The sequence below is a fragment of the Hordeum vulgare genome, chromosome 5H (genome assembly GCF_904849725.1).
Source record: "Hordeum vulgare subsp. vulgare chromosome 5H, MorexV3_pseudomolecules_assembly, whole genome shotgun sequence".
NCBI lineage: Eukaryota > Viridiplantae > Streptophyta > Magnoliopsida > Poales > Poaceae > Hordeum > Hordeum vulgare.
In genome coordinates, this window is record NC_058522.1 from 464,049,673 (window position 1) to 464,121,761 (window position 72,089).

The 72,089-nt window shown below is 43.7% G+C and overlaps 3 protein-coding genes across 3 annotated transcripts; 1 reads left to right on the top strand and 2 right to left on the bottom strand.

The window, feature by feature from the left end:
• Nucleotides 1-27,700: 27,700 nt before the first annotated feature.
• Nucleotides 27,701-34,353, bottom strand: LOC123398824. The gene is made up of 10 exons (XM_045093272.1): nucleotides 34,066-34,353; nucleotides 33,887-33,968; nucleotides 33,719-33,781; nucleotides 33,507-33,635; nucleotides 30,499-30,518; nucleotides 30,366-30,410; nucleotides 29,842-29,906; nucleotides 29,035-29,165; nucleotides 28,392-28,490; nucleotides 27,701-28,282 (listed from the first exon to the last, which is right to left on the bottom strand). The coding sequence occupies exons 2-10, from the start codon at nucleotides 33,899-33,901 to the stop codon at nucleotides 27,701-27,703; spliced, it is 1,149 nt and encodes a 382-aa protein (XP_044949207.1). The 5' UTR covers nucleotides 33,902-33,968; nucleotides 34,066-34,353.
• Nucleotides 34,354-50,864: 16,511 nt separating this feature from the next.
• Nucleotides 50,865-52,319, top strand: LOC123395454 (transcription termination factor MTEF18, mitochondrial-like). Its single transcript, XM_045090457.1, has one exon. The coding sequence runs from the start codon at nucleotides 50,973-50,975 to the stop codon at nucleotides 52,128-52,130; it is 1,158 nt and encodes a 385-aa protein (XP_044946392.1). The 5' UTR covers nucleotides 50,865-50,972; the 3' UTR covers nucleotides 52,131-52,319.
• Nucleotides 52,320-60,150: 7,831 nt separating this feature from the next.
• On the bottom strand, nucleotides 60,151-67,773 carry LOC123398831 (serine carboxypeptidase 1-like). Its single transcript, XM_045093279.1, has 8 exons — nucleotides 67,392-67,773; nucleotides 61,884-61,991; nucleotides 61,517-61,791; nucleotides 61,183-61,419; nucleotides 60,978-61,084; nucleotides 60,811-60,897; nucleotides 60,619-60,724; nucleotides 60,151-60,535 (listed from the first exon to the last, which is right to left on the bottom strand). Exons 1-8 carry the CDS (start codon nucleotides 67,771-67,773, stop codon nucleotides 60,386-60,388), a joined length of 1,452 nt encoding a protein of 483 aa, XP_044949214.1. The 3' UTR covers nucleotides 60,151-60,385.
• Between the last annotated feature and the right edge of the window lie 4,316 nt (nucleotides 67,774-72,089).

The window sequence follows — 72,089 nt, forward strand, 5'->3', positions numbered from 1 at the left end:
ATTGAGATCCAAGAAAGAACCGCCCAAATTCGTGCTAGACATCAATGGCTTAAAAAGGTGTGTTCTCGTGATGAGAATCACGAAGATCTTGAAGTGCTTGGTGTGACTCCCATTGAATCTTTGTTTTCTTGTGTCAAACCTAATGATTATGGGGCTGGATATGAATCCACTTTGGTTGAAAAGTGCCCCAATGATTCGGAGTCCATCTATCTTGATGCTAAAAGCATTAAAAGTGGAGTAGAAGACGTTAAAACTTTGAGTAGTAATGGAATTACTACTGTGGATTTCAAGGAATTCAATTATGATAGTTGCTCCTTGATTGAATGCATTTCTTTGATGCAATCCATGTTGAACTCTCCACACGCTTATAGCCAAAACAAAGCTTTTACCGATCATATCGTCGAAGCTATGATAAAATTCTTGAAGAGGAAATTGAATTGGAAGTCTCTATCCCAAGAAATCTTCATGATGAGTGGGAACCTACCATCAAAATCAAAATCGAAAACTATGAGTGCAATGCTTTGTGTGATTTGGGTGCTAGTGTTTCTGCGATTCCAAAGTCTTTATGTGATTGAAGAGTGTTCTCTCAATTTGCATCTTGCTGATTCTACTATCAAGAAACCCATGGGAAGGATCAATGATGTTCTTATTATTGCAAATAGGAACTACGTACCCGTGGATTTCATTGTGCTTGACATTGATTGCAATCCTACATGCCCTATTATTCTTGGAAGACCTTTCCTAAGGACTATTGGTGCTATCATCGATATGAAGGAAGGGAATATTAGATTTCAATTTACTTTAAGGAAGGGCATGGAACACTTTCCTAGAAAGAAAATAAGATTGCCTTATGAATTGATGATGAGGGCCACTTATGGTTTGAGCACCAAAGACGACGATACGTGATTCTATCACTTTTATGCCTAGCTAAGGGCGTTACACAATATCGTTTGTTGGGAGGCAACCCAATGAATTTATATTTTTATTTCTGTTTTGTTGCGTCCACACTTTCATAATTCTGTTTGGTTGTGTTTTTTGTGTTTCTTTTTGTGTTTGAGCCAAGCAAAGCCTTTATGATTAGTCTTGGTAATGCTTGTTTGATCCTGCTGGAAAAAGACAAAAACTTTTCGCTCACGAGATGATTTTTCATTTTTATTCAAAAAGAGCTTTTGAGTTGATTCTTTTTTCTGCTGATTGATATACTTTTTGCCCAGGCCGTCGTAATTTTCAGATTTTTTGAGGTACCAGAAGTATACGAAGTATACAGATTGCTACAGACTGATCTGTTTTTCACAGATTTTGTTTTTGTTGAGTTGGTTGCTTGTTTTGATGAAACTATGGCTAGTATTGGGGGGTACTAGCCATGGAAAAGTGAGAATACAGTAGCCCATCATCAATATAGATGGAATTTAAGTTTGCTACAGTACCAAAAGAAGTGGTAGTTTGTTTTCTTGTACTAATGTTATCACAAGTTTCTATTTAAGTTTTGTGTTGTGAAGTTTTCAAGTTTTGGGTGATGTTCTCATGGACAAAGAGATAAGGAGTGGAAAGAGCTCAAGCTTGGGGATGCCCAAGGCATCCCAAGCAAAATTCAAGGACACCAAAAAGCCTAAGCTTGGGGATGCCCCGGGAAGGCATCCCCTCATCCGTCTTCAATCCATCGGTAACATTACTTGGAGCTATATTTTTATTCACCACACGATATGTGTTTTGCTTGGAGCGTCTTGTATCATAGGAGTCTTTTCTTTTTGTTGTGTCACAATCATCCTTGCTGCACACCTTTTTGAGAGAGAGAGACATGCACTCATCGTGATCTTGCTAGAATGCTCATAGTGCTTCACTTATATCTTTTGAGCTAGATACATTTGCTCTAGTGCTTCACTTATATCTTTTGAGCTAGATACTTTTGCTCTAGTGCTTCACTTATATCTTTTGAGCTAGATACTTTTTCTCTAGTGCTTCACTTATATCTTTTGAGCTAGATACTTTTGCACTTGTGCTTCACTTATATCTTTAGAGCACGGCGTGCGTGATTTGGTAGTTGGCTTATGCTATGAAAGTAGTCCCAAATGTGATAGGTACCCAAAGAGGATGCAAAAACCTCCATCTTCATGTGCATTGAGTAGAAAGAGAAGTTTCGATTCCTCTCAGTTAGTTTTGAGACATGGATTCAGTAATATTAAGAGTTATGTTAGTAGCGTGTTGTGGATCTAGAGATACTTGTGTTGGAGTTAGTGATTCCAGTAGCATGCACGTATGGAGAACCGCTATGTTAGAAAGTCGAAGCATAATTGATCTATTGATTGTCATCCTTTGTGTTGAGGTCGGGATCGCACAATGGTTTACAACTACCCATCCTTCCCCTCGGAGTATGCGTTTAGCACTTTTTTTCGATTACTAATAAAAACTTTCGCAACAAGTATGTGAGTTCTTCATGACTAATGTGAGTCCATGGTATAGATGCACTTTCACCTTCCACCATTTCTAGCCTCTCTAGTGCCGCGCAATTCTCGCCGGTGCACAAACCCACCAAATTCCTTCCTCAAAACAGCCACCATATCTACCTACTATGGCATTTTCATAGCCATTCCGAGATATATTGCCATGCAACTACCACTGTTCCGTCTCATGACTTGTGTTGTCACTCTCATATTGCCATTGCATGATCGTAAGATAGCTAGCAGATGTTTCAACGTCATACGCCATGCTAGATCGTTGCACATCCCGGTACATTACCGTAGGCATTTCCTGTAGAGTCATCACCATTTTGAGCTGTGAGTAAATACAAGTGTGATTATCATCATTTTTAGAGCATTGTCCCATGTGAGGAAATAAAAAAAGAAGCCAAAGAGCCCAAAAACAAAAAAAGAGAAAAGAAAAAAGAAAAAAAAGAGGCCTAAGAGCCCAAATGAAAAAAAGAGAAAAGAGAGAAAAAGAGAGAAGGGACAATGCTACTATCTTTTTCCACACTTGTGCTTCATGATAGCACCATGTTCTTCATGATTGAGAGCTTCTTTCTTTGTCACTGTCATATGCTAGTGGGAATCTTCACTATATAACTTGGCTTGTATATTCGAATGATGGGCTTCCTCAAAATTTCCCTAGGTCTTCGTGAGCAAGCAAGTTGGATGCACACCCACTAGTTTTCCTTGTGAGCTTTCACATACTTATAGCTCTAGTGCATCTCTTGTATGGAAATCCCTACTCATTCACATTGATATCTATTAGTGGGCATCTCCATAGCCTATTGATACGTCGAGTCAGTGTGACCATCTCCTCCTTTTTTGTCTCACAACCACCACCACACTCTATTCCACCTATAGTGCTATATCCATGGCTCGCGCTCATGTATTGCGTGTTAGTTATAAAAAGTTTGAGAAAGTAAGAGTGCGAAAACAATTACTTAGCCAATTCCGGGGTTGTGCATGATTTACATTAGTTGTGTGAGGATGATGGAGCATAGCCAGACTATATGATTTTGTAGGGATAACTTGCTTTGGCCTTGTTATTTTGAAAGTTCATGATTACTTTGCTAGTTTGCTTGAAGTATTACTGTTTTCAAGTCAATAGCAAACTATTGTTTTGAATTGTACGTATCTGAACATTCATGCCACGTGAAAGAAGTTGCAAAGGACAACTATGCTAGGTAGCATTCCACATCAAAAATTCATTCTTTATCAATTCCCTACTCGAGGACGAGCAGAAGTTAAGCTTGGGGATGCTTGATACGTCTCCAACGTATCTATAATTTTTGATGGTTTCATGCTATTATCTTGTCAAACTTTGGATGTTTTGCATGCCTTTTATTTATTTTTTGGGACTAACTTATTAACTCAATGCCAAGTGCCAGCTCGTGTTTTTTCCATGTTTTTGACCCCTTTCAAAGTAGATTTTGAAACGGAGTCCAAACGGAAGAAAATCCCCAAAAAGATTTTTTCTGGAACGAAAGAAGATCGGGGAGCTTGGGAGCCAAGGATGGGGAGCCCCACGGGCCCCACAAGCCCCCACCCCGCGGCCAGGGGGGGAGGCTGCGCCATCCAGGCTTGTGGGCCCCCTGAGCGTCCCGTGACCTAGGGTTGCGCCTATATATTCCCAAAAATTCCCAAAAAAATGAGGAGATCATCGAAAGTACTTTTCCGCCGCCGCAAGCTTCTGTCTCCGCAAGATCCCATCTGGGGCACGTTCTGGTGCCCTGTCGGAGGGGGGATTCGGACATGGAGGGCTTCTTCATCAACACCATGACCTCTCCGATGATGTGTGAGTAGTTCACCATAGACCTACGGGTCCATAGCTAGTAAGTAGATGGCTTCTTCTCTCTCTTGGATCTTCAATACAAAGTTCTCCTTGATCTTCATGGAGATCTATCCGATGTAATCTTCTTTTGCGGTGTGTTTGTCGAGATCCGATGAATTGTGGATTTATGATCAGATTATCTATGAATCTTATTTGAGTTTCTTCTAATATCTCTTATGCATGATTTCATATCCTTGTAATTCTCTTCGAGTTGTGGGTTTTGTCTCGCCAACTAGATCTATGATTCTTGCAATGGGAGAAGTGCTTGGTTTTGGGTTCATACCGTGCGGTGACCTCACACACTGACAGAAGGGGTAGCGAGGCACGCATCGTGTTGTTGCCATCAAGGCTAAAAAGATGGGGTTTTCATCATTGGTTTGAGATTATCCCTCTACATCATGTCATCTTGCTTAAAGCGTTACTCTGTTCGTCATGAACTCAATACACTAGATGCATGCTAGATAGCGGTCGATGTGTGGAGTAATAGTAGTAGATGCAGAAAGTATCGGTCTACTTGTCTCGGATGTGATGCCTATATGTATGATCATTGCCTTAGATATCGTCATGACTTTGCGCGGTTCTATCAATTGCTCGATAGTAATTTGTTCACCCACCGTAATACTTGCTATTTTGAGAGAAGCCTCTAGTGAACACTATGGCCCCCGGGGTCTACTCCACACCATATTTTCAACCTTACACTTTTTACTTCGTTGCTCTTTCCGCCTTCAGATCTCACTTTGCAAACAATCTTGAAGGGATTGACAACCCCTTTGAAGCGTTGGGTGCAAGCTTGTTTGTGTTTGCGCAGGTACTTTGGACTTGACGAGGCCCTCCTTCTGGATCGATACCTTGGTCTCAAACTGAGGGAAATACTTACTGGTCCTATGTTGCATCACCCTTTCCTCTTCAAGGGAAAAACCGACGCAAACCAGAGAAGTAACAAGAAGAATTCCTAAGCGCCAGGGAAGGACTTTTGTTGCCGCAGCACATACCAATATGCTTGCATGAAATACATATGTAGGCATTTAAACCTTTGGAGGCATTCAAGGTCCAACACAATGGCAACTGCTTCAACCTCTCCCATTTCTTTAGGATCATCAAAGACGAGCAGAAGTTCAAGGCGCAATATGCCGCCCTCAAGTTGCGTGAGGGGAGCAAGTCGTGGAGGAGGTTTGGGACGGCGAGAACGCACGACTGCGGGGGAAGACCAACTCCAAGAAGGAGGTCAAGTGGGATGTGGCGTCGAACGCCTTGATCGCAAGCGTGGAGGGCATGATGAGCAAGAAGGACTCAAGGGAGGAGGAGCATTGCTACCTCTTGAGCTTGCATTGGTTTTTCAACTGAAGAGGAAAGGGTGATGCAGCACAGTAGCAGTAAGTATTTCCCTCAGTTTGAGAACCAAGGTATCAATCCAGTAGGAGTATCAAGATGAGGCACCAATGTACCTGCGCAAAAACAAATAAATTTGCACCCAACGCTATAAAGGGGTTGTCAATCCCTTCGCGATTATTTGCAAGGTGAGATCTGAAGGTGGAAAGTGCAACAAAGTAAAAGTGTAGATCTGAAAATATGATGTGAAGTAGACACGGGGGCCATAGTGTTCACTAGAGGCTTCTCTCATGATAGCAAGTATTACGGTGGGTGAACGAATTACTGTCGAGCAATTGATAGAATCGCGCAAAGTCATGATGATATCTTAGGCAATGATCATACATATAGGCATCACGTCCAAGACAAGTAGACCGATACTGTCTGCATCTACTACTATTACTCCACACATCGACTGCTATCCAACATGCATCTAGTGTATTAAGTTCATAACAAACGGAGTAACGCCTTAAGCAAGATGACATGATGTAGAGGGATAAATTCATGCAATATGATATAAACCCCATCTTTTTACCCTTGGTGGCAACAACACAATGCGTGCCTCGCAACCCCTTCTGTCACTAGGTGAGGACACCGCACGGTATGAACCCAAAAGCAAGCACTTCTCCCATTGCAAGAATTATAGATCAAGTTGGCCAAACGAAACCCACAACTCGAAGAGAATTACAAGGATACGAAATCATGCATATAAGAGATCAGAGGAGACTCAAATAATATGCATAGATAATCTGAACATAAATCCACAATTCATCGGATCTCGACAAACACACTGCAAAAGAAGGTTACATCGAATAGATCTCCATGAAGATCATGGAGAACTTTGTATTGAAGATCCAAGAGAGAGAAGAAGCCATCTAGCTACTAGCTATGGACCCGAAGGTCTGTGGTGAAATACTCACGCATCATCGGAGAGGCAATGGTGTTGATGAAGAAGCCCTCCGTGTCCGAATCCCCCTCCGGCAGGGCACCAGAACGGTCCCCAGATGGGATCTTGCAGAGACAGAAGCTTGTGGCAGCGGAAAAGTATTTTCGTGGCTCTCTGTGGTGGTTTTGGATTTTTAGAGAATTTATAGGCGGAAGAAGTAGGGCAAAGGAGCCACGGGGGGCCCACAAGCCTGCTAGGCGCCCTCAGGCCGCGGCTAGGGGTCTTGTGACCTCCCCCGAGGTCCTTTTCCTTGGTTCTCAATTCCCGTGCATATCTTCTGTTATGGAAAAAATCATTCCGCAGGTTTTATTCCTTTTGGACTCCGTTTAATATTCTTCTCTGAAAAAGGTCAAAAAATACGGAAAAACAGAAACTGGCACTTGGCACTAAGTTAATAGGTTAGTCCCAAAAAAGATATAAAATAGCATATTCATGCATACAAAATATCCAAAGTTGACAAGATAATAGCATGGAACCATCAAAAATTATAGATACGTTGGAGACGTATCAAGCATCCCCAAGCTTAACTCCTGCTCATCCTCGAGTAGGGAAGTGATAAAGACTGAATTTTTGATGTGGAATGCTACCTAACATATTTTTCCTTTCTAACTTCTTTCTTGTGGCATGAATGTTCAGATCCATAAGATTGAAAACAATAGTTTACTATTGACATGAAAACAATAATACTTCAAGCATACTAGCAAAGTGATCATGAACTTTTGAAGTAACAAGGCCGAAGAAAGTTATCCGTACAAAATCAGATAGTCTCGCTATGCTCCATCATCCCCACAAAACGAATTTAAATCATGCACAACCCCGGTATTGGCCAAGTAATTGTTTTCGCACTCTTACTTTCTCATACCTTTTCAACTCTCACGCAATACATGAGCGTGAGCCATGGATATAACACTATAGGTGGAATAGAGTGTGGTGGAGGTTGTGAGGCAAAAAGGAGGAAATGGTCACATTGACTTGGCGTATTAACGGGCTATGGAGATGCCCATCAATAGATATCAATGTGAATGAGTAGGGATTACCATGCAACGGATGCACTTAGAGCTATAAATGTGTGAAAGCTCAAAAGGAGAACTAGTGAGTGTTCACCCAACTTGCTTGCTCACGAAGACCTAGGGCAATTTTGAGGAAGCCCGTCATTGGAATATACAAGCCAAATTATATAATGAAAATTCTGTTGGGGAACATCGCATGGGAAACAAAAAATTTCCTACGCGCACGAAAACCTATCATGGTGATGTCCATCTACGAGAGGGGATTTCTGATCTACGTACCCTTGTAGATCGCACAGCAGAAGCGTTAAGAAACGCGGTTGATGTAGTGGTATGTCCTCACGTCCCTCGATCCGCCCCGCGAACCGTCCCACGAACCGTCCCGCGATCCGTCCCACGATCTAGTGCCGAACGGACGGCACCTCCGCGTTCAGCACACGTACAGCTCGATGATGATCTCGGCCTTCTTGATCCAGCAAGAGAGACGGAGAGGTAGATGAGTTCTCCAGCAGCGTGACGGCGCTCTGGAGGTTGGTGGTGATCTAATCTCAGCAGGGCTCCGCCCGAGCTCCGCAGAAACGCGATCTAGAGGTAAAACCGTGGAGGTATGTGGTCGGGCTGCCGTGGCAAAAGTCGTCTCAAATCAGCCCTAATAGCTCCATATATATAGGAGGAGGGGAGGGGAGGCTTGCCTTGAGGCTCAAGGAGCCCCAAGGGCTGCGCCACTAAGGGAGGAGGAGTCCTCCTCCAATCCTAGTCCAACTAGGATTGGAAGGTGGAGTCCTTCTCTTCTTTCCCACCTCCTTTTTTTCTTTTCTCTTTGATTTTCTATCTATGGCGCATAGGGCCTTCTTGGGCTGTCCCACCAGCCCACCAAGGGCTAGTGCGCCACCCCCAAGGCCTATGGGCTTCCCCGGGGTGGGCTGCCCCCCCCCCCCCCCCGGTGAACACCCGGAACCCATTCGTCATTCCCGGTAACTCCGAAAACCTTCCGGCAATCAAATGAGGTCATCCTTTATATCAATCTTCGGTTCTGGACCACTCCGGAAACCCTCGTGACATCCGTGATCTCATCCGGGACTCCGAACAACATTCGGTAACCAACCATATAACTCAAATACGCATAAAACAACGTCGAACCTTAAGTGTGCAGACCCTGCGGGTTCGAGAACTATGTAGACATGACCCGAGTGACTCCTCGGTCAATATCCAATAGCGGGACCTGGATGCCCATATTGGATCCCACATATTCTACGAAGATCTTATCGTTTGAACCTCAGTGCCAGGGATTCATATAATCCCGTATGTCATTCCCTTTGTCCTTCGGTATATTACTTGCCCGAGATTCGATCGTTAGTATCCACATACCTATTTCAATCTCGTTTACCGGCAAGTCTCTTTACTCGTTCCGTAATACAAGATCCCGCAACTTACACTAAGTCACATTGCTTGCAAGGCTTGTGTGTGATGTTGTATTACCAAGTGGGCCCCGAGATACCTCTCCATCACACGGAGTGACAAATCCCAGTCTTGATCCAAACTAACTCAACGAACACCTTCATAGATACCTGTAGAGCATCTTTATAGTCACTCAGTTACGTTGCGACGTTTGATACACACAAAGCATTCCTCCGGTGTCAGTGAGTTATATGATCTCATGGTCATAGGAACAAATACTTGACACGCAGAAAACAGTAGCAACAAAATGACACGATCAACATGCTACGTCTATTAGTTTGGGTCTAGTCCATCACGTGATTCTCCTAATGACGTGATCCAGTTATCAAGCAACAACACCTTGTACATAGTCAAAAGGCCCTGACTATCTTTGATCAACTGGCTAGCCAACTAGAGGCTTGCTAGGGACAGTGTTTTGTCTATGTATCCACACATGTATATAAGTCTTCATTCAATACAATTATAGCATGGATAATAAACGATTATCTTGATACAGGAATTATAATAATAACTATATTTATTATTGCCTCTAGGGCATAATTCAAACAGTCTCCCACTTGCACTAGAGTCAATAATCTAGCCCTCACATCACCATGCGAATTACATTGTAATAAATCTAACACCATACAGTTCTGGTGTTGATCATGCTTTGCCCGTGGAAGAGGTTTAGTGAACGGGTCTGCTACATTCAGATCCGTGTGCACTTTGCATATATTTACGTCCTCCCCTTCGACGTAGTCGCGGATGAGGTTGAAGCATCGTTTGATGTGTCTGGTCTTCTTATGAAACCGTGGTTCCTTTGCTAAGGCAATGGCTCCCGTGTTGTCACAGAACAAGGTTATTGGATTCAGTGCGCTTGGCACCACTCCAAGATCCATCATGAACTGCTTCATCCAGACACCCTCCTTAGCCGCCTCCGAGGCAGCCATGTACTCCGCTTCACATGTAGAATCAGCTACGACGCTTTGCTTGGAACTGCACCAGCTTACCGCACCCCCATTAAGAATAAATATGTATCCGGTCTGCGACTTAGAGTCGTCCGGATCTGTGTCAAAGCTTGCATCGACGTAACCCTTTACGGCGAGCTCTTCGTCACCTCCATACACGATAAACATCTCCTTAGTCCTTTTCACGTACTTCAGGATATTCTTGACCGTCGTCCAGTGATCCACTCCTGGATTACTCTGGAACCTGCCTGTCATACTTATGGCCAGGCTAACGTCCGGTCTAGTGCACAGCATTGCATACATGATAGATCCTATGGTTGAAGCATAGGGGGCGGTGCTCATATGCTCTCTATCTTTATCAGTTGTTGGGCACTGAGTCTTACTCAATCTCGTACCTTGTAAAACTGGCAAGAACCCTTTCTTGGACTGTTCCATTTTGAACCTCTTCAAAACTTTATCAAGGTATGTGCTTTGTGAAAGTCCTATCAACCGTTTTGATCTATCCCTGTAGATCTTAATGCCTAGAATGTAAGCAGCTTCTCCTAGGTCCTTCATAGAGAAACTTTTATTCAAGTAATCATTTATGCTCTCCAAAAAATCTACGTTGTTTCCAATCAGTAATATGTCATCCACATATAATATTAAAAACGCCACAGAGCTCCCACTCACTTTCTTGTAAATAAAAGATTCTCCAACCACTTGTATAAACCCAAATGCTTTGATCACCTCATCAGAGTGTTTATTCCAACTCCGAGATGCTTGCACCAGTCCATAAATGGATCGCTGGAGCTTGCATACCTTGTTAGCATTTTTAGGATCGACAAAACCTTTGGGTTGCATCATATACAACTCTTCCTTAAGGAAACCGTTAAGGAACACTGTTTTGACATCCATCTGCCAGATTTCATAATCAAAAAATGCAGCTATTGCTAACATGATTCTGACGGACTTAAGCATCGCTACGGGTGAGAATGTCACATCGTAGTCAACTCCTTGAACTTGTGAAAAAACCTTTGCCACAAGTCGAGCTTTATAAACGGTCACATTATCGTCAGCGTCCGTCTTCTTCTTAAAGATCCATTTGTTCTGAATAGCCTTGCGGCCCTCAGGTAGTACTTCCAAAGTTCACACCTTGTTTTCATACATGGATCATATCTCAGACTTCATGGCCTCCAGCCATTTTTTGGAATCTGGGCCCACCATTGCTTCTTCATAATTTGCAGGTTCATTGTTGTCTAACAACATGATTGACAAAACGGGATTACCATACTACTCTGGAGCAGCACGTGGTCTCGTCGACCTGCGCGGTTCGATAGGAACTTGAACTGGAGTTTCATGATCATCATCATTAACTTCCTCCTCAACGGGCATCGCAACGAAAGGGGTTTCCCCTTGCCTTGCGCCACCATCCAGAGGGATGAGAGGTTCAACAACCTCATCAAGTTCTATCTTCCTCCCACTCAATTCTCTCGAGACAAACTCCTTCTCGAGAAAAGCTCCATTTTTAGCAACAAACACTTTGCCCTCGGATTTGAGATAGAAGGTGTACCCAACTGTCTCTTTTGGGTAACCTATGAAGATGCATCTTTCCGCTTTGGGTTCCAGCTTTTCAGGCTAAAGCTTTTTGACATAAGCATCACATCCCCAAACTTTAAGAAACGACAACTTTGGCTTCTTGCCATACCACAGTTCGTATGGTGTCGTCTCAACGCATTTTGATGGTGCCCTATTTAAAGTGAATGCAGCTGTGTCTAATGCATAACCCCAAAACAATAACGGCAAATCGGTAAGAGATATCATAGATCGCACCATCTCTAATAAAGTACGATTACGACGTTCGGACACACCATTACGTTGTGGTGTTCCAGGCGGTGTCAACTGTGAAACAACTCCACATTGTCTTAAGTGAGCACCAAACTCGAAACTCATATATTCACCCCCACGATCAGACCGTAGGAACTTGATCTTCTTGTTACGATGATTTTCAACTTCACTCTGAAATTGCTTGAACTTTTCAAATGTTTCAGACTTGTGCTTCATTAACTAGACATAACCATATCTACTCAAATCGTGAGTGAAGGTGAGAAAATAACGATATCCGCCGCGTGCCTCCACGATCATCGGACCGCACACATCGGTATGTATGATTTCCAACAAGTCACTGGCACGCTCCATTGTTCCGGAAAACGGAGTTTTAGTCATCTTGCCCATGAGGCATGGTTCGCACGTGTCAAGTGAATCAAAGTCAAGTGACTCCAAGAGTCCATCAGCATGGAGTTTCTTCATGCGCTTTACACCAATATGACCTAAGCGGCAGTGCCACAAAAAAATGGCGCTATCATTGTTAACTCTAACTCTTTTGGTCTCAATGTTATGTATATGTGTATTATCACTATCAAGATTCAATATGAACAATCCTCTCACATTGGGTGCATGACCATAAAAGATGTTACTCATAGAAATAGAATAACCATTATTCTCTGACTTAAAAGAGTAACCGTCTCACAATAAACAAGATCCAGATATAATGTTCATGCTCAACGCAGACACTAAATAACAATTATTCAAGTTCATAACTAATCCTGATGGTAACTTAAGTGAAACTGTGCCGACGGAGATTGCATCAACCTTGGAACCATTTCCTACGCGCATCGTCACTTCATCTTTCGCCAGCCTTCGCCTATTCCGCAGTTCCTGTTTCGAGTTGCAAATATGAGAAACAGAACCGGTATCGAATACCCATGCACGACTACGAGAGCCGGTTAAGTACACATCAATAACATGTATATCAAATATACCTGATTTTTCTTTGGCCGCCTTCTTATCAGCTAGATACTTGGGGCAGTTGCGCTTCCAGTGACCCATACCCTTGCAATAGTAGCACTCTGTTTCAGGCTTAGGTCCAGCTTTGGGTTTCTTCGTCGGATTGGCAACAGGCTTGCCGCTCTTCTTTGAATTACCCTTCTTCCCTTTGTCGTTTCTCTTGAAACTAGTGGTCTTATTCACCATCAACACTTGATGCTCTTTACGGAGTTCAGACTCTGCGACTTTCAGCATCGCAAACAACTCGTCGGGTGACTTGTTCATCCCTTGCATGTTGTAGTTCAACACAAAACCCTTATAGCTTGGCGACAGTGATTGAAGAATTCTGTCAGTGATAGCCTCTTGCGGGAGTTCAATCCCCAGCTCAGCTAGACGGTTTGAGTACCCAGACATTTTGAGCACATGTTCACTCACAGACGAATTCTCCTCCATCTTGCAAGCATAGAATTTATCGGAGGTCTCATACCTCTCGATCCGGGCGTTCTTCTGAAAGATAAACTTCAACTCCTGGAACATCTCATATGCTCCATGACGCTCAAAGCAATGTTGAAGTCCCGACTCTAAGCCATACAAGACTGCACATTGAACTACTGAGTAGTCCTCCTTACGTGTTAACCAAGCGTTCTTAACATCTTGGTCAGCCGTAGCGGGTGGTTCATCTCCTAGCGCAGCGTTAAGGACATAATCCTTCTTCCCAGCTTGTAGGATCAACTTAAGATTACGAGCCCAGTCTACAAAGTTGCTTCCATCATCTTTCAACTTAGCTTTCTCTAGGAACGTATTAAAATTCAGGGTGACTCTCGCGTGAGCCATGATCTACAACACAAATATATTCCAAGTGGACTTAGACTATGTTCAAGATAATTAGAGTTTAACTTAATCAAATTGTTTGCTAAACTCCCACTCAAAAAATACATCTTTCTAGTCATTTGAGTGGTTCATGACCCACTTACACTAGCTCAAGTCCGATCATCACGTGAGTCGAGTATAGTTTCAGTGGTAAGCATCCCTATGCTAATCATATCAACTATATGATTCATGATCGACCTTTCGGTCTCATGTGTTCCGAGGCCATGTCTGCACATGCTAGGCTCGTCAAGCTTAACCCGAGTGTTCCGCGTGTGCAACTGTTTTGCACCCGTTGTATGTGAACGTTGAGTCTATCACACCCGATCATCACGTGGTGTCTCGAAACGACGAACTGTAGCAACGGTGCACAGTCAGGGAGAACACAATTTCGTCTTGAAATTTTAGTGAGAGATCACCTCATAATGCTACCGTCGTTCTAAGCAAAATAAGGTGCATAAAAGGATTAACATCACATGCAATTCATAAGTGACATGATATGGCCATCATCATGTGCTCCTTGATCTCCATCACCAAAGCACCGACACGATCTTCTTGTCACCGGCGCCACACCATGACCTCCATCAACGTGTCGCCATCGGGGTTGTCGTGCTACTCATGCTATTACTACTAAAGCTACATCCTAGCAAAATAGTAAACGCATCTAAAAGCATAAACGTTAGTTTAAAGACAACACTATGGCTCCTGCCGGTTTTCGTACCATCGACGTGCAAGTCGATATTATCTATTACAACATGATCATCTCATATATCCAATATATTACATCACATCGTTCACCATATCACATCATAAGCATACCCTGCAAAAACAAGTTAGACGTCCTCTAATTTGTTGTTGCATGTTTTACGTGGTGACCATGGGTATCTAGTAGGATCGCATCTTACTTACGCAAACACCACAACGGAGATATATGAATTGCTATTTAACCTTATCCAAGGACCTCCTCGGTCAAATCCGATTCAACTAAAGTTGGAGAAACCGACACTCGCCGGTCATCTTTGAGCAACAGGGTTACTCGTAGCGATGGAACCAGTCTCTCGTAAGCGTACGAGTAATGTCGGTCCGAGCCGCTTCAATCCAATAATACTGCGGGATCAAGAAAAGACTAAGGAGGGCAGCAAAACGCACATCACCGCCCACAAAAACTTTTGTGTTCTACTCGAGAAGACATCTACGCATGAACCTAGCTCATGATGCCACTATTGGGGAACGTCGCATGGGAAACAAAAAATTTCCTACGCGCACGAAAACCTATCATGGTGATGTCCATCTACGAGAGGGGATTTCCGATCTACGTACCCTTGTAGATCGCACAGCAGAAGTGTTAAGAAATGCGGTTGATGTAGTGGAACGTCCTCACGTCCCTCGATCCGCCCTGCGAACCGTCCCACGAACCGTCCCGCGATCCGTCCCACGATCTAGTGCCGAACGGACGGCACCTCCGCGTTCAGCACACGTACAGCTCGACGATGATCTCGGCCTTCTTGATCCAGCAAGAGAGACGGAGAGGTAGATGAGTTCTCCGGCAGCGTGACGGCGCTCCGGAGGTTGGTGGTGATCTAATCTCAGCAGGGCTCCGCCCGACCTCCGCAGAAACGCGATCTAGAGGTAAAACCATGGAGGTATGTGGTCGGGCTGCCGTGGAAAAAGTCATCTCAAATCAGCCCTAATAGCTCCATATATATAGGAGGAGGGGAGGGGAGGCTTGCCTTGAGGCTCAAGGAGCCCCAAGGGCTGCGCCACCAAGGGAGGAGCAGTCCTCCTCCAATCCTAGTCCAACTAGGATTGGAAGGTGGAGTCCTTCTCTTCTTTCCCACCTCCTTTTTTTTCTTTTCTCTTTGATTTTCTATCTATGGCGCATAGGGCCTTCTTGGGCAGTCCCACCAACCCACCAAGGGCAGGTGCGCCACCCCAAGGCCTATGGGCTTCCCCGGGGTGGGCTGCCCCCCCCCCCCCCCGGTGAACACCCGGAACCCATTCGTCATTCCCGGTACATTCCCGGTAACTCCGAAAACCTTCCGGTAATCAAATGAGGTCATCCTATATATCAATCTTCGTTTCCGAACCATTCCGGAAACCCTCGTGACGTCCGTGATCTCATCCGGGACTCCGAACAACATTTGGTAACCAACCATATAAATCAAATACGCATAAAACAACGTAGAACCTTAAGTGTGCAGACCCTGCAGGTTCGAGAACTATGTAGACATGACCCGAGTGACCCCTCGATCAATATCCAATAGCGGGACCTGGATGCCCATATTGGATCCCACATATTCTACGAAGATCTTATCGTTTGAACCTCAGTGCCAGGGATTCATATAATCCCGTATGTCATTCCCTTTGTCCTTCGGTATGTTTCTTGCCCGAGATTCGATCGTCAGTATCCACATACTTATTTCAATCTCGTTTACCGGCAAGTCTCTTTACTCGTTCCATAATACAAGATCCCGCAACTTACACTAAGTCACATTGCTTGCAAGGCTTGTGTGTGATGTTGTATTACCGAGTGGGCCCCGAGATACCTCTCCGTCACACGGAGTGACAAATCCCAGTCTCGATCCATACTAACTCAACGAACACCTTCGGAGATACCTGTAGAGCATCTTTATAGTCACCCAGTTACGTTGCGACGTTTGATACACACAAAGCATTCCTCCGGTGTCAGTGAGTTATATGATCTCATGGTCATAGGAACAAATACTTGACACGCAGAAAACAGTAGCAACAAAATGACACGATCAACATGCTACGTCTATTAGTTTGGGTCTAGTCCATCACGTGATTCTCCTAATGACGTGATCCAGTTATCAAGCAACAACACCTTGTACATAGTCAGAAAACCCTGACTATCTTTGATCAACTGGCTAGCCAACTAGAGGCTTGCTAGGGACAGTGTTTTGTTTATGTATCCACACATGTATATAAGTCTTCATTCAATACAATTATAGCATGGATAATAAACGATTATCTTGATACAGGAATTATAATAATAACTATATTTATTATTGCCTCTAGGGCATAATTCCAACAAATTCCCACTAGTGTATGGAAGTGTCAAAACAAGAGACTCTCTATCATGAAGAACATGGTGCTATTTTGAAGCACAAGTGTGGAAAAAGATAGTAGCATTGTCCCTTCTCTGTTTTTCTCTTTTTTTGGGCTCTTTGGCCTCTTTTCATTTTTTGGTGGGCATCTATGGCCTCCTTTTTTTTATTCCTCACATGGGACAAAGGTCTAATAATGATGATCATCACACTTTTATTTACTTACAACTCAGTACTTAGAACAATGATGACTCTATAGGAAATGCCTCCGGTAGTGTATCGGGATGTGCAACGATCTAGCTTAGCGTATGACGTTGAAACATCTCGCTAGCTATCTTACGATCATGAAATGGCAATATGAAAGTGACGGCACAAGTCATGAGACGGAATTGTGGGAGTTGCATGGCAATATATCTCGGAATGGCTATGAAAATGACATAATAGGTAGGTATGGTGGCTGTTTTGAGAAAGGTATATGGTGGGTTTGTGCACCAGCGAAAGTTGCACGGCACTAGCGAGGCTAGCAGTGGTGGAAGGTGAAAGTGCATCTATACCATGGACTCACATTAGTCATGAAGAACTCATATACTTATTGCGAAAGTTTTATTACTAACCGAAACAAAGTGCTAAACGCATACTCCTAGGGGAAGGGTTGGTAGGTGTTAACCATCGCGCGATCCCGACCGCCACACAAAGGATGACAAGCAATAAATCAATTATGCTCCGACTTCCTAACATAGTGGTTCACCATACGTGCATGCTACGGGAATCACTAACTTCAACACAAGTATTTCTAGATTCACAACACCCTACTAACATAACTCTAATATTACCAAATTCAAATCTCAAAACTTAATTGTTAGGAATCAAAATTCTCTTACTAATCAATGCACTTGAATTATGGAATTTTTTATTATATCCTCTTTGGATGCCTATCATCTTTAGGACTACTTTCATAGCACAAGCCAATTACCAAGTTACTTAGAGAGAGCACTCTCAAAAAGATATAAGTGAAGATCGAGAGTTTTTATTTCTTCAAAATATGACATCGTCATGCTCTAAAAAGATTTAATTGAAGCACTAGAGAAAAGTTATCTAGCTCAAAAGATATAAGTGAAGCACATGCGAGCTAAATTGCCTAACTCAAAAGATATAAGCGAAGCTCAATGAGTATTCTAGAAAATTCACGATGAGTGCATGTCCCTCTCAAAAAGGTGTGCAGAAAGGATGATTGCGACAAAACAAAAAGAAAAGACTCCTATAATACACGACGCTCCAAGCAAAACACATATCATGTGGTGAATAAAAATATAGCTCCAAGTAACGTTACCGATGGATTGAAGACGAAAGAGGGGATGCCTTCCCGGGGCATCCCCAAGCTTAGGCTTTTTGGTGTCCTTTAATTTGGCTTGGTATGCCTTGGGCATCCCCAAGCTTAAGCTCTTTCCACTCTTTATCCCATTGTCCATGAGAACATCACCCAAAACTTGAAAACTTCACAACACAAAACTTAAACACAAACTCGTGATATCATTAGCATAAGAAAACAAACTACCAACTCTTTAGGTACTGTAATAAACTTGATTTCTATTTAGATTGATGTTAGATTACTGTATTCTTAATTTTCCATGGCTAGTACCCCCCCCCCCCCCGATACTATCCATAGTTTTATCAAAATAAGCAATCAACACAACAAAAACAGAATCTGTCAAAAACAGACCAGTCTGTAGAAATTTGTATACTTAGTATACTTCTGGTATCCCAAAAACTCTGAACAATTATGAAAATTAGGGAAATTTTCATATCAACCAGCAGCAAAAATAATCAACTCAAAAGCTCTTTCAGGATAGGAATTAAAAATAATTCCGTGAGCATAAAGTTTCTGTCTTTTCAGCATGATCAAACAACCATCACCAAAACTAATCATAAAGGTTTTACTTGGCACAAACACAAAAAGAAACACAAAAAACACAATCATAACATAATTATGATGGTGTGTACACAACAAAACAGAAAGCAAAAAAGCAAATATAAATTCATTGGGTTGCCTCCCAACAAGCGCTATTGTTTAACGCACTTAGCTACGCATAAGGCGATAGAATCAAGTATCGTCGTCTTTGGTGCTCAAACCATAAGTAGCCCTCATCATGGATTCATAAGGCAATCTTATTTTCTTTCTAGGAAAGTGTTCCATGCCCTTCTTTAATGGAAATTGAAATCTAATATTCCCTTCCTTCATATCGATGACACCACCAATAGTCCTAAGGAAAGGTCTACCAAGAATGATGGGACATGTCGGATTGCAATCAATATCAAGCACAATGAAATCTACGGGTACATAGTTCCTATTTGCAATAATAAGAACATCATTGATCCTTCCCATAGGTTTCTTAACAGTAGAATCCGCAAGATGCAAATTAAGAGAGCACTCATCAATCTCATTGAAGCCTAGAAAATCACATAAAGACTTTGGAATAGCGGAAACACTAGCACCCAAATCACACAAAGCATTGCATTCATGTTTTTAATCTTGATTTTGATAGTAGGTTCCCACTCATCATGAAGTTTTCTAGGAATAGATATCTCCAACTCAAGTTTCTCTTCAAGAAATTTCATCATAGCATCAACGATATGATCGGTAAAGGCCTTATTTTGGCTATAAGCATGTGGAGAGTTTAGCATGGATTGCATCAAGGAAATACATTCAATCAAAGAGCAACTATCATAATTGAATTCCTTGAAATCCAAAGTAGTAATTTCATTACTACTCAAAGTTTTGATATCCTCTACTCCACTTTCAGTGCTTTTAGCATCAAGATAAATAGACTCCGAATCATTGGGGCGTTTCTCAACCAAAGTGGATTCATATCCAGCCTCATCATCATTAGGATTGACATTAGAAAACAACGATTCAATAGGAGTCACACCAAGCACTTTAAGATCTTCGTGATTCTCATCACGAGAACACGCCTTTTTAAGCCATTCATGTCTAGCAAGAATTTCGGCAGTTCTTTCTTTACTCTCATTCATGGAAACACGCATAGCTTTCAAAGTTTCATCCATATTAATCTTGGGAGGAGCACATCTCAATTTCAAAGCATCAATATCAAGATACATTCTATCAACGGTCCTCGCCAAGTCATCAATTTTGAGCAGTTTTTCTTCTATGGAAGCATTGAAAATCTTTTGCGAGTTGATAAACTCTTTAATATTACTCTCAAGATCAGAGGGTAATTTATTGTAATTTCCATGAGCATTGTTGTAGGATTTGCCAAAGTTATTAGAGGGATTACTAGGAAAAGGCCTAGGAATAAAGTTACCTCTATAAGCATTGTTGTTGCCAAAATTATTCCTACCAACAAAATTAACATCCAAACTTTCATTAACTCATCCATCTTAGCAAACAATTTACTAGGAAAAGGCTCAGGAATAAAGTTACCTCTATAAGCTATTCTCAATCAAGGAAGACAAAGGCATATCATTTGCATCTAAAGGAGCACTTTTACTAGCAAACAATTTCATTAACTCATCCATCTTAGCACTCAAAGAGTTAATTTCTTCTATAGCATGCACTTTTTTACTAGTAGGTGACCTTTCAGTGTGCCATTGAGAATAGTTCGTCATTATATTATCTAGGAGTTTTGTGGCTTCTCCTAGTGTGATTTCCATGAAAGTTCCACCGAAGGCGGAATCCAAGATATTTTTAGAAGCAAAATTCAAACCAGCATAGAAGATTTGTATAATCATCCAAAGAGTCAAGCCATGAGTGGGACAATTTCTAATCATCAATTTCATTATCTCCCAAGATTGTGCAACATGTTCATGATCTAGTTGCTTAAAATTCATGATATCATTATGGAGAGAGATAATCTTAGCTGGTGGAAAATACTTGGAAATATAAGCATCTTTACACTTGTTCCAAGAATCAATACTATTTTTGGGTAAAGATGAAAACCAAGTTTTTGCTCGATCTCATAATGAGAACGGAAATAGCTTCAATTTAATCACATCATTATGCACATCTTTCTTCTTTTGCATATCGCATAACTCAATGAAGGTATTAAGATGGGATGCGGCATCTTCACTAGGAAGGCCGAAAAATTGCTCTTTCATAACAAGATTCAGCAAGGCAGCATTGATTTCATATGATTCCGCACTAGTGGCGGGAGTAATCGGAGTACTAATAAAATCATTATTATTAGTATTCGAGAAGTCACACAATTTGGTGTTTTCAGTCATGGTGACTCAGCAAGCAGACAAGCACACAAGCGAATAGAAAGCAAGCAAAAGAAAAGGGCGAACGAAAAAGGCAAATATTTTTGTAAATTTTGTTTTTTCAGAAGTGGCGGAGAGGAAAACGAGAGGCAAAAGGCAAATAATGTAAATGCAAGAGATGAGTTTGCGATAGTTACTTGGATATGCTTCACTTTGAATACTCCCCGGCAACGGCGCCACAAATTGGCACGTTGACGGGAGACTATTCTTGACTTGATCCTCCCCGGCAACGGCGACAGAAATTGGCACATTGACGGGATACTATTCTTGACTTGATCCTCCCCGGCAACGACGGCAGAAATTCTTCTTGCTACCTCTTGAGCTTGCGTTGGTTTTTCCCTTGAAGAGGAAAGGGTGGTGCAGCACAGTAGCAGTAAGTATTTCCCTCAGTTTGAGAACCAAGGTATCAATCCAGTAGGAGTATCAAGATGAGGCACCAATGTACCTGCGCAAAAACAAACAAACTTGCACCCAACGCTATAAAGGGGTTGTCAATCCCTTCACGATTATTTGCAATGTGAGATCTGAAGGTGGAAAGTGCAACAAAGTAAAAGTTTAGATCTGAAAATATGATGTGAAGTAGACACGGGGGCCATAGTGTTTACTAGAGGCTTCTCTCATGATAGCAAGTATTACGATGGGTGAACGAATTATTGTCGAGCAATTGATAGAATCGTGCAAAGTCATGATGATATCTAAGGCAATGATCATACATATAGGCATCACGTCCGAGACAAGTAGACTGATACTGTGTGCATCTACTACTATTACTCCACACATCGACCGCTATCCAGCATGCATCTAGTGTATTAAGTTCATAACAAACGGAGTAACGCCTTAAGCAAGATGACATGATGTAGAGGGATAAATTCATGCAATATGATATAAACCCCATCTTTTTACACTTGATAGCAACAACACGATGCGTGCCTCGCTACCCCTTCTGTCACTAGGTGAGGACACCGCACGGTATGAACCCAAAAGCAAGCACTTCTCCCATTGCAAGAATTATAGATCAAGTTGGCCAAACGAAACCCACAACTCGAAGAGAATTACAAGGATACGAAATCATGCATATAAGAGATCAGAGGAGACTCAAATAATATTCATAGATAATCTGATCATAAATCCACAATTCATCGGATCTCGACAAACACACCACAAAAGAAGGTTACATCGGATACATCTCCATGAAGATCATGGAGAACTTTGTATTAAAGATCCAAGAGAGAGAAGAAGCCATCTAGCTACTAGCTATGGACCCGAAGGTCTCTGGTGAACTACTCACGCATCATCCGAGAGGCAATGGTGTTGATGAAGAAGCCCTTCGTGTCCGAATCCCCCTCCGGCACGGCACCAGAACGGTCCCCAAATGGGATCTTGCGGAGACAGAAGCTTGCGGCGGCGGGAAAGTATTTTCGTGGCTCTCTCTCGTGGTTTTGGATTTTTAGAGAATTTATAGGCGGAAGAAGTAGGGAAAAGGAGCCACGGGGGGGCCCACAAGCCTGCTAGGCGCCCCCAGGCCACGACTAGGGGGCTTGTGAACTCCCCCGAGGTCCTTTGCCTTGGTTCTCAAATCCCCTGCATATCTTCTGTTATGGAAAAAATCATTCCACGGGTTTTATTCCGTTTGGACTCCGTTTAATATTCTTCTCTGAAAAAGGTCAAAAACACGGAAAAAACAGAAACTGGCACTTGGCACTGAGTTAATAGGTTAGTCCCAAAAAAGATATAAAATAGCATATTCATGCATACAAAACATCCAAAGTTGACAAGATAATAGCATGGAACCATCAAAAATTATAGATACGTTGGAGACGTATCAAGCGTCGGCGTTACAAACAAGAGCAAATGAACGCCTTCATGAAGATCCAAAGTAGAAGGCTTGAGATGGAGGCGGAGAAGCAAGCCAAGATGCTTGAGATGGAGATGGAGAAACAAGCCAAGATGCTTGAGATCGAGGCCGCCAACGCCAAGACCAAGGCGAAAGAAGTGGCTCTCGCAAGCATGATGACCGGGGTGGAGATCATGAAGGTGGATCTCAACACCGAGTCGTCAAGGAAGAGGTTGTGGTTCACGAAGATGCAAACCAACATGCTCAAGCTGGACGAGGAGTGATCTATGACCGCGGGCCTTTTTTTATATGCCGGCAGGTGTGCTGGCATGACCACGGGGCCGCGATGGCGTGATCGAAGTCAAGTCTCACCCCTTTTGTGTGCTGGCATGCGTGTCGGCCGCTGACGAGTGCGTCATCATGAACTGCGCCGGCATGAGACATGGCTGCTGACATGATCTATAATCATGGGTCTTTTTTAAAAATTGTGTGCAGACAGAAAATGGGTTGGCGCATTGCCGACATAAATCTAAAACAAGACGGACGCCGGACGAATGGCCGACCCAAACGGACAAAAGACGGACAAAAACATCATCCGTTTGGGTCAGCCTGTTAGAGTTCTCTTAGCATCCAATATTTCTTCCCCTGCTCAAGGCATGCGGAAGATGGAGCACATGCAATGCCATCATTAATTTTCTACAGTACATACATGTATTCACACACTGCATAGAACCATTCAGGGATTGTGACCCGGTCTCTAGTTGGAAGTAGCTTAGAGCAACTCTAGCAGACCCCGCATCCCGCCCCGGCCCACAAAATAACCGCCAAATTGCGGGTCGGGGCCGGAAAATTCGCACGATCAGAACCCGCATCCTGCCCCGACCCGCAAATTTTTTTGCGGGGCGCGGCAAATCTTCTCCCCCAACCTCCATCTTCACGGTCTGGGAGGCCGACCCGAGCTGAACCCCTATCCGGCGCGAGATTTGGCGGGAGGGACATTTCCGCGCGCCCTTTCCCCGCTCCCCGCACCCTCCGCCACCATTGACCCCCCCCCCTCCGCAAGCTCTGGTTCCTCCTCCCCGGTCGTTCCTCGCCGCCATGGAGGACCCCATGTTGTCCCCCGTCACCGTCGAGGTCGCGCATGCTCCTTCCCCTCGGACGGATCTCGTCGGCGGCCATGTTGACCCCGTCGCCGTCTCCCAAGCACATGTCGCGCCTTCCTGAAAGAGGCAGGGCAACGTAGTCGTGCAGGGCGGGAATCCAGCTGCCCCCGCCGCGACGGCCCGCGCTCCGGGCGCCAACACCGTAGTGCGATCCCGGCCGGCGGCGCAGAAGGTCGGCAAGGCCGCGGGCGTAAAGCGAAGGAAGGTTCCTGCTTCAAGGAAGCCACCTTATTTAACCTCTGACTTCACCCCCCCCCCCCAGCAAGGAGGTGCTCCGGCGATGCCGTTGAACGATGTCGCTCCCCCCGCGGCCGAGGTGTTCGACGAAATGGCCGGAAGGTATGCCTCTTCGGTCTTGGCGATTTCTTTTCATTTTTCGCCATTACTCTCGATAGCTCGTGACTTGTTATCGTTCGCTATAGTGGTGGTTCGAACAATGCAACAGCCGAGTTCATGAACATGTTGGACACGAACGCGGTTGACATTGATCAAGCCTCTTTCGAACCATTCAATTACAATGAAACGGACGGCGGCGTGGATGATCATGGTACTGCGGACGAATTGGAGGAGATCGAGGCGGAAGCGTTTGAGAAATCACAAGCAAAGGGTGGGAAAAGTCAAAGATCGAAGAACTACACGATCTTGGAAGATCAAGCTTTGATCCAAGCATGGAGTGCGGTGTCTCTTGATGCATGCACGGGTGTTTCTTAAACCGCCAAGAGATATTGGCAAAGGATCGAAGATCAATACTTCCGCATTATGAAAAAGTATCCTAATAGGACTGCACGCACATTTCGGTCACTTCAAGGGCGTTGGAAGAATATCAAGCCTATGTGCGGCCGTTGGACAGCTTGCTTGGAGCAAGTACGTAATGCACCTCCAAGTGGCACCGTGGAATCCGACTATGTGAGTTTGTTTTTCCTTTGTTTAAGTTATGCATCATCATAATGTATCATGGGAAATGATTGCATCACTTTGTTCACATTTTGTAGGACAAGATTGCTCAACATAGATACAAGGAGATGGAAGCTTCGGAAGGCAAATTCTTCAAACTAGAGCATTGTTGGGAGTTGCTCCAGAAGTGTGAGAAGTGGAAGTTGATCGACAAAGAATCCCCATCAAAGAGAGGCTCACTTATAAACATGGATGAAGATGAGGATGATGATGGCCCAAGAAATTTGCACAAGCCCGATGGCGACAAGAAGACTAAAGAGAAGATGAAAAGAGAGCAAGAAGCAGCAAGCTTGAGGGGGAAGATTGTTGCCATGGTGCAATCAAACGAGTTGATGTTGTTGAAGTCGTTGGATATCAAGAAAGAGTTGGCCGAGAAGAAGGCAATAGAGAAGCAAGAAAAATGGCAAATGCTCAAGGAAGAGGGGCTCCGCAAAGCTGCCATTGAGGAGAGAAAAGCATGCGCCTCTGAAACCAAGTCGATGTCAAGATCATGTCAATGAACCGCAATGACATGGACGACCTCACCAAAACATGGCATGATATGGCAAGGAGAGAGATCTTGAAGAGGAGAATGGTTGCCTCGGCCGGTCCGTGTTCCAGTTCCGGTGATGTTTTCTCTGCTCCATATGGTGCCAATGTGGATGATTTCGGTACGGGAGTTGGAACAAGCGACGGAGGTGGATTCGATGGCGCCGATGAACTTCAATATGGACTCCATGGCGTGGAGTGAAGATCGACCCCCAAGATGTTGCCGGACATGGGCACAAACCTTTGCATGCCCTCTTTTGCGTAATGAACTTCGCTTTTATTTGCGCGCAAACTGTTTATGTCGTTTGAATTTGAACTTGTTTGTCAAACCCTATGTCAAATGCAAGATTTGCAGTTTTTCTGTTTGCGGGTCGTCGCGATGGAGCCCGAGCAGAACCCGCAGAAGCCGACCCGTAAAAAAACATATTTCGCGAATATACTTTTTTACGGATCCGTTTGGGGATCTGCATCTGTGCCAGCCCGCACCGACCCGTAAAAGTGGTTTTGCGCGAACTGCAAACGCGTTTTGGCGTTTTGCGGACCGACGGAATGCGGGGTCTGCTAGAGTTGCTCTTAGTCCAAGGCACATGCATCAATAGGAGAACTGACACATTACATTGTTTTTGTTCCCACACTATTACTTCCTGCGAAACTTGTGCCAGAAAACAAATAGATGGTAACAACTAACAAGTCACGGGCGGGTGAAGCTGGAACTAGTCTCTTTGAGCCAGTCCATGTAGACGTCTGTAGGAATACGTAGATGCCATGGGACGGAAAAGTCTAGCCGTGGGGCCATTATAACTACTTTGGTTCGATTGCGATGCAATACAACGGGCGAGATTTGCATACCAATGAGTCCGTGCCCACAAAGTAGTATCTCTACTCCGTCTACAAACACATGGGGAGCGCACTGAACGAAGGCAAAGATTAGCAGTAAAAAGAGCCTCGATCCACAGAGCTTCAGTTTGCAGGTTCTCTCTACACTTTTTGAAACTGTACCAAACTGCAACCTTCTGCCCCAATTCAACTGCATGTAGAAAATAGCAATAAGGAACATTTCAGGCAGGGAAAACAGCTTGAAGGTCAATAAACATAATAACATAGGCAAGAAACTAGCAATCAGACATATTTCATCAGATTGCCCAACACAAACCTTGAAGGTCAACAAACATATCCATGACTTTTTATATTAATCTCATACATCAAAACTTATTCAAGCTCTCAGGTATAAATGTGATACCACATATAAGCACAATGAAGAAACGAAGCACATTTTATTGCGAGCTTAATCATATCTTGGAGATAAAATATTAATAAAGGTCAAATATTATCTACCAATATCCCAAGCACCTACAAGATCCACTAAACATAAAAATGACTAGATGAAAGAGAGTGCTCACACACAAAGAAAATCCCACCTTCTGGTTGAATGCAGCAGGATCCTTTTTGTAGATGATCACATAAGAGATGAGTAGGATATCTTGCAGGAGTCTAGGAATTCTTCAACTTTACCTGTCAAAGAACATGAAAACTGTGGCTATTGTCCGCATATTATAATAAACTTACATTAAAAACTTGCTCAATAATACATTGCAAGCAGCATACTCTATACTGTATGCTATCCAGGAAAAAAAATTACTTACGGCTGCTTTGATTCACAGGATTTCAACAGCAAAAGAATAGGAAAAACACAGCAATAGAGTGACATGTCATCTTTACTATCCAGAAAGCACAGGATTCTTTGCACGAGGTCGGAGTATATGTATATTTTCCTTTGAAATCTACTGCAAAAGAATCAAGCAAAAAACTATGGATTGCAACCCTACGAATCAAACGACCCATGTAGACACAATTCCTAAGGATTACAATTGTCTAAAATTCATTAAGAAAATATTTGAATCAAAGATGCCCTGTAGTGTTAGCCTGCATACCTCTCCTGCAGAGCCAAACTAAATTTACCATATCATGGAATCCAAAAAAAATATGTTCTACAGGCGACAGCAAATCATTTGTTCATCTGTTTCACAATTTGGGTGGCAAGCATCAATGTTCAAAGATATGTTAATATACTTCCTACCATTTATAGAAAGTGCTAAGAAGCACCAACACAGCAAACCAGATGTGGTAACCATCAACTTGCAGGAAAAGCAATTTAAGAGAATTTTGGAACAGTTTAGAGAAAAACTAATCTTACCTCCTTGGAAACTCTCTCCTGCACATTGGACATGTGGTTCTCTTAAGTAACCATTGCAAAATGCAGTACGCATGAAAATAATGCCGGCACGGAAGTCTAGCAGACCGATCCTTCGATGAGAATCCAATCTTGCATATTGGACATCTCTTATCCCTGCACACGTACATGAGCGGTAGGTTTAGCAAGAACTCTCGAGACGTTCCACTCTTCTGACCAAACACATTGCTAGACGCTTCAGGCTCATCAAACAATGCAATCATGGTCTGAGCTTTCTGGTCACTGGCAAGAAGAACAGACGCTCCCATCATAAGGTCTTCTTCTTCTTCATCAGTCGCTAGAGCTTTGGTGGGCGCATTCATGGCTTCCCAGTAGGGACCCTCCAAAGAGTAGAGGTCTTGAAGTTGTTCAAATTCTGGACAGCTATCACTGCTTGTATCACTGTCACTGCTGCTATCTTCAGTTCCAGGTTGAACCTGTATATGCTTTTGGCTGATCTCAAAATCCGGAAGAGGTGGTAAAATGGGGATTACCAAGGTTATCGGAAGTGAAGTGGAGTTCTCAGTACAGCCTTCGGTCAGCTTGCTTCTAGTTAAGAAAAATCCTTACAAACACAGAAATATGAGAAACCAATAGCAAATCAAATTGCACAAATGTAATATTTTCATAAACTACTGAAAGAACTGATACAAAAGGATATCTATTGCTATTCTCGACACTTTTCACCATTGCTGTCAACCAGTTCATTCGGGATTTATTTGCCTCGATATCCTCCAAGCACATGAGTAACTACAATAGACAACAACAACAGCAAAAACAAACTTAGATGTGTAATCATGCTAAAAGCCTGACTTGGCAAGAACCTCCATCTGGTGAGAAAGAAAAACATATTCAAGTACATAAATTCCTGTAGAAGAATTAAACTATATAATTAAAAATGGCCAACTATGTCTGAACTAGAACCTAGACCTGCAAACATACAATGATACCATGGGGACAGTGATTCACATGCATACAAGTAAATGAGAATGTAACATTTTTATTGTGTTTCCTATTTGCCTAACATGGATTGTGATGAACATCATCTTTGTTAGTTTCCTTATCTATAAGCAACAAAGCAGCCAACACCTCACTAAGACATCTGCTGTTTAATAAGCATGTCATCAACTAACCTACTCTTTCCAATTCTTATGAACTTCCACAGGTCCAGTTTTTGTTCTCATCACTTAATCTTATGGATAAGGAAAATATAATCATGAACCGTGTTCCCATCTGTTACATATGTACTGTATGTATAATGCAGTGTTACGGACAGTGAAGGACAGAAACAAACCTCGCCATCCTCATCTGGCATTTCTTTAACCAGTTGGTCCATGATGTATAGCCGGTCCTCAATTTCAGACACTTCATTAATCAAATGGTCCAGAGCATAATTTTCTTCAATCTCAATGATTTCAACTTTACCTGCCAAGGTGAAGAAAATCAGACGTTATGAATTAATAAAAACAAACATCAGAAACAAGATCGCTATCTTTTATTAGGTAGAAGAAAGCCAAAGAAAAGAAGAAAAAAAGCAACATGATGGTTAGCAATAAGGATAAATGTCTAGTGAAAATCCTGGTCGTCACCGAGTCACAGGGATGGCAGTAACCAAATGGTTTCCCTATGGGTTCCAGTCAAGTGGTTATTGTTTTACATTCAATATTTTGCAGTATCCTTTCCATAAAATACTAATCTATTTATCCCATTGAAATGGCACTGTGATCCTTGTAAGCCAGTAGTTTTTCGAAATGATTAAAGGTACCTGGATTAACTTGATAAACAATTTAGAATTGTGAGTCCGTAAACAAAACAAGCATCTATAAGCTATTTATTATAGTATTAAATAATCCACATATAGCTTAAGAATAATATAGGAGAGGTAACTAGAACTCAGTTTGAACAGTGCAGCACACTTGAACTAGAAAGTTTCTGGGTGCTGAGAAATGTTCAGCCGGAATGCAAAAGGGCAACTCTTATAGATTCAACTATTCAGGTCTAATTGCCGCACGTGAACATCAGTTTTTAAATTGAGTTCCTCTTCTATAATTCACGGACAGAAAATGTGGTCTAAGTATTACAAGCTCCCTTACTAACTTACCATTTGCTGATGTTGGTCTGAAATTCTCATTTGGAACTTCTCGTGTGACCATCTGTTGGAACCTCCTACACAGCAAAATAAACTGTTTACTTCCAATTGTTGCAAGAACAGAGTAAACTACGGACTAGTATCAGTCAATAATGAAAATCCAAATGGATGAAAACACAAAAGTAGAGTCAAGCTAACAGACAGAATGTAAGTTTTAATTATAGCTTGAGAGTATCCATCCACACAATTTCATTACCGTATTTATAAACTACAGCCAGTACCATTGATTGCACCCAAGAAAGCCAAATAAGTATCTAAAAATGGTAATGAGATGGAACATGAATACCCGTAAGAAGCCTTGGTGTTAAAATAACTACACTTTCCATATTTCATTCAACATCCACTAATCAGGATCCTAGTCATGCCGCGTCCAGAGGATGCATTCACATATTAATGGATATTTATTTGGATTTTCATGTATCCAAAACACATGACTGCCAGATATCACTAAAAAAATCAAGAGTAGCAGAAAATACCTTATTTCCTTGCGTAGCCTGCGCATCTGTTTCATTACTTCAAGTCTGAAATAAACGGGAGAGAACATTACATCAGTAGTAACTACTGGAAATCCCACCAATGCCTCCTGCAACCTGCAATAGCCTTACTAACCTGGGGCATGCTTCCCCAATCTGACATCATGTCCCAACAAACATCCCCGTCATTTTGATTGAACATCAATACACCAGCAAATGAACATTCAAACTGTCAGCTCCTGGGATTTGACTTTCGAAAGCCATGTCTTGTACGCTCTTTCGTCATCCTTGTCGGACCACTGCCCCCTCCTCCTTTCCAACCAGAGTGGGCCCCGTAAACCTGCGACTTTCCGCTTTGAAACCTTCTGGACTAAAATGCCGGGTTTCCAAGAGACGGTTCTACAGGCATGGTCAGCGCCCTCTTCTCACACTCAGCCGGTGCACGTAATCAACCACAAGCTCAAGACCACCGCGCTCAGCTTGCGATCCTGGAGCAGGGGTCTCTTCTCTAACTGCAAGCTTCAGCTCTTCATGGCTCTGGAGGTCATTCTCCAGTTAGATGTCGCCCAGGATTCTCGCCCCCTGTCCACGGAAGAGAGGGCCCTCCGTGCTGGCCTTAAAAGACGGATTCTAGGGTTGGTGGCCTTGGAACGCTCTAGAAAACGTCAGGCCTCCAGAATCAACTATCTTCGCGATGGAGACGCCAACACAAAGTTCTTTCATCTGCGGATTAACTCGAGGAAACGCAAGAACCATATCCAAAGGCTCAAACATAATGATGGTTGGCTGGCAACACATGAAGATAAGGAGAACGTCATTCTCGAACACTTCTCCAAGACCTTGGGTCGCCCTCCCCTCCGGCAGCTAGACTTCAATTGGATGGTCGTTGATCCTAGCACCCATGCTTTGGAAGATCTCGACCTCCCCTTCTCTGAGTTGGAAATTAAGGAGGCGATCGATGATATGCCTTCAGAAAAGGCCCCCGGCCCCGATGGATTTTCCATTGCTTTCTTTCAATCATGCTGGGGTATTGTCAAAGATGATCTCATGAGGGCCATCACTTCTTTCTCCGAGCAGTCAACTTCTAATTTCGCCATCCTCAACACAGCTAACATCGTCCTCATTCCAAAGAAGGACGGTGCGGAAGCCATCACGGATTTCAGGCCAATAAGCCTCATCCACGTGGTCCCTAAGATTATCGCTAAAGCTATGGCTCGCCGGCTCGGTCCGAAGATGGATGCTATTGTTTCTCGCTGCCAAAGTGCCTTCATCAAAACAAGAACCATACATGACAACTTTATGTATGTCAGAAACACCGCTCGCAGTCTCCATCGCAGCAAAACTCCGGCTCTCCTCATAAAGCTGGACATTGCCAAAGCTTTCGACACAGTTCGCTGGGACTATCTACTCGACCTTCTGCGCCGTCTCGGCTTTCCTCCTAGATGGCGTGCTCTGCTATCCAGCCTCTTCTCCTCGGCCACGTCTAGAGTAATCCTTAACGGTATCCCCGGTAAGGACATTGCTCACGGCCGAGGACTTCGCCAAGGAGACCCGCTATCCCCCCTGCTTTTCGATATCGCCATCGACCCGCTGCAACAAATTCTGGATAAAGCAACTGCGTCTGGTCTGATGAGCGAAAGTCCTGGAGGTTCACAACATCCTCGGATCTCTCTTTACGCTGATGATGCTGCCATCTTCATTGCCCCTTCGGTGCAGGATATATCCTGCCTGGCAAATATTCTTCAAGGCTTCGGGGAGGTTACGGGCATGGTGACCAATGTGGCTAAGAGCTCTATTGCCCCAATTCGCTGCTCCGATGTTGACCTCACCGCAGTTCTGGCAAACTTCTCGGCGGCTATCACCCAGTTCCCTCTCAAGTATTTGGGGTTGCCCTTGTCGCTTGGTAGACTCAGAAGGACCGACCTTCAGCCATACATTGATAAAGCTGCGTCAAGGTTGAACCCTCTGAAAGGAAGATTCCTAAATCGGGCGGGGTGCTGCACTTATGTGAAATCTGTCCTTTCTTCCATGCCGATCTTCCTCCTGACCGCTATCAAAGTGGATAAAGGCTTCCTAAGGGCTATGGCCAAGATCTGTCGCGGTATGCTATGGGACTGCAAGGAATCTGTCAGCGGTGGGAAATGCAAGGTCAACTGGCAAAAGGTCTGCCGCCCTAAGGAGCTTGGTGGATTGGGGATCCTAGATTTGGAAAGGTTCTCCCGCGCCCTTAGACTTCGCTGGCTTTGGGACGAATGGAAGGCTCCTGAAAAACCTTGGGTAGGTTTTGAAACTCCTAACGATGCCTCAGATAGACAGCTCTTCAACGCCGCGACTCGTGTTACTATCGGGGATGGCAAGAAGGCCTCCTTTTGGTCTTCCTCATGGCTTGACGGCAAGCCACCGAAAGATATGGCACCTCTGATCTTCAAAGCTTCGAGGAGGAAAAACCGAACGGTCCATGATGCCCTTACTGACCATACCTGGGTAGCGGATATTGCGGTGGAGGCCTTCACGGCAGAGCACTTTGGCCAGTTCGTCCAGCTATGGGATCTCATCTCAGATATCCAGCTCTCCCCAGATATAGAAGATTCCATCATCTGGACCCTCTCCCCAAATGGATGCTACTCTGCGAGCTCCGCCTATAAGGCGCAGTTCATGACCGCGCTGCCTTGCTCCTTCGGCTCGATTGTCTGGAAAACGTGGGCGCCTCCCAAATGCCGCTTCTTCGCTTGGCTCGCCGTCCAAAATCGCCTCTGGACCGCGGATCGCCTGGCCAAACGTGGATGGCCACACCAGCCCTCCTGCCAGCTATGCCGGTGCTCCCCTGAGACGGCGAGACACATGCTCTTTGAATGCCGTTACTCCAAGAGGATCTGGTCCGCGGCGGCATCCTGGCTCTCCTGCCCGGAATTACTGCTTAGCATGGGCTCTGGTCGCCCCAAGGTGGTGGACTACTGGCAGGCCTTAACTAGGTCGCCCTCTTCCTCTCCCAAAGGTCTAAAAACGGCTATCATGCTCATCACCTGGGAAATCTGGAAGGAAAGAAATGAGAGAGTCTTCAACAAGAAATCCTCTCTGCCGGTGGTGGTCATGCACAAGATAAGAGAGGTAGCAAAAGATTGGATTCTAGCGGGAGCAAAAAACCTGGCGGATCTTGTGGGCTGATCTGTTTGTTGTTTTTGTTTTTTTCCTTTTCCTTTGGGATGGCCTAAGCCATCCCCACCTTGCTGTTGTTCTTGCTCCTTCTTTATCAATATAAGGCAAAGCTTTTGCCTCGTTTCAAAAAAAAAAAAAAAAAACTGTCAGCTCCAATTAGCAATGAAATACCAATATCTACAAATTGCCAAAAACTAAACCTCGAGAGCCTCTAAACCCGTCGATAACTTCATGACGTCCTGATTTGGGTCCCGTTCAGATGACTAAACAAACAAAATGGGTAGAATAATCAATTCGCTAAATTCGTGCAGGTGAGAATTGCCGTATCACGAGATGACAGAGTTAGTCGTCGGAATGGAGAACGTTACCTGGTGTTCGCTCATCTCGAGCTTCTCGACACCCGCGAGTGCTTCCTCGTGTCGACGGCTGCCGCGCGCAGGTGGTCCAGTCCTGCAAAGCGACGCGAATTGGATCAGCCGACAGGATGCGGGGCAGGTTTTGAGGCGATGCGACCGAGAGGGAAGACAGCGAGCGCGATGTTGCTTACAGATGTACGGCGTCGACGCCGCAGGTCGCCCTCCGCTGCCGCCGCAGGTCGCCCGCCCGCTGCCGCCGCTCCAATAATCAGCCGTCTGCGGAGTAATGTGGATCGGATCAGCCGGAGCACTAATCTAGATTTTGGGGACCGCCCATGGAGAGGGGAGGGATGGAGCGAGCGCGAGGGTGCTCACCGGCTACCGCGGTGCTACTGCGACGCCCTCACCAACGCAGACTCGTGGGGTCGTGTGGGGTCAAAGCATCATCAACAACTTCCCTTTCCCCAATACCTAAGGTTCATTTAGACTTTGAGTCCACGAGGCACGATCACTTTGTTTCTGTTACGAATGACTTTCATCGCATCCGGTATAACTTGGTTTATAATGAGGATACTATGGATATTATCCCGCTGCCTGCTCCTGCTTTGTTTGATGTTCATGCCACGAACGGATATATTCTTATGCCAGAAGACATCGTTGCTTACGGAGCGGTGTTGGACGCAGCCGCGCAGGACCCACAGGGTTGGGATGCTTAAATCCCACCTCGTGAGGAGTTCGTGTCGGGACCAGATGGATTCTTCGGATGGCAGTAAACCAAGCCAAAAGCCTAAGCTTGAGGAGTACGTATGTCCCACCGACATTTCATTCATGCTCACACATTTCATTCTAATTGTCGGTGCTCATACTTTTTTATTGTATTATCCATGCTAGTTTTATTTTTCTCGCCTCCTTTTTGTGTGTTCGAAAAACTTCTACAAAACCCAAAAAAAAATATTAGTTAGCTTCTTTTTGGTTTTTGCTTTCGAGTTTATTTAGTGGTAGCCTTAAAAAATCAAAAACCCAAAAAGATTTCCATGTTTTTTTTTTTGCTTGTTCGGAGCTTTCCGTTTAAATAGTTTTTCTTGTTTTTGCTTTTCTTTCCTCAATTTACCTTCTTCAAGAAAAAACCAAAAACTCCAAAAATATTTTAGTGTGTTTCTCTGAACTTCTTTTCTTTTCTTTTGGTTGAGTTATTATAAGGAGAAGACCACGATGAAAATATTGAGTGGCTCTCTTATGCATTATTGATTGTCTGTCATAGAGCCTACTTTACCTTGTATTCTCCTTTGAATAAATTGTTGCAGATTTCATCTTAGTCCATGGCACCCTTGCACTACTATTATTTTCATACCATTTTGGTTGTGCAAATGAAAGGCAATAATGACGATGATTTGGTGGAGTGACCGTGGTGAAGAAAATCGGGTATGAACTCAATCTATTCTTGTCTTTATGAATATGCTTAGATTGGTGTCCATGATTCAGCCTATTATGATCGAACATGTTTGTGATGACAATTAGAGATTATAGTTGTTCATGCCATTCTTAAGTAGCTAGAGGGTTGATAATGATTTACCTTGGTTGTCAACATGTAGTTAAAATTATTGTGATGTGGTATGATGGTATTGTATCCTCCTCTTAATGTTTCAAGTGGCTTGACTTGACACATGTTTATGCATGTAGTTGAATCAAAACCAACATAGCCTCTATGAGATTTATGTTCATGGTGCTCATATCCTACTCATGCTAGTACTCAGTGTTGATTATGCATATTTTATGTTCATGACCATATTCGCTCTCTAGGTGGTCGCTTCCCAACCTTATTGCTAGCCTCCACCTGTACTAAGCAGGAATTCTGCATGTGCATCAAAATCCTTGAGCCTAAGTTGTTCCACATGAGTCCACTATATCTACCTATATGTGGTATTACTCTGTTGTCCCAAGTAAATTTGCATGTGTCACCTCTAAACTATTCAAACAAACATCTGTTTTGTGTGCCTGGACCGCTCATGGAGCGACAGGGGGAAATCGATATCTTCTATGCTAAGTGGGTATTCTCAAATGAATGTTTATTCACTTGTCATCGCACGAGAAAAGGGCGATAATCGGGATTCCCAGTTCCAAACAAACTTGCAATTATTTAACAAACTCTTATTAACCATAAGTGGAATGAAGGGCAAACGATTTCCAAATCTGCCTGGGACTATGATAAGGTGAAGAGAAAACAAACTTTACTTTTTTTGCTCGGGAACCGCCACTAAATTGTTTAGCATGGAAGATATTGAAAGATCTCGGTCGTAATGTTGACAGGAAGGGCATGCCACCCAAAATTAAATTTTATCTCTGTTTTAAAACTTTGAGCTCTGGCACCCCTGCAAATCCATGCTTCCCTCTGCGAAGGGCCTATCTGTTTACTTTTATTGTTGAGTCATAACCTTCTCAAATAAGCACCAGACTGGAGAGCACTATTGTCATTCTCATGCATTGTGTGTGGTTAATCGTTGAGTGTATCATGACTGGATCTTTGTTGCCATGAATTACAATGTTTAGTCGTTGCTTGAACTTTGCAGGTGCTCTGCATTTATGTTTTGCGGTCTCAGAAAGGGCTAGCGAGATACCATCATTGTCATATTGCATCATGATTTTTTTGACGAAGTGTTGGCACTTGAGATACTTTATTATTGCTCGCTAGTTGATTATGCCATGTATATGAATGAATATGATTTCTAATATTTATCATGGATATGGTTAGTTATAATCTTTGCTGAAAACTTGGATGCTATTTGAGTGCAATCATAAGCACAAGAACAAAACGAGTTTGTAAAAGTCTTTCTTTGTCACTGTCAGTTTCCCAACTAAATTGCTTGAGGACAAGCAATGAGTTAAGCTTGGGGGAGTTGATACATCTCCGTCGTATCTACTTTCCCAAACACTTTTGCTCTTGTTTTGGGCTCTAACTTGCATAATTTGAATGGAACTAACCTGGACTGACGATGTTTTTAGTAGAATTGCCATGGTGTTGTTTTTTGTGCACAAATCAAAGTTCTCCAAATGATATGAAACTTTCCAAGGAATTTTTATGGAACTAATAAGGAATATTGGAGCAAATAACAACCGAAGAGGGGCACCGGGGTGCACACACAACACCTGGTCGCCCCCCTGGGCGCGCCCTGGTGTTGTGTGGGCCCCTGGTGGCCCATATGACCCTAATTCCAAGCCTATAAAATCACATTCGTGGAGAAAAAAACCAGAGAGGGAGAATTAGCGTGTTTCATGAGATGGAGCCGCCGCACCTCCTGTTCTTCATCGGGAGGCCAGATCTAGGGTCCACTTGGGGCTCCGGAGAGGGGAATCTCTGGTCTTCATCATCACCAACCTCTCTTCATCACCAATTCCATGATGCTCCTCACCGGGAGTTAGTAATCTCTTTGTAGGCTCGCTGGTCGGTGTACGGGTTGGATGAGATCGATCATGTAATCGAGTTAGTTTTGTTAGGGTTTGATCCCTAGTATCCACTATGTTGTGAGATTGATGTTGTTATGACTTTGTTATGCTTAATGTTTGTCACTAGGGTCGGAGTGCCATGATTTCATATCTAAACCGTTTATGTTTTCGACAATATATTTGTGTTTCAAATCCAATCTTGCAAGTTGTATGTGTTGGAGAACGTCGCATGGGAAACAAAAAATTTCCTACGCGCACGAAGACCTATCATGGTGATGTCCATCTACGAGAGGGGATGAGTGATCTACGTACCCTTGTAGACCGTACAGCAGAAGCGTTAGTGAACGCGGTTGATGTAGTGGAACGTCCTCACGTCCCTCGATCCGCCCCGCGAACAATCCCGCGATCAGTCCCACGATCTAGTACCGAACGGACGGCACCTCCGCGTTCGGCACACGTACAGCTCGACGATGATCTCGGCCTTCTTGATCCAGCAAGAGAGATGGAGAGGTAGAAGAGTTCTCCGGCAACGTGACGGCGCTCCGGAGGTTGGTGATGACCTTGTCTCAGTAGGGCTCCGCCCGAGCTCCGCAGAAACGCGATCTAGAGGAAAAACCGTGGAGGTATGTGGTCGGGCTGCCGTGGAAAAGTCGTCTCAAATCAGCCCTAAAACCTCCGTATATATAGGTGGGAGAGAGGGGACCTTGCCTTGGGGCTCAAGGAGCCCCAAGGGGGTCAGCCAAGCCAAGGGGGGAAGGTCTCCCCCCCCCCCCCCAAACCGAGTTGGACTTGGTTTGGTGGGTGGGAGTCCTTCCTTCCCTTCCCACCTCCTCTTTTTTTTCTCTTTGATTTTTCTTCCAATGCGCATAGGGCCCTTTTTGGGCTGTCCCACCAGCCCAATAAGGGCTGGTGCACCACCCTCAAGGCCTATGGGCTTCCCCGGGGTGGGTTGCCCCCTCCCGGTGAACTCCCGGAACCCATTCGTCATTCCCGATACATTCCCGGTAACTCCGAAAACCTTCCGGTAATCAAATGAGGTCATCCTATATATCAATCTTCGTTTCCGGACCATTCCGTAAACCCTCGTGACGTCCATGATCTCATCCGGGACTCCGAACAACATTCGGTAACCAACCATATAACTCAAATGCGCATAAAACAACGTCGAACCTTAAGTGTGCAGACCCTGCGGGTTCGAGAACTATGTAGACATGACCCGAGAGACTCCTCGGTCAATATCCAATAGCGGGACCTGGATGCCCATATTGGATACTACATATTCTACGAAGAACTTATCGTTTGAACCTCAGTGTCAAGGATTCATATAATCCCGTATGTCATTCCCTTTGTCCTTCGGTATGTTACTTGCCCGAGATTTGATCGTCAGTATCCCCATACCTATTTCAATCTCGTTTACCGGCAAGTCTCTTTACTCGTTCCGTAATACAAGATCCCGCAACTTACACTAAGTCACATTGCTTGCAAGGCTTGTGTGTGATGTTGTATTACCGAGTGGGCCCCGAGATACCTCTCCGTCACACAGAGTGACAAATCCCAGTCTTGATCCATACTAACTCAACTAACACCTTCGAAGATACCTGTAGAGCATCTTTATAGTCACCCAGTTACGTTGCGACGTTTGATACACACAAAGTATTCCTCCGGTGTCAGTGAGTTATATGATCTCATGGTCATAGGAACAAATACTTGACACGCAGAAAACAGTAGCAACAAAATGACACGATCAACATGCTACGTCTATTAGTTTGGGTCTAGTCCATCACGTGATTCTCCTAATGACGTGATCCAGTTATCAAGCAACAACACCTTGTTCATAATCAGAAGACAATGACTATCTTTGATCAACTGGCTAGCCAACTAGAGGCTTGCTAGGGACAGTGTTTTGTCTATGTATCCACACATGTAAATGAGTCTTCATTCAATACAATTATAGCATGGATAATAAACGATTATCTTGATACAGGAATTATAATAATAACTATATTTATTATTGCCTCTAGGGCATAATTCCAACAGTCTCCCACTTGCACTAGAGTCAATAATCTAGCCCTCACATAATCATGCGAATTTACATTGTAATAAATCTAACACCCATACAGTTCTGGTGTTGATCATGCTTTGGCCGTGGAAGAGGTTTAGTCAGCGGGTCTGCTACATTCAGATCCTTGTGCACTTTGCATATATTTACGTCCTCTGCTTCGACGTAGTCGCGGATGAGGTTGAAGCGTCGTTTGATGTGTCTGGACTTCTTGTGAAACCGTGGTTCCTTTGCCAAGGCAATGGCACCCGTGTTGTCACAGAACAAGGTTATTGGATTCAGTGCGCTTGGCACCACTCCAAGATCCGTCATGAACTACTTCATCCAGACACCCTCCCTAGCCGCCTCCGAGGCAGCCATGTACTCCGCTTCACATGTAGAATCTGCTACGACGCTTTGCTTGGAACTGCACCAGCTTACCGCACCCCCATTAAGAATAAATACGTATCCGGTTTGCGACTTAGAGTCGTCCGGATCTGTGTCAAAGCTTGCATCGACGTAACCTTTTACGGCGAGCTCTTTGTCACCTCCATACACGAGAAACATCTCCTTAGTCCTTTTCAGGTACTTCAGGATATTCTTGACCGTTGTCCAGTGATCCACTCCTGGTTTACTCTGAAACCTACCTGCCATACTTATGGCCAGGCTAATATCCGGTCTAGTGCACAACATTGCATACATGATAGAACCTATGGCTGAAGCATAGGGGACGGAGCGCATATGCTCTCTATCTTCATCAGTTGCTGGGCACTGAGTCTTACTCAATCTCGTACCTTGTAAAACTGGCAAGAACCCTTTCTTGGACTGTTCCATTTTGAACCTCTTCAAAACTTTATCAAGGTATGTGCTTTGTGAAAGTCCTATCAGGCTTTTTGATCTATCCCTATAGATCTTAATGCCTAGAATGTAAGCAGCTTCTCCTAGGTCCTTCATAGAGAAACTTTTATTCAAGTAATCCTTTATGCTCTCCAAAAACTCTACGTTGTTTCCAATCAGCAATATGTCATCCACATATAATAGTAGAAACGCCACAGAGCTCCCACTCACTTTCTTGTAAATACAAGATTCTCCAACCACTTGTATAAACCCAAATGCTTTGATCACCTCATCAAAGCATTTGTTCCAACTCTGAGATGCTTGCACCAGTCCATAAATGGATCGCTGGAGCTTGCACACCTTGTTAGCATTCTTAGGATCGACAAAACCTTCGGGTTGCATCATATACAATTCTTCCTTAAGGAAACCGTTAAGGAACGCCGTTTTGACATCCATCTGCCAGATTTCATAATCGAAAAATGCAGCTATTGCTAACATGATTCTGACGGACTTAAGCATCGCTACGGGTGAGAATGTCTCATCGTAGTCAACTCCTTGAACTTGTGAAAAACCCTTTGCCACAAGTCGAGCTTTATAAACGGTTACATTGCCGTCAGCGTCCGTCTTCCTCTTAAAGATCCATTTGTTCTGAATAGCCTTGCGGCCCTCAGGCAGTACCTCCAAAGTCCACACTTTGTTCTCATACATGGATCCTATCTCGGACTTCATGACTTCTAGCCATTTGTTGGAATCCGGGCCCACCATTGCTTCTTCATAATTTGCAGGTTCATTGTTGTCCAACAACATGATTGATAAGATGGGATTACCGTACCAGTCTGGAGCAGCACGTGGTCTCGTCGACCTGCGTGGTTCGACAGAAACTTGAACCGGAGTTTCATGATCACCATCATCAACTTCCTCCTCAGCCGGCGTCGCAACGACAGAGGTTTCCCCTTGCCCTGCGCCAACATCCAGAGGGATGAGAGGTTCGACAACCTCGTCAAGTTCTATCTTCCTCCCACTCAATTCTCTCGAGAGAAACTCCTTCTCGAGAAAAGCTCCGTTTTTAGCAACAAACACTTTGCCCTCGGATTTGAGATAGAAGGTGTACCCAACTGTCTCCTTTGGGTAACCTATGAAGACGCACTTTTCCGCTTTGGGTTCCAGCTTTTCAGGCTGAAGCTTTTTGACATAAGCATCACATCCCCAAACTTTAAGAAACGACAACTTTGGCCTTTTGCCATACCATATTTCATATGGCGTCGTCTCAACGGATTTTGATGGTGCCCTATTTAAAGCGAATGCAGCTGTTTCTAATGCATAACCCCAAAACGATAACGGCAAATCGGTAAGAGACATCATAGATCGCACCATCTCTAATAAAGTACGATTACGACGTTCGGACACACCATTACGCTGTGGTGTTCCAGGCGGTGTTAACTGTGAAACAATTCCACATTGTCTTAAGTGAGCACCAAACTCGAAACTCAGATATTCACCCCCACGATCAGACCGTAGGAACTTGATCTTCTTGTTACGATGATTTTCAACTTCACTCTGAAATTGCTTGAACTTTTCAAATGTTTCAGACTTGTGCTTCATCAAGTAGACATAACCATATCTACTCAAATCGTCAGTGAAGGTGAGAAAATAACGATATCCGCCGCGTGCCTCCACGCTCATCGGACCACACACATCGGTATGTATGATTTCCAACAAGTCACTTGCACGCTCCATTGTTCCGGAGAACGGAGTCTTAGTCATCTTGCCCATGAGGCATGGTTCGCACGTGTCAAGTGAATCAAAGTCAAGTGACTCCAAGAGTCCATCAGCATGGAGTTTCTTCATGCGCTTTACACCAATATGACCTAAGCGGCAGTGCCACAAAAATACGGCGCTATCATTGTTAACTCTAACTCTTTTGGTCTCAATGTTATGTATGTGTGTATCGCTATCAAGATTCAATATGAACAATCCTCTCACATTGGGTGCATGACCATAAAAGATGTTACTCATAGAAATAGAACAACCATTATTCTCTGACTTAAAAGAGTAACCGTCTCGCAATAAACAAGATCCAGATATAATGTTCATGCTCAACGCAGGCACTAAATAACAATGATTTAAGTTCATAACTAATCCTGATGGTAACTGAAGTGAAACTGTGCCGACGGCGATTGCATCAACCTTGGAACCATTTCCTACGCGCATCGTCACTTCATCTTTCGCCAGCCTTCGTCTATTCCGCAGTTTCTGTTTCGAGTTGCAAATATGAGCAACAGAACCGGTATCGAATACCCACGCACTACTACGAGAGCCGGTTAAGTACACATCAATAACTTGTATATCAAATATACCTGATTTTTCTTTGGCCGCCTTCTTATCTGCCAGATACTTGGGGCAATTGCGCTTCCAGTGACCCATACCCTTGCAATAGTAATACTCTGTTTCAGGCTTAGGTCCAGCTTTGGGTTTCTTCGTCGGATTGGCAACAGGCTTGCCGCTCTTCTTTGAATTACCCTTCTTGCCTTTGCCGTTTCTCTTGAAACTAGTGGTCTTATTCACCATCAACACTTGATGCTCTTTACGGAGTTCAGACTCTGCGACTTTCAGCATCGCAAACAACTCGCCGGGAGACTTGTTCATCCCTTGCATGTTGTAGTTCAACACAAAGCCTTTATAGCTTGGCGGCAGTGATTAAAGGATTCTGTCAGTGATAGCCTCTTGCGGGATTTCAATCCCCAGCTCGGCTAGACGGTTTGAGTACCCACACATTTTGAGTACATGTTCACTGACAGACGAGTTTTCCTCCATCTTGCAAGCATAGAATTTATCGGAGGTCTCATACCTCTCGATCCGGGCGTTCTTCTGAAAGATAAACTTCAACTCCTGGAACATCTCAAATGCTCCATGACGCTCAAAGCGACGTTGAAGTCCCGGTTCTAAGCCATACAAGACTGCACATTGAACTACTGAGTAGTCCTCCTTACGTGCTAACCAAGCGTTCTTAACATCCTGATCAGCCGTAGCGGGTGGTTCATCTCCTAGCACAGCATTAAGGACATAATCCTTCTTTCCAGCTTGTAAGATTAGCTTAAGATTACGAGCCCAGTCTACAAAGTTGCTTCCATCATCTTTCAACTTAGCTTTCTCTAGGAACGTATTAAAATTCAGGATGACTGTCACGTGAGCCATGATCTACAACACAAATATATTCAAAGTGGACTTAGACTATGTTCAAGATAATTAGAGTTTAACTTAATCAAAATTATACGCTAAACTCCCACTCAAAAAGTACATCTCTCTAGTCATTTGAGTGGTTCATGATCCACTTACACTAGCTCAAGTCCGATCATCACGTGAGTTGAGTATAGTTTCAGTGGTAAGCATCCCTATGCTAATCATATCATCTATATGATTCATGATCGACCTTTCGGTCTCATGTGTTCCGAGGCCATGTCTGCACATGCTAGGCTCGTCAAGCTTAACCCGAGTGTTCCACGTGCGCAACTGTTTTGCACCCGTTGTATGTGAACGTTGAGTCTATCACACCCGATCATCACGTGGTGTCTCGAAACGACGAACTGTAGCAACGGTGCACAGTCGGGGAGAACACAATTTCGTCTTGAAATTTTAGTGAGAGATCACCTCATAATGCTACCGTCGTTCTAAGCAAAATAAGGTGCATAAAAGGATTAACATCACATGCAATTCATAAGTGACATGATATGGCCATCATCACGTGCTTCTTGATCTCCATCACCAAAGCACCGGCACGATCTTCTTGTCACCGGCGCCACACCATGATCTCCATCAACGTGTCGCCATCGGGGTTGTCGTGCTACTCATGCTATTACTACTAAAGCTACATCCTAGCAAAATAGTAAACGCATCTGCAAGCACAAACGTTAGTATAAAGACAACCCTATGGCTCCTGCCGGTTGTCGTACCATCGACGTGCAAGTCGATATTATCTAATACAACATGATCATCTCATACATCTAATATATCACATCACATCGTTGGCCATATCACATCACAAGCATACCCTGCAAAAACAAGTTAGACGTCTTCTAATTTTGTTGTTGCATGTTTTACGTGGTGACCACGGGTATCTAATAGGATCGCATCTTACTTACGCAAACACCACAACGGAGATATATGAGTTGCTATTTTACCTCATCCAAGGACCTCCTCGATCAAATTCGATTCAACTAAAGTTGGAGAAACCGACACTTGCCAGTCATCTTTGAGCAACGGGGTTACTCATAGCGATGAAACCAGTCTCTCGTAAGCGTACGAGTAATGTCGGTCCAAGCCGCTTCAATCCAACAATACCGCAGAATCAAGAAAAAGACTAAGGAGGGCAGCAAAACGCACATCAGCGCCCACAAAAAACTTTTGTGTTCTACTCGAGAAGACATCTACGCATGAACCTAGCTCATGATGCCACTGTTGGAGAACGTCGCATGGGAAACAAAAATTTTCCTACGCGCACGAAGACCTATCATGGTGATGTCCATCTACGAGAGGGGATGAGTGATCTACGTACCCTTGTAGACCGTACAGCAGAAGCGTTAGTGAACGCGGTTGATGTAGTGGAACGTCCTCACGTCCCTCGATCCGCCCCGCGAACAATCCCGCAATCACTCCCACGATCTAGTACCGAACGGACGGCACCTCCGCGTTCGGCACACGTACAGCTCAACGATGATCTCGGCCTTCTTGATCCAGCAAGAGAGACGGAGAGGTAGAAGAGTTCTCCGGCAGCGTGACGGCGCTCCGGAGGTTGGTGATGACCTTGTCTCAGTAGGGCTCCGCCCGAGCTCCGCAGAAACGCGATCTAGAGGAAAAACCGTGGAGGTATGTGGTCGGGCTGCCGTGGAAAAGTCGTCTCAAATCAGCCCTAAAACCTCCGTATATATAGGTGGGAGAGAGGGGACCTTGCCTGGAGCCCCAAGGGGGTCGGCCGAGCCAAGGGGGGAAGGTCTCCCCCCCCCCAAACCGAGTTGGACTTGGTTTGGTGGGTGGGAGTCCTTCCTTCCCTTCCCACCTCCTTTTTTTTCTCTTTGATTTTTCTTCCAATGCGCATAGGGCCCTTTTTTGGCTGTCCCACCAGCCCACTAAGGGCTGGTGCGCCACCCTCAAGGCCTATGGGCTTCCCCGGGGTGGGTTGCCCCCTCTCGGTGAACTCCCGGAACCCATTCGTCATTCCCGGTACATTCCCGGTAACTCTGAAAACCTTCCGGTAATCAAATGAGGTCATCCTATATATCAATCTTCGTTTCCGGACCATTCCGGAAACCCTCGTGACGTCCGTGATCTCATCCGGGACTCCGGACAACATTCGGTAACCAACCATATAACTCAAATACGCATAAAACAACGTCGAACCTTAAGTGTGCAGACCCTGCGGGTTCGAGAACTATGTAGACATGACCCGAGAGACTCCTCGGTCAATATCCAATAGCGGGACCTGGATGCCCATATTGGATCCTACATATTCTGCGAAGAACTTATCGTTTGAACCTCGGTGTCAAGGATTCATATAATCCCGTATGTCATTCCCTTTGTCCTTCGGTATGTTACTTGCCCGAGATTTGATCGTCAGTATCCCCATACCTATTTCAATCTCGTTTACCGGCAAGTCTCTTTACTCGTTCCTTAATACAAGATCCCGCAACTTACACTAAGTCACATTGCTTGCAAGGCTTGTGTGTGATGTTGTATTACCGAGTGGGCCCCGAGATACCTCTCCGTCACGCGGAGTGACAAATCCCAGTCTTGATCCATACTAACTCAACTAACACCTTCGGAGATACCTGTAGAGCATCTTTATAGTCACCCAGTTACGTTGCGACGTTTGATACACACAAAGTATTCCTCCGGTGTCAGTGAGTTATATGATCTCATGGTCATAGGAACAAATACTTGACACGCAGAAAACAGTAGCAACAAAATGACACGATGAACATGCTACGTCTATTAGTTTGGGTCTAGTCCATCATGTGATTCTCCTAATGACGTGATCCAGTTATCAAGCAACAACACCTTGTTCATAATCAGAAGACACTGACTATCTTTGATCAACTGGCTAGCCAACTAGAGGCTTGCTAGGGACAGTGTTTTGTCTATGTATCCACACATGTAAATGAGTCTTCATTCAATACAATTATAGCATGGATAATAAACGATTATCTTGATACAGGAATTATAATAATAACTATATATATTATTGCCTCTAGGGCATAATTCCAACAGTATGCACCTGCTATGTGTTATGATCTGCATCCCCCGAGGGTGACAATAACAAGGATTCTTTTCGGTGATTACTGTAGTTTGAGGAGTTCATGTATTCACTATGTGTTAATGCTTTGTTCCGATTCTCTATTAAAAGGAGGCCTTAATATCCCTTAGTTTCCTTATGGACCCCGTTGCCATGGGAGGGTAGGACAAAACATGTCATGCAAGTTCTTTTCCATAAGCACGTATGACTATATACGGAATACATGCCTACATTGTATTGATGAACTGGAGCTAGTTCTGTGTTGCCCTAGGTTATAACTCATACATGATCGATATCATCCAACACATACCCAACATCACTGATCCAGTGCCTACGAGTTTCCACATATTAATACTTGATAAGTTGCTATTACTACTGCTGCTACTATTACACTTGCTACCAGTCTGCTACTGTTACCGCTACTGTCGTTACTGCTGCTTTGGTTACTTGCTATCAAACTATCATATTATCCTGCTACTGATCACTTGCTACAAATATTTAGCCTCTAGGTGTCATTGAATTGACAACTCAACTACTAATACTTGCAAGTATTCTTTGGCTCCCCTTGTGGCGAATCAATAAATTTGGGTTGAATACTCTACCCTCGAAAACTATTGTGATTCCCTATACTTGTGGGTTATCATCTTGCATGAGGATACCCGTAGTGATATTGGGGTATTCAAGTGATTCACTTGATATATGTTGTGGCATCAACTCACGGATTCCCGAGGTGACATTGGGATAATCTAGGCATAGGGGTTGATTGCACATTTTCATAATATGTTCTACGATAGGAATCTTGATGTGCTCCTTAAAGTTCTTTGTGTCGGATCGAGTATTACGAATCTGAATTTTTTATGGTGTTATTTTAGTATGAACTCTTGATAGATCGATCAGAAAGGATAACTTGTTATCTTAGTATAAACTCTTGGAAAGATTGATCGAAAAGAATAACTTTGAGGTGGTTTCGTACCCTACAAACCATTTTTTCTTATGTTCTCCGCTGGATGGGAACTTTGGAGTGGTTCTTTATCGCACGTTGAGGGATTTTTATGTGATCCAATTATATTAGAATTGTTGCGAGATTGCACTAGTGAAAGTATGAACCCTACGCCTTATTACCAAACCTTTATACTATCATTACTACACTTGTATCACCATCTCTTCGTCAAACTAGTGCACCTATACAATTTACCATTGTATTTGGTGTGTTGGGGACACAAGTTACTTTTTATTATTTAGTTGCAGAGTTGTTTGAGAGAGACCATCTTCATCTTACGCCTCCCACGGACTGATAAGCCTTGGGTCATCCACTTGAGGGAAATTTGCTACTATCCTACAAAACTCTGCGCTTGGAGGCCCAACATAAGTCTACAGGAACAGGTTGTGTAGTAGACATCAAGCTCTTTTCTGGCGTTGTTGATGGGGAGGTGAGTGCTTGAAGGTATATCCTTAGATCTTGCAATTGGATCTTTTAGTTTCTTGTCTTATCACTAGTTTGGTTTTCTAAAAATAAAATTACAAAAAAATAGAATTGAGGTGGTCTCATATTGTCCATCTCTATCATGTCTTTCTTGAAAATGATGGAAAGGAAAATTATGCTCAATTGCTAGAGGAATAATGTATGAAAATGTACGTGAGGTTGTCCTTGGACATTCCTTATGTGAAACCCAGTATGGGATACATAGTAACATCAACATGTCAGGCAAGGATTCACATCAAAGAAAAACACAAGAAAACTATGAACAAGTTTGTTTCTGTTGACAAAGAAAAACTAAGATTTTCCAAAAACAAGAGGATAATAATAAGAAGGCAATTTTATTACCTAACTCCCTTGGCGTTGATGGAAAATGTGATGGTGGAGTTGATGCTTGTGAACACACTCTTCCACCCGTGGACTTACCCCACCCACTCCTCCAGCTCCACACCCAGCCGTCAGGGGCGTACCCACGTTGTGCTACCCGGGTGCACAGAACACCGGGTGCAAAATGTTTTCTTTGTAAATTTCATGCAAAATATAGTGTGTGACACCTCATCTTTAGATGAAATTTATGAGTGATCATATGCTAGGACACCGGATCATTTTCTCTCTAAATCCGCCCCTGCCAGCCGTCTTGGGCCACTAGTTTGCCTAATAATCTTCTACCAAAAGCAACAACATATTCATGACTCCATTCAGTTTTTTTCAGTTATGAAAATGATGATAAGCAGGAGGGGCTAGACAATGAATCAATTGATCCATACCCCCTTACCGAGGTGGAACTCATGGTTGCACGAGAGGCTCATAATCATGGACGTCTCTCCACAACCATAATGAGGCATGTTCATACATCTAGTTGATTTGGTTATTCCTCGATAATTTGTTATCATCCTTGTGTCTTCTCTTCCTAGCAAAAATGTCGAGATGTTTTACATCAATAATCACAAAAAAATGTTGCACCGTGTCCTCTCATTAGAATCGGTTACAATGAGAAAATGTCTCCTAAATTATCTTCCCACGTGCAGCAATGATAAAATGATCTTGTGAGAAAGGGAATCATTAGCAATACACTAAAACAAAGAGGTTGCTCATAAAACTAAAAAGTTAAGTACACGAGTACATCTGCTCACGAGGGTTGATTTGGGCCAAAGATTTTGTTCTCCCAAATATTGCTAGAGAGTCTCCCGTGTCAAATTTCATTCCTTCAATGTTGCAGCCTAGTCAAATATTAATGTTGTATCCTCACGTTGATGATTGCTATCTATGCCTTCTACACCACCTCATTAACCAGCACACACACCAAGCATGCCAAATATATGTCATCAAATATATCAATAACTATCTTCCCTTGCACAAAATCTGTAGCAATAATGAGTATACAATATTTTGACAAAAATCTATTGTCGATAACACACCAACAAATCAAACCGATGGAGCACACCAGAACCGAGCCGTGTTGCTCACCTTCCCTCATTGCCATTGCCCACGAATCTTATCTGTCTGGACGCCTCTTCTAGCTGCTGCTCCACTCCTCCTTGGTTGTCTGGTCGCTGCCACAAAGCTCCAACCGTACCTGGATTAATTGCAACAGTAGGAATGCCAGATGCAATTAACCAAGAAAACAATCAAAGTGCAAATATCAGTTCCTGCTGAGATGCATATAAACATTTTATGTTTAGCACTCGATCATATTAGTGTTATGCATTGTAATTGGCAATAAACACTTCGAGTGTGCCACGAAAGGTGAAGGACTTTGGTGCCGGTATTGCATTTTTTGAGCTGAAGAACACAACAAATTCACCTGGCCGCCTCGAGATCAGGTCAACAACAACTCTCCCGGCTCCTACTACATTGTGTTAGCTATGTTTAGCCCAACCACCACCGTGCGTCCCTCGAGATGGAGCAGCTCCCGCACCGCTTTCCCCACGAATTCGTCAAATTGTATATCTTCTATGAATGCACATCCTAGCTACTCTAGACAAACAAATTTTGTTACTAAGTTGTATGTTTTATTTTATTTAAACAAGTGATCATCTCGGTTGTTTTTGTAAACACCATTACTCAGTAAATTTATTGACGATATAACTAAACCTTTATGCAGCAAGTGCTTCAGAGATTTATATTCAACAACAACTTGTTGGTTCTACTTGAACTTAAAAGGAGAGGGAGAAATCAAGACTTGAGTCGTCACACAGTTAGAACAATGATATGATGAGATAAGAAAATCAATTTACCTTTTCTGTGATATTTCATATGTGAGTGGAAAAGGATATTTCATATGTGAGTGGAAAAGTACTGCTTGATATTTTACAGTTTCATCATGGTCCCGAACATGGCCACGTCCCGAGAATGCTTGTGCCTCGCACAACCATGAGGGGAGAATTCCTACAGAACACAACCATTAATCGCTCGATCTCAATCGCTAGAAACATGTAGGGGGAAGGAGAAGCACTCGTCCCACTGTGTATTGGACGAGAACTTGACACACGTAAATTGCTAAGAGAAGCTTCCTTGTCATGACCACCCGAGCCCCTAGTCTCTTCCCTGACATGGAGGCTCACCCTCCATCTTCCTTAACGAGGAGTTTCACGGCTTCCGCCCACATCCGACGCTCCTCGGCATGGCACCCTTATGCCGGTGCGTGGATGCCTTCTGTGGCATCCACCATCTATGGGTAGCACGAACGGTGAGCCGGTGAGCGGGGCGCTGGACGACGACCATCATGGCGGCAGCGAGGATGGCCGGATGGCACCGGGTCGGGAAGGGAGAGGACCCACACCGGTCCAATTTAGGATGGCATGGAGGAGGAGAAGAAAGAGTTGGGGAATAGGCTTGCCGGAGGCAATAGCTGGGTGAGTGGCTTGTAGGAGTAGAGATTCTTAAAATTATTGGACTTGTTTTTCTCAACCGGACGAGGCACACCTGCAACTTGCAACTCATCAGCGTTCCCCTCCTCATCCCCAGTTCCCCACTTCCGGGAAAATAACCGCTGCCGCCGCCACTCGTCGCGGCCACCATGATCCGCCTCCGCAGCTGCATCCTCACCCATCTCCTCCATTCGCCCCCCGCCTCTCACATCTCCTCTCTCCGCCGTCTCCTCTCAACCACAGTGCCGGAGCCCCCCGTTCCGGCAAACCCGGGCTTCGCCGTCGAGGACTACCTCGTCGCCACCTGCGGCCTCACCCGGCCCCAGGCCCTCAAGGCTTCCGTCAAAATCTCCGGCCTCAAGTCACCCTCCAAGCCCGACGCCGTCCTCGCCTTCCTCGCCGGCCTCGGCCTCTCGAGCGCCGACGTCGCCGCCCTCGTCGCCACTGACCCGCGGTTACTCTGCGCCAGCATGGACACACTGACTTCCAATGTCGCGGGGCTCGCCGGCATGAGCATGTCGCCTTCTCAGATCGCTCGGCTCGTCATGCTCGGCCGCGCCATCTTCCGCTGCAAACCCGTCGTCTCCAGGCTGCACTACTACCTGCCGCTCTTCGGATCCCCCGAGAACCTCCTTCACGTTCTCAAGCAGAACTCCTACCTCCTATCATCCAACATCGACAAGGTGGTACAGCCCAACGTCGCGTTCCTGAGGGAGTGCGGGCTAGATGCTTGTGATATTGCCAAGCTGTGCATCTCTCTTCCCAGGCTGCTCAGCACCAAACCAGAGCGCGTCCGGGCGATGGCGGCGTGCACCGAGAGTGTAGGCGTGCGCCGCGGCTCCGGGATGTTCAGAAAAGCAATGCAGGCTGTCGCCTTCCGCAGCGAGGAGAAAGTCGCCGCCAAAGTGGCGTACCTGAAGAACACGTTCAGGTGGTCGGATGCTGAGGTGGCCATTGCTGTCTTTAGGTCTCCAATGGTGCTGACGAGGTCCGACGACAGGCTCCTGCGTACGTCTGAGTTCCTTATCTCTGAGGTGGGGCTGGAACCGGCGTACATTGCTCCTCGGTCAGTAATGGTCTGCCTTAGCCTGGAGGGTCGACTGAAGCCCCGGTACTACGTTATGAAGTTCCTAAAGGAACATGGATTGCTAAATAGTGGAAGGAGTTATTTATCAGTTGTCTTGGCGACCGAGAAGGTATTCGTGGAGAAGTTCATATACCCTCACAAGGAAGCTGCACCACACCTCGCTGAAGACTATGATGCTGCTTGCAGAGGGGAAGTGCCGACTAATTTCAGATTCACATGAGCCAAGAACGGGCTATGCAAATTGGTAACTGCGTGCTGGTTGTCCACTGATGGATGTCTTCTAGATGCTGGTTTGGTCATTGGTAGCTTGTGATGAAACTGGTAGTTTGATTCCTGAATCCTGATATGTTTATGCCACCATTCAGTAGAAAAGAAACCATGGCCTAATATGAACTTTTTCATTCCTGAATGCTTTTCCTGAATCCTGATATGTTAATCCTGGTATGAACTTTTTCACCCTTGTTTTGGAACACATGTATTGGAGCTAAGAAATTGTGAGATCAGGCCTATTATGTCAGTAACATGCTGCTTTGGTTGCTGGTAACGCCTGATGAAGCTATTAATTAGATTCATGAGACCTGGTATGTCTCCGTCCTCATTCAGTATAGAAGAAAGCATGTCATGGTCATGAATTTGTTCATCCTCATGTCATATTGTTGCACATATTAGATCAGGCCATTGAGCAGATGCATTGGAATATATGTGACTGAGTAGTATATTTGCACTCTTGTGGTGCATTTTATGGAATACTGATATGGAAGCAGCGGAGTGTTGTCAAATTGCCCCTGCAGTTTCCGGCACAATCCTCTAACCTATCTATCCGTGAAACTGAAAGAGTGAAAATTCTGAACTGTTTTTCATGGGGAACAATGTTGGACTTGTGGATGACCACAACATGTTCACCACTGCCGAGAGTGCCATTTCGATCTAGTAATAACCGACCGATACCGTACTACTTGCCTAGCTGTCTCCGACGCGAGGCTGCTTGAGGAGGCGGGGCGCGGAGGGGGAGAGCTATACCTTGCCATGGGCAGCCCGGCCTGGACGGCCCGACCCGAAAATCATGGGCCGGGCCTAATCGTGCTATCAGGCCGGGCTCGGTTTTTCGCATTACACATAGTTGCCATGCTAACACTATCGGATTGAGAGATAGGATCATTTTGGCATGATATACAGAGGGTTTGAATTTCACTTTTCATGCACCATTCCAATTTTGCAATTTGCCATGGATTTTTTTTCTGTTTATTACATACACGGCAAAACACCATGGCAAATTATAGCTAAAACACCATGTCAATTTTTAATTTGCATGTGTCATGGTTCTTACACAAAGCATGGCAATTATAGCTAAAAGATCATCACAATTTTTAATTTGCATATGCCATGCCAACTTTATTCATTTTTTGTGTTTTTTATATACACGTCAAATTTCTCATACAAATCGTGGCAAGTTTAATATGGATCTGTCATGGAAACTTTGTTTATAATTTGTGTTCATACTATTCATTCTATTTTTTCCATTGCAATTTCCATACAAAACATGACAATTTGTATTAAAACACCATGGCAAATTTCAGTATGCATTTGCCATGGATATTATTTTTCATAATTTGTGTTGTTTTACATACACAGAAAATCTCTCATACAATACATGGAAATTTAAATTAAAATAGAATCATAATTTTTAATATGAATCTGCCATGGAATTTTTTTGTTCATTATTTTTCACGGCTCATTTCTCATACAAAATATGACAATTTTATTCAAATATCGTGGCAAATTTAATATCCATGGCAACGTTCTTTATAATTTCTGTGTGTACTGTTCATTCTATTTTTCCATGGCAATTTCCATACAAAGCATGGCATTTTTTTATAAAAACACCATGGCAAATTTCAATATACATCTGCTATTTCATTTTTTTTCCATAATTTGTGTCATTTTACATAAACAAAAAATCTCTCATACAACACATGGATAAAAAAGTAAAACAACATTGCAAATTTGAATATTAATCTACCATAAAAAAATCTCAATAAGTTTTGGTTCTACTGTTCGTTCTATTTTTACCATGGCAATTCTTGAAAATGGCCATGTGAGCATTATCAGAGATGTTGCTACAATATTTTTGCCACACTTTTTTTCAGAAATAAAAATGTTGTAAAACTTGCCATTTACAAAAATAACATCATGGAAAATCGTAAAATAGTCCTGTCAACTCGAATGGCATTTTTTAGGAGTTTTTTATTTGCATTATCAAAATACTTCGGCCAGCTTCTTTTAGGTGGCAAGTTTTACCTTCTTTTTTTTTTTTTTTTTTTTTTGGAAATACAACTTCTTAGCCATGGCAAATTGCATTTGCCGGACAACACTAATTTTACATCTTTGAAGTTGACAAGAAGCGCTAATTTTACATCCATGGCTTTTCGGAGCCAAGAGCCATGGCAAATTTCAGAAACATGTCAAATGGTTCTTTACATGGCAATTTAAAAAAAAACATGGCAAATATATTATCATCCATATATATGAATGGTTTTTCATATATATGAATTATTTTTGAATCTTTAACTATGGAGTTGTTTTATTGTAAAAGGGATGTCAAGTTTTGTACTTCCTCCGTCCCAAAAGAAGTTTCTTAACTTTGTACTAGCTTTAGTATAAAATTGTACTAAGTTTAAGATGCTTATTTTAAGACAGAGGAAGTATGATTTTAGCTAAAGTAAGTTGTGTGCAGATTATTATCTCTTTTTATGGCCTGTTTTCCAGTATGTTCAAGCTGATCCTTTTTTCGCCCACTTTTGTCTACTGACGTTCGCGCGTTATCGTAGTCCTTATTTTGTTTATTTCGTTCCTATTCTACTCTCTATTTGCCACAGGTGCGTCCCACCAGGCTGTCATCGGACCGATATACGTATGCGGGACCGGTGCACCAAGTTGCAGGATCGTAATAAAGCCCAAGTATCAGGACCATATTAGAGCACTTCCTAAGTTTGTTCGTTTCAAAAAAGAAACTTCCTAAGTTTGAGGACCGTCTGGACATCACCATCGAGTTTAGGGTCTCTTTGATTTGCGGGATTTTAAGAACGCGGGAATAAGAAAAGTATAGGGTTGGAGTGGCATCTCCATTTGAACCCTATAGGATTAGCAAGAGTGTTTGATGTCACAAAGAAAAATTTAAAAAGAGTTTGAAGTGGATGAATCAAAGGACCAATGTAGAAAAAATTCCTTAGGCCTTGTTTGGTACTAGGGTTTTTGAGGAGATTGGTGGGGATAATCCCCACAGGGATTGGGTGAAACCCCAACCTTCACCCAATCCCTTCAAATTCCCATTTATCCCCAATCCATTAGGTAGGGGTAGTGTATTGTGTATTAAGAAAAATGCATTAGAATTTAGGGATTTGTGGAGAAATGTGGGGATGAAACATGTCAAATACACTAGAACCAAATGATGCTATGGGGATTTTGGGGTTTGACCGGGATAATCCCCACTAATCCCCTAAAATAGGGTAGTACCAAACAAGGCCTTAAGGATTTCAAATCCCCCCCCCCCCAAAAAAAATTCCTATGAAATTCCTTTGAATAAAAGGAGGAAAATATGCATTTTACTTGTTCCAACTTCCAATATGTCTGGTCTACTCTTTCTGTCAACCCACAATTTTTTTGTTCCCGTCACTTGGTCCAGCCTCTCTTCCATAAAATATTTTTAGTAAATATATAAGCTACTCTTAACCATCAGCAATGTGGACATAGGGCAAGGGCTGGCTTTAGCTCTTATGACCATAACAACAAACACAAGCATTTAGTCAAGAAGGTCCGAAAATAGCTAAAAAAATTTAAATATTATCTTTTTTCAAATCTTTTTGAAAAATATTGTGTCTATTTGAAAATTTTGAAATATATTGCAACGTCGGCCTCCCAGTGGCCGACTGCCACTTGTCGGCTTGCCAGTGACCGAAAGGTGGCAGTCGGCCACCAGTTAGCCGACAGGTGTTGAGTCGGCCACGCGTCGGCCGAGTACTGGCCAGAACACGTCGATGGATCCCTATCGGCTTGCGCCAGCCAATCGGCCTCCTGGTGGCCGACAGGAGGCCAGTCGGCCACCTCTTGGCCGAAAGGGGCTCTCCTTCCCTTCCTTCTTTCTTCTTTCTTCTTCTTCTTTCTTCTTCTTCTTCTTTCTTCCTCCCTTTCTTCTCCTTGCTCTCATTTCTCTCTTTCTCCCCCAGACGAAAAATCTTCCGATAAAACTACGTTTTGAACCGTGGTTTAGTTGCGTAAGTTTGAGGGAAGCCTAATCATCCTTCTCATTCGCGTTGCGGTGGTTCTTTGAAGCTATTTTTGGTGGTGGTGGTGGAGGTTGTGGAGGAGGTTGAGGAGGAGGTTGTAGTGGTGGTGGTGGCGGAGGTGTGGGTGAAGTTGGTGGAGTTGGAGCTGGTGGTGACGGTTGTTCTTGCTATCGGTGTTCGGTGTTCGTCGTTCGTCATTCGTCGTTCGTCGTTCTTCGTTTCTGCGCACGCTTCAAGGGTAAAATTATTTTTACTTCTGTGAATTAGTTTAGTGAATGTAGTAGTTTGAATATATTTAGTTGTCTGATAGATGTGGAAAAATATTTAGTGAGTGTAGTACTTCTCCGGTATTGTATATTTACTATATTTCATTAGTATAGCAATGGAGAACCATTTTCTTCTTAATCCGGAGATTGATAGTAAGCATCGTGGGAAGCTACTAAGTGAGCAGAAGCTCGTACCACTTGTCACTCGCACTTCGAAGTTTGACTGGAGAATACATCCACTGTGGGTTCAAAGGTAAACGTTTTATTCGTGAATTAGAAGCATTTGTAAAAAATGTACATTGTAAGTAACATAATTTACATGTTTTATATGCAGACTAAAATGGTCCGGACTTCTACCTTTCGCACGTCTAGTTGAGGGAACTGACACATCGAAGCACACAAGCATTGACGGTTCTTTGCTCACTTGCTTAGTTGACCGATGGAGGCCTGCGACCCACACGTTCCACTTTCGTTGGGGTGAGATGGCTCCTACTCTACAAGATGTCTCAATGTTGCTAGGACTTCCGTTGGCCGGAAATCCCATTGGACCGTTGGCAGACCCCCCCAGAGTGGCAAACGGAATTGGGAGCACGTTTTTTGAATATATATGCTAATGCTCCAGTTCTGGCGTCAGAGCCACACGGACCTAAGTTTGACTGGTTACAAAAATTCAGGGTAATGTTCCTAACAACTTATCTTTCAATGCACATGATTCAAATTGACATGCTTCAAATTAATAACTAATACTTTCTCCTTGCCATATTGCAGATCGAGAATTTTCCAGGGTATCCACACGTAGAAATGAGTGATATACAGATTACTCGTAGCCTGGAGGCATACCTCATGTGGCTTCTCGGGAAGGTGATGTTCACTGAGAACCATGTCACCATTGTGAGTGCGCGCTACATCCCCATTGCACTAGAAATCGCGAGCGCTCAGGCACCGGAACAGATCACACCAAGGAGTTGGGGATCTGCGGTATCAGCAGCTACATACCGAGGTATGTGCAATGGTTGCCAGCTAACGACGCCCAAGTCGGCCATTCTTGGTTGCCCTCTGTTTTTACAACTGTGGTCGTGGGAGAGGTTCTCTATAGAACGACCAAACATAGATATCGAGCATGGTTTTAATGAGGGCAACTTGTTAGATGTTGATAACATCGATATGCCTACTTTCGGCCTATGCTGGACGCGTCGCAAGGTATGTCTCCTTGTATAATATTATCCACATTATTTCTACAGTATCATTGAAACTGACTATTGTTTTACGCAGAGACGGTTTGCTAATGAACAGACTAGGCGAGCCTACACTGCACTGAATGAGCAGTTTGATACTTACACTGGAGTAATTTGGCAACCTTACACACAAGCAGCCAGACTATCGAGATATCCCGGTGGTATTTCTTATCTATGCACGAGAGATAGTGCTTACTGGATGACGAAGTCCAAGATTATCTTTGATGTCTTCGTTGAGGAGATGGCGCAGCAGCGGGTCATGAGACAGTTTGGTCTTAAACAGATGGAGAACTCACCCGCTACAGAGAACATGCTTGAAGCGGTAGTCCACAGGTATTATATAATTACTGCATAGTACATTATCCATTATTATGATCTATGGTTAAACAAGACCATCAATTGCAGGATGACAAGGAAGGGAAGCAACAAGACACAGGCTCAGTGGCTGATCCGGCTAGAACCTTACGTTCTAGAATGGAACACCGCCACTGAACGTGTTTGGCTTGAAGAAGGAGCCTTCAATCCTGCTGAATTCAATGCATATTTGGAGCAATACAGGAGAGGGACACGGCTACGCATTGTTCAGCACTCCAATACAGATGAGATTCCTGACCCGCATACGGCTGACACTTACCCGTCATATGATACTTCTGGATCAAGGCAGCACGCGGTAATATTTATTTTCTTTGCAAAATTCATCTTGTTGTTACGTAATTGATCATGCGTACTTATTAATTTGCACGACAATTTCAGGCTGAGTTGACATACAATCTTCATACGGACGTGATGAACTTTGAACGATCATTGTCATCTGGACCTCTTCTGCAAAGGTCTCAGGTTCAACCATGGATCAAGCGACTCGAGCATAGGATAAGGGATATCTACAAAGTTATCACATGCACCCGCACTTCGGACGTTGTGCAACATCAGCATCCACGTCCCTCCGTGCATCGACACGAGCCGCGTCCCTCCGTGCATCGACACGATCCGCGTCCACGTGTACAGGGGGTGGAACCGACTGCCCATCCACCCCCTCCCGACCAGGCTGGTAGTTCGGCATGGCATCATCCACCCCCTCCCGACCAGGCTGGTAGTTGGGCATGGCAGCATCCACCCCCTCCCGACCTGTCTGGTAGCTCGGCATGGCATCATCCACACCCCCATCCTCCCTCATCCGCTCCTGGTTTCACGTTCCATCCACCTCCAACAGGTATGGTCCCTCCTCCAGGATCCTATGCATATCATGATGCGTCCGCGTCCGGATCCGGGTTCGGGAGTGAACCAGAGGAGCCAACAGGGCAGCTAGACATGTGGTCCGCCATGTATTCGACTCCTCCACCATGGCCCACACAGGATACACAGGATACAGATTATGATCAGGGTGGGTCCGAGCTACCCCCTCGTAACATTAGGCCAGTGCACAGGTTTGGATGGAGTACGCCTCCAACACCACCAGAGCGTCGAGGGAGACGGCGTGATTGATGCACAGCTCTTGACCTTCTATGCATGATATTTATGTGTATTTCAGTAGCGTGTCACTACTGATGAGTTCGTCCCATAAAACTTGTCTATTGTCTAACTTGAAATCGATAGCTAAGTTAAGAAGACATCGAGACATACCACGGTGGAAACTTCTATCAAAAGGATAATTGGACATCTTGAGGAATGCTAACTACTGGACTACACTGCCTGCTATCTAACCATAGTGTGGAGGGGGTTTTATAGGTGGCTGAGAGCGAGGCGGGAAACAAATGGCGGGAAACAAATGGCGGGAAAGACTTGGCGGCAAACAAATGGCGGGAAAATATTTGAGGGAAATAATGACGTGTCACAGTAGGGCAGAAACGACATGGTAGACTCGCGTTGCATAGTGGAGCAGCAACACCACGGTCTCTGGCGTTTCTAAAAGGGTAAAAATGGGTTCATTTCATGCTCAAAATTGAGAGGAAGGTCAAAACAGTGAAAAAAAAGGAGTTTCCCGCCCAAAGGCCACATGTCGGCTCAGAGGAGGCCGACAGGGACCTGTCGGCTACGGGCAGGCCGACAGGCCCCCCTCCCCTGCCGACTGCCCCCTCCTGCCACCTATCGGCTAACTGGTGGCCGACTGCCACCTTTCGGCCAGTGGCAAGCCGACAAGTGGCAGTCGGCCACTGGGAGGCCGACGTTACAATATTTTTGAAAAATTTCAAATAGACACATTATTTTTCAAAAAGATTTGAAAAAAAGCAATATTTAAAAAAAATTGGCCCGAAAATAGTATGATGTGTATCTTCTCTCGCTTCAGACATAGCTCGGTCTTGGCTTCCCTCCTCATCACCAGCCACAAGAAAATTCTTATCTTAAAATTTGTTTCTTCCTTGGAGAAAAATAAATATTTGTGCGGGTTCTTCACAAAATCATAAAAAAATACAAGGTGTACCAGTTTTTGTCTCTTAAGAATGCGAGAAGTGCAACCGTAACCACCAAACCGTAGTTATCTTTATTCAAGTTATATCATAAAGTCATCCAACAAGAAATACACGCCCACTCAAAGGACAAGGACCTTCTTCAAATCTACCGGATACAGGTACATATTATATCATTATTAAGCAAATAAACCTTCCAAAGGAAAACATTAATTAACTCATAGCAAGTGGCAACTCTATTTTCACGTAGTAGCAATTGTCAACTCCTGCATGACTCACCGACCTTCTATGTAATGTAAGGTGGAAGCATCCCTTTCAGGAAAGAGGTCAACATTACCAACGCTCTCTCAGGCTGGAAAGACGGAACAAGATGACCGGCACCTCTCACTGATAGAAATGTCAATCCTCCGACATACTGTTGAACATATCCTGCCACCTAACCAGTGAGTGAAGCCGTCAGTTTCAGAGTGACCAAAACATTGTAGATGAATAATGTTTTCGATGATGGGATTTAATTACCTCCCCTTTTGCCACCCATGGGCGCCATGGAGTGGTCACAGGAAGGCCAAGGTCTTGAATAGAGTACCTCGTCGCCGGAAGAGGGCATACGGAGTCGAAATCACCACTGTAAAATGCAGGAAAGTTTATTGTACTACTAACACTAAATATTTTTTAGGTGTCTGAGAATAACTGATGTTAATCTATTACTACCTGAATATCCAAACGGGAAGCTTGTTCTCGATCAAGAATTTGATGGATGGCAGCATAGTCACTGGCGCATCTTTCCACTTGAAGTTTCTGCAAGCATGAATCACACGGTTAACTTTCGGACGTGTGAGTGAGTATATGCTAAATCAGTGTCCAGTTCATCTAATTACTTGCAGGGTGACCACTCTGTCATCCTAGCGTGGAAAGCGTCCTGCACTGCTGGATCATTCAGATAGGCATTGGTAGGATAATCACTGCACGGATCATACCCTGGCAGCTGCGCACAATTTTAGAGAAACGTGAAGGTCAGCTAGCAATTCAGAACATGACCACTAGTTTCAGCTTTGACTGGACAAGTAAGAATTTGTTCCTTACGTAGCCACTGGGGTAATATGTTCCGTCCGGCGCGTGGATGCAAACTGGAGCGTATATATTGTAGGCATCAATTTGGCCGGCATCAAACGCATCCCAGGCGCCGCTGCATGCTTTACCTGCAAAGTCGCAGTGCTCAGTGACATTGGCATAGACCTCGTCCGACATCACTCCATGGGCCCAGAAGAAATCAATTGTCCCCTGATTGTTCCTCTTGTCGTCAAGATAAGGGTTGCCAACCTTCAGCAGTAAAGAGTCCATTTAATATTCAGAAGATTTTTTGTCATTCACCATGTTATATATAGTATGTCTATAGCTGGTAGTAAATTTGACCTACCAGGATGCCCTGAAGGTTTATGATGCTTCTGTTGTTGTATGTGTTGTGGAGTAGGATGGTGACGGCGAGCTGCGGCACGTAGTGGCCGGCGTAGCTCTCCCCAGAGATGAAGAAGGTGCGGCCCTTGTACTCCGGGAACCTCTCCAGCAATCTCACCAGGAAGACGTACGTGTCGTCAGCGGTTCTCTCGTCCCCACTGAGGTCGTAGTCTGAAGACGTGTTGGAGTAAGAAAACCCGACGCCGGCGGGGGACTCCAAGAAGATAATGTTAGCCACTGCCAGTATATTTCAGAAGCAAATTAGGTTCTCTTCTGTAATCAAGCAGGACCAAATTAAAGGGGAAGGAATTATTAGTCTATAGGTTTACCATTGTTCCATGCATGCATGTTTGTGCTGAGCGTTTTGTTGTCTTCGGTAACACGGAAGGGCCCGAGTTCTTGCATTGCCCCATAGCCGAGCGACGAGCATCCTGGTCCTGTGTGTTTGAATAAATCTCCAGTTATAACAAACTGATAGAGAAAAGGGGAGCTAACAACTCCCAGCTTTGATCGGGAGCACCCAAATCCAACTGACTGGCTTCGGTCCCTGTCCCACTAGCGTCTCACCTATATTAAGAGGGGATCGTGTATCTCTCAGAGACACGCACAGTACGGTAAAAACTCCCAAAACCTACAACTACTGATCCACAAAAGGGGCGCTGAAGGGTTAGAAGGCTGATTACCACTGCCGGCCACCCTAGGGCAGTGCCGGCGGCGTCCTGCAACTCTGCATCTCCGTCTCCCAGCTGCTGCTCTTCTTCACGAGCCATCTCCTCATTGTTGCTGACCCCAACGTGCAGCCGACAGCCATGGGTATTGGACTCAACCGATTCTGGTTAGTGCCCATATTTCCGCACAGGTATTTGGTGTTCTAATAAGATATCAAGATCCTGTTTACGTTAATACTAAAGAATTATTCCTAGCATTCATATTATGAGCCCGATTGATCACTGTTTAGAACCCTAAATGGACCATGTTTAATTGTAGTTAATAATGTCATGGTCTAATTTATTTTTGGATTAGTGCTAACAGATCAAGACTAGATTATAATGTTTTACTGTTAGCACATTATGATAATGTGGTAAGATCTAATTATACATGTTCAAGGACAGTGGCGGAGGCCCCCGGTGGGCAAGGTGTGGTGGTCCAAGTTTTTTAATACATGTATGCATATCATCATTTGCTAGCTTGCTGCCTCTCGCTAGATGGAAAAGAATCGCTGAAAAAAGAAAAGGGGCACGCATCCACCCTAATTGGGCCTATGGCAACACCCAACGAGGGCCTAATCCCTCTCACGAACAGAGTCAGGCAGCTCGCTCCAGCGCGCATGAAGCAATTCCCCAACCCCTAGCGAAGCACGCACGCCACGAACCCTAGATAGCGCGACGGCGGCCAAGCAAACTGCTGTGGATGGCGAGCGAGCGGACGCAGTGGAGGACGGCGGTGGGCGGAGGACAAACAGCGCAGCTGCTTGCGGCCGAGGTCGGGACTGGGGCACGGACAGGGCACCACTGTGCAGCGAGCGCCGAGTGGCTGCTGTGACCAAGCAAACGACGCGGCGGCCGCCAGCTCCGCCTCCCTCACCGGTCCGGCCATCCGCGCCTCTGCCTCTGTCTCCACATAATCCTCTCCCTCTCTATTCGCTCGATTGAACAGGGCACGGGATTTGATCGAACGACCAGAGAGTCCTCCGATGTGCTGGGTGCTGAGCACGCGCTTGCTAGTTGCACAATGTTTTTAATTATTTATATATATTCGCCGTATCGTCGTATGGTTGTATCTAGAGATTTCCGTATCCGTATCGTCGTGTTCGTGTCCCTATAGGTGCTTTGTAGGTTACAACACATGCCACTCATCAAGATCAAGTGAATTCAAGAGAATTGCATGTTATTATGTTTAAGAGTCCGCCACACCTTAATTTTTTTTCGTCCCCGCCTCTGTTCAAAGATTAATGCCGTCTGATCATCCAAAATAGGATTAAAAGTTTCAGTTAAGTCCTAAATTGCTATGGGTTGATGCTAATGGGACAGAAATCATGATCAATCTATTCTGCCAAATTAATTCGGACATGCTTCCGCATCATGTTGACGTTCTAATTAGCATCGTTAGACCTGGTTTAGAAACTAGAGGTAGGGGGAATCGAATGTTTAAGCAAAACACAAAAAAAATCCCAATTCGGCCAGAACCGTAACCCTAGAAATTTCCCCAAAATTTGCAAATCTAAATCCCTGAAAACCCGAAGCACAAAATGTTGAAATTCAAGAAAAGAGGGGCTGGGACTTAAGTTGTTGATGCCGGCCGCCTTGTGTGCTCACCATGGCCACCGCAGTGCGTACTCGCCATGGCCACCACCGTGCGTGCTCGCCACGGCAGGAACGACACCGTCCTTCGGGACGACGGCCGGAATGAAGCGCGCCGCCGCTCGTCGATTTAATGGACGCGCTCGTGGGAAGAAACCCGCGCCTTGCACGCCGCCTTCGCTCTCAAAAGATTGCGCCGGCAGTCGCCGGCGCTGTCCTTCTCCACGTCGCCGTCTTGGGCCATATGTGCGCCGCGAGTAGCCACGCTCGGCGGAGGATCGCACGGTACTCCGTCCGCTGCACGCTGCTCCGTCGAGTGCAGCCACCGCGCCGCCATGGCCGGAGAGTTTAGAGCGCCGCCGCGGTCGCCTCACTCTCTTCGTGAGCGGAAGAATAGGGAGAGGAGGAAGCAAATGGTCAGGTTTGTTCGGCTGTGGAGAAATCTGCACCGTCCGATTTGATCGAACGACGTAGAACAAGGGCCATAGCAGAACGGACATTCGGGCTCTTAAAGGGCGTAATCTGGCCGTCGGCTACAGCCCAGGTTATCTTGGCCCGGCATGTTTTTATTTTCCCTTAGTTTTTCTCCTGCTCGGCCCAATGAATAATGGGAAAATCTATTTAGCAGTGTGCGCACGGACGTCATCCGATGCGGTGGCTCGGGACGTGCGCACGAGAGCGCGTGTAACCTGTTAGGGTATGTACAATAGTGTTATTTTAGGAGTGCCACATAGGATAAATGATGAGGTGAAGGAGAGAGAACTCGAAAAAAAGACTTTATCTTTTCTTATTTAAGAGAAGACAAGTGGTGATCTCTTAGCATAATATGTCTCACCATGTTTTTAGGAATAACTAATTATAAAAGATAAGGCTAAGAGATGATCCATTATAGACTTTTTTTTGTCATCTTTAAATTACATGCAAGATTTAAGATAAGACTATCTTATCAACCATTGTACATGCCCTTACAAATGCACACACACGCATATTAATTAGTACCCCATCCGTTTCTAAATATAAGTTTTTTAAGAGATTTCACTAGGGGTCTACATACAAAGCAAAATGAATGAATATACACTCTAAAGTATGTCTATATATATCCGTATATAGTTCACTAGTGAAACCTTTAAAAAGACTTATATTTAGGAACGGAGAAAGTAGCATGCATGCATGCATGCATGCATGGTCTACGTTTTTAAATGACACAGCACTTGTTTGGTATATGCTTTGTACTACTCCTAGTAATCAGGTAGTAGAGGGTGCAGGATGTTGCAGGCTAGGTAACCATTATTTCTTAACCTCTCACACAACTTTTTTTATTCGTACATAGTGGGGAATGGCGTTTTTGAGGCTGAGGTCCATGAAGGCCTTTATTTTTGAAAAATTCAAATTCAAATTTTTATGATTCAAAAAATTCTAAAAAAAATATGCATGCATGTAAGGATGTAACCTACATGTATGTGAAATTTCAGGTCAAAATACTTTAAAACGTGATCTGTACAAAAAAAGACAAATTGATGGTCTGAAATGATGAATAGTAACATGTGTTAAACAGCCTCAGATTTGTCTTTTTTGCACAGCCTTCATTTCAACGTATTTTGTTCTGAAAATTTACACACTTGTGTATTATACCTTCATCTATCTATGTATTTTTTTCAGAATTTTTTGAAACATTAAAATACAAATTTTCATTAAATTTGAAGTTTGAATTTAAAGGCATCCAGTGAGCTCGGGAGCCAAAAGCAATATTCGTACATAGTGTACTGATATATATGAAATAACTGGTCCTTAGATATAATTAAATGGCAAGCACTGCAAAATAACGAGACAATTGTATTTATAATAACTGGCAAGCTTATATAAGGCAACTGAGTATAGTTTTATCCATATATAATGTATTAGTACATATGAAATAACTGACCACTACGTATAATCTAAATGAAAAGCGTTGTAAAATAATACAACAATAAGTATTTATAATAATTGACAAGCTTATATAGACAACTAAGTTGAATTAATTTGATAAGAAAAACAAACACCACAATAACTAGGTGTTAGAACAATCAAATAGCATTTTATGACACAACACAACAACCGGATAGAATTAAACTAATAAGTACAACAAAACACCATGCAAACTATTTTTTACAATAGCTGACAAGTTGCATGAGATCGTATGACAACTAGGTAGAAAGAAAGTGATAAGAACACCAAAAAAAATTTGCAACTAGGATTTTATAAGCACCAACAAGCTTTATGAGACAATATGACAACTAGGTAGGATTAACATGACAAGAACATCAAAACATTCTGCGAATTGCATTTTATAAACACCGAATCTTTGTATGAAACGACATAAAAAATATGGCAATTAAATTTTCTTTTCCGGCAAGTAATTGGTTAATAATATGGTAAGTGAGTGAAAGAATGTGGCAATTACGGACGCAAAAAAAAGTTATCGGAACATGTCGACGTGGGATCTTGTTTCGAAGATCTTGTCGCGATAAAGTCAACGGTAAAAACAGATTATCGATTGAATCAACGGTTTTAAAGATAAAACATTTTAAGTTCCAAACATTAGAGAGATTTTAATGATGTCACAATATGCATGCATGGATGATGAAGAAAGAGGAAAGTATGCTATACTTTATACTATAGCTAGTGATCAGATGCATGCCTCTTTAGTTTGCATGACTTTTCATTTGTTGCTAGCGTATTTAGGATGTAAACAATAGTTGCCGCACGGGAACACCAGGATTTGGCGCCCCTACCTAGTTGAGTCCATGAATAATTAATAGTCGTGGGTTATTTGGCCTACATTGATGCTATGTGTATTTTCCTTTTATTCAGTGCTTTTCTATATTATGATAATTCTCAAAATGTTTTGCGCTGTTATAAATTGAAAAATAACCAGAAAATAATGTTGTAAATTTTGTCTTAGTTATTTGAGCAAAATGGTACTACATTACGTATTACAAAGTTGTGCTTTGAAACCTAATGAGGAACTAATATTAATGTCACTTTATTTAGCATTTTATAATAATGATATTCTTTTTATATCATTTCAATGTTTAAATATTATTGATATGCAATATATATGTATGTATATCTTATTGACCATAATTTATGGTGTTTTACTCCCTAAATTTTTTTAAATGATTTTTTTGGAAACTCTATTTTATTGTGAAATTCATGTTAATACCACCCTTATGTCATCAGTATTAACAGGCTGAGGCCATCACAAAGAAAAAATGGTTACGTGATGCAGTTTTTGCACCGCGCTATTTCTTCACCCGACGTCTCCTCGTTGCTGCTGGCCCTGAGGAGGTTCAGCAGTGGCCCGTGGGTATTGGACACGGCCGATTCTGGTTAGTGCCCCTATGCAAGTATTTGGTGTTCTAATAAGAGATCAAGATCATGTTTACTTTAATACTAAAGAATTATTCCTAAAACTGTGAACGCGCTCCAGCGTAAAAATAATAAAAGTAATATTTCTTACACAAACTGATACAAGAGAAGTTCAGTAATATTTGTTACCTCCGTTTAGCCACAACAGGAGCGGCTTGTCGGAAGCACCTGAAGGCGACTCGACGAGGTAGTAGAAGAGAGCACGGCCGTCCTCCTCGTCGACGGTGACGTACCCACCGTACTGATCGAAGCCGACGCCCTCCGGCTGCCCGGGCAGGGCCGTGATCTTGTCGGCCGCCTTCATGGAGCTCTCGTCGGAGACGGTGCTCTCCGCACTCAGGCTGCCGGCAACCCTTTCAGCTATGTTACGCACTCTGAACGTGTCGGTGCTGCCGCCGGCGCTGTTCTTCCTAGACGAGATGAAGCTTCTGAGCTGAGCCTCCTGGGATGCATCCGCGTGGAGCGTGGCCACGCAAATGAGGAGCGAGAAGTAGAAAGGGAGGTTGGTCATCTTTGATTTTGATGGGATGGTCCTCCCTGAGATGCAGGGTTTATAACTTTATATAGGCACGGGCCAGGAACGGAACAGGTCAGTCTTGCAACAAGGACTTTTGGACAGTGAATTGACAGTTTTCTTCTTCTTCTTTTTCGAGTTGACATGGTGTTGAAAGCGAAAGGGGCAGTGTTTTCAGCCGGTTCTTTATACACTGGCCTTCGTTTTAGTCGCTGTTTTGGAAGGGAATCAACGGCAACTCATGTACCTACCCTGCGAATTTCTCTCACATTAGACCACCTGCACGAATGCATTGTGACTTCGTGAGAAAACACCCGGCGAGAACCATTGACCAAGCCCACACGTGAAGATTTTTCTTCGTTGCTTACTTCACTAGTTCCAGTGGCATCCACTCAGGAGAGATTATACTAATGATGTCACACTTTCTATGAGTCTGTTTTTCTCTCTCTCTCTCTCTCTTTTTGCCGGGCACCTACCATGAGTCTGACAAAGACAAAATGACATGCTTGCATTGAAAACGAAACAATGGGCAGCATGCACAGATAATGGTAAGTTCGTACTCTACTCTACAACTTACCTTTGAGATTCTCCTCACATAATTATTGAAGTTGATAGACTATATGACCAGAATGCAATCGAGATACAAGAGGTCAACAATAACAGTGAGAAAGCACTAAACTGGTTGAACGTTGTGTAGGATACTCCCTTGTTCAGGTACTTCCTCCGTCCCAAAATAAGTGTCTCAACTTTATACTAACTCTAGTACAAAATTATACTAAACTTGAGACACTTATTTTAAGACCGAGGGAGTATATTAGACCCCTCTTATTTTGGGTCAAAATTTGACCATAAATTCAACTAATGAGGTCATTTTTTCTAAAAAAAGAAACTAAGTTGAGACCATTGGATTCACTAAAGGGGCACATTCTATCGCCCCTTCCACAAGTAGCAAGTCATACGTTAGCCTTTCCTTGGCTTCTGTCGATGCCACCGTTGATCTGCCTCACCTCCATGGCCCTAAGAGCATCTACAACCAGATTTAGCAAATATGATCCCATAAACGCTTGCAGAATGACCGGGCGTGTCCGTTTTAAGCCTTATTTGTCCATCCATACAACCATACTCCTCATTTTCTTCTTCATATGTTCAGTCACTTGCACATGATTGATGGAAATGAAGAGAGAGAAAGAAAAGAATGAATAAGAGTTGATCCGGGGTGGGGTCGCATCTTACGTGGCAGATTGATGAAAAGCGTTCACGAACCCTTAAATCCTCCCTACATTTGTCCTCAATGTGAGCTCGCGAACAGCCCGACCATATAGGGATGATATGAGGGGTCCGGTTGGATCACTTTATTCCTTCTCTTATGTCCGGTCAACGACCGGGTGCGTTGGCGGATGTATGAGACGTTGTTTGAGGAGCCCGGCTGTAGATGTTTTAAGGCCATGGAGGCGCGGTGGATCCCGACCCTTGTCTGTGGGAGGTTTGTGCTTCGATTCTAGGCATGTGTAGCTTATTTAGGGTTTGTGTCCTATTCAGGAAGATGAGAGGCAGCGGCTCTCTAAAGATGGAATAAAGTTCTCCATGCATAGTCCCGGTCCCAACGGTGCATCTATTGTCGTTGGAGGGCATGTGGAGTTGTGTCTCCAGCTGATCTCACGAGATTCAGTCGGTGTTTGTCTTCGATGGGTCTGTTTGGATCTGGTCATCCTTCATCTACATCTGCATGTTTACGAGTTGGGCCCATCTGATCTAGTATTCTCTTCATTGACGATGATTGTTGTTCAGGTGCTCTCATGCTTTAAGGCTTTAGCACAACGACTTTCCGACTATCTATTATTGTTAGAATTAAATGTGCTAGGTCCATAACAATTTTTGAAATCTCAAATAACGTCCATGAATAAAATATCAAGTGGTGGCTCTAAGTTTAGTCCCACCCCGAAAGTTAGTGAAGTGTGAAGGAGAGAAAGAGACGACCACATGTGCGTGCTCGCTCGCCTGGCATGGCAGGGCTCGGGCCGGGGTGTGGCGAGGCAGGGCTTACACGCAACATGCGTGTGAATGTTCTGCTAAAATCCGGTACATTGCCTTGGAGGGCGCAATTTTCTTTTGTCATTTTATTTTTTGACAAGTTCATTGTTTTCTTGTGTGATAAGTTTGATTTGGAAATCATGTCAGTCTAAGACCGTGATCGTGACACGATACCGCCTCTGGTTCTCCTATATATATCGTTTACCGGCCTTGGCCAAAGACACACCGAAAATACCTAGGGCTTCGCTTATCTTGCAACTTGCCGCCATCGTAGTGTACCCTATTTCGAACGTCAGTGTGCATCGGCGCACGGCAGAGCATGTCTCCTGAATCGTTCGTTCTTGCAATCCTGCATTGGGAGAGGACGAGTTAGGTTTTTGGAAAGCGCTCTATACGACTTTAGGAGTCGTCTTTCTTTCAAGTGGGGCGGTGCTACTCATTGTCATCCACACCACCGTCAACCGATTTCTAAAAATATATTTGTAGATTCTAAAAATGTTCACCGATTCAAAAAAAAATGTTTACAAATAGTATAAAATGTTCATAAATTCAAAAAATGTTCTTGACTTTAGAAAATGTTCAAACATTTGTATAGTGTTCACAAATTTGAAAAACGTTCGTGATTTCAAACATGTGCATGAGTTTTGAACAAATGTTCATGATTTGTTTTTCCTGGTTTCACAAAACTGAGAGTAATAGTGTATCTCGGTAATGCAGAAAAATATGATCGGTTATTAAAGATTATATTTTTTTCGTTGCAACGCACGGGTCTTTTTGTTAGTCTAGCCTAAGCCCGACGTTGGTTGCTATCCCAGCCCATTTGCACCTCCTAAGATGTGGCCCCGGCTCCACCACAACTCTTACCATTTTTTGAAGGACGCCACAACTCTTACCAGTGACGGCTTGTTTGTATCAGCGTTTCAGCTTGACATACCTCCGTAAAACATACAGACCTCGATCGATCATTTCATTTCCAGCAGCAAACTGCATACTGGCCGGTAAGTTACACGTGTAGAAAAAATACCTCTATATTATTATACACCCAATCCAAGCGCAGCCTAGGGGTGAATCGCTCGCCACAACAACACCTGTCTGGCCCAGTCAGGCTTTGAGTGTGCGTCGCGAGCCTGTTTAACGCAAAACACGTCAAATAGGAGGTCTTCGTCGATACAAAAATCAACATGCAACTTCTTTTTCGAGATGAACATGCAGCTTCTTAATTGGGCACAATGAAGCTAGCAACCAATGGTTAAGGAATGTGCAATCCGCGGCCCAAAATTAAGGAAAACAAAGGGAATCTTGAGTGCGGACGTTTGGAGCTCGGCCTCCATGGAGGCCGAAATTTTTGAATAATTCAAAATTCAAATTTTTTGGTTTCAAAAAAATTTGAAAAAAAATATGAAAGTAAAGAAGGATGTTATGCGTATGTGTGCAAAAATTTAGGATGAAATACCTTGAAATACGATCTGCACAAAAAAGACAAATTCATTACCTGAAATGATGAATAGTGTCATGTGTAAAAAAGCCTCAGATTTGTCTTTTTTGCACAGCCCTCATTTCAATGTATTTTTTTCTGAAAATTTACACACATGTGTGTTACGCCTTCACTTATCCCTGTATTTTTTTTCATAATTTTTTGAAATGTAAAAATATGAATTTTCATGAAATTTGAATTTCAAATTTAAAGGCCTTCATGGAGCTCGGCCACCAAAAGCAATTTCCGATATGAGCAGACATACATAAACGAGCCCCCTAACTAGAGCAAGGTGTTCTCTATTTCTCGAAGAAAACCTAAGAGCTCCAAACTGTGTCCAATTAGGATAACTAGCGCTCATGCACGGAGTATATGGGCCGGCCCAGTTGATAATTGGTTAACTACTGGACCTGCAATTGTTCACCAATGAGAGTTGACTGTTGAATTTTAAAAAAATTGAAAATATCATACATTTTTTTTCCTTTTTTTGGAAAAACAATATTTTATTAGAAAACTTCATAAAGTTGAAAACAAATCACAGATTTGGGAAAAGTAATAAGTTCATAAAAAAGAATTTGACAAATTTGAAAAAAGGTTCACAAAAAATGTAAAAAATGTAATTTGAAACAAATCATGAAATTTGGGGAAATCACAAATTCGAGAGAAACTCGCAAAAATAAAAAAAAATCAAGAATTTTATAAAAGGAAAAAATGAAAAAGGAAAGATAAAACATATCAAAAAATAAGAAAATGGTGATAACAAAACCTACATAGGCCGTTCGTTTTCTTCATCAACGGCATGAGTTTG

What these genes read in the sequence shown, in the direction of transcription:
- LOC123395454 (XM_045090457.1), top strand. Translation starts at nt 50,973, where the DNA reads ATGATCCGCCTCCGCAGCTGCATCCTCACCCATCTCCTCCATTCGCCC.
- LOC123398831 (XM_045093279.1), bottom strand. Translation starts at nt 67,773, where the DNA reads ATGACCAACCTCCCTTTCTACTTCTCGCTCCTCATTTGCGTGGCCACG. An exon ending in CATGCATGCATGGAACAATG is followed by an intron (nt 61,792 to 61,883) that starts GTAAACCTATAG and finishes ATATACTGGCAG; the next exon opens with TGGCTAACATTATCTTCTTG. An exon ending in ACAGAGTGGTCACCCTGCAA is followed by an intron (nt 60,898 to 60,977) that starts GTAATTAGATGA and finishes TCATGCTTGCAG; the next exon opens with AAACTTCAAGTGGAAAGATG.
- LOC123398824 (XM_045093272.1), bottom strand. An exon ending in ATTGGGGAAGCATGCCCCAG is followed by an intron (nt 30,411 to 30,498) that starts GTTAGTAAGGCT and finishes CGTTTATTTCAG; the next exon opens with ACTTGAAGTAATGAAACAGA. An exon ending in TGCCAGATGAGGATGGCGAG is followed by an intron (nt 28,491 to 29,034) that starts GTTTGTTTCTGT and finishes TGTCTATTGTAG; the next exon opens with TTACTCATGTGCTTGGAGGA.